Here is a 69,991-nt window from a genome sequence, read left to right on the forward strand (position 1 = left end):
AGGGAGAAAGCAGTGACCACATGCCGGAGCTCCGGCCATGGCCCGCGGGGCGTGTCCGGTGGAGCTGGGAGCCCCCCAGCCTCCTCCCTCCCCCTCCCTCTGCTGTGCACTTCTCCAGGTGCTGCTGTGGGGCAGGAGAAAGGAGGGCACGCGAGCCTGTGCTCGTCCACGTCCTTGTACACAAGGTCCTTCGTGCCTCCCTCCCTTGAATGGTGGGACACCTGTATGGACTTCGGAAACTGACTATCAGAGCCAGAGTTTTACTTTCCTTTTGGTTTTTTTTCTGTTTGGTTGGTTGGTTGGTTGGTTGGTTTTTTCTTTTTCTTTTTCTTTTCTTTTGGCCGTACCACACGGCATGTGGGATCTTCCCCGACCAGGGATCAAACCCATGCCCCCTGCAGTGGAAGCACGGAGTCTGAACCACTGGACCGCTAGGGAAGTCCTATTTCTTTTTGTTTTACGTTAAGGACCTGTGAAATTTTGGAGAGGTTAAATTGACCGTGTGCCCTGGGTGTACCTCACGACCCCGTCTGTGTCCAGGGCTGCACCCTGCCTTTCTCCTAAGTGAGAAACGGAGCTCGTGAAAGCTCACAGGTGGGGCGGGTGAAACTCCCAGACAGAGGGAGCCCACTGGCCTCAGTGACCCAGCCCAGGGGCCTGGACTCTGTCCCCAGGTGGAGGAGGTGGGGCTGACGGGGCCTCTGAGGATGCTCCTAAACGTCCAAGTACAGGTGATACGCTGGGTACCACCGGGTACCCGGCACTGGGCGGGGGGAGGGGAGGGGGATCCCCAACGGAAGGTTCAGCCCTTCCAGGTGGAGCCCACCCAGAGCCCCTCCCTGCCTCAGCCACCGCCAAGCTCAGGGTGACCAGGTGCTCGCCGAGTGGCCCATTGACAGCTGAGGACATGAGTACAGAGAAGCCAGTGGTCCACTAAGACCCACAGTCATTGTGGCCGAGCCAAGGGCTGGAAACCCAGGAGCCAACACATGGGAAATTCAGGGCCACAGCCATGAGGACAGCAGGCTGAGAGCACCTGGCCTCCGAGACAGCCCTGGGCTCATACTCTGCCTTGCCACCTGTGGGCTTGGGTCGCTGAATCCCTTGTGCCTCAGTTTCCCCACTTGTAAGACGGGGACAATGAACCCCACCTACAAAGAGCTCAGAAGTGCTATTTGCACGTGTCTGAAGTGCAAATACTGTACCTGAGCCAGCACAAGGGCTTCCTAGACGTCATTTCTGCAGCCGCCTACCCATCTCCTTTTCTAGTGAGGGAACCAGTGCCCAGGAAGGCCAGCCACGCATCCCGGCGTGCAGAAGGCAGGGTGCATACCCAGGCCTAGATTCCGGGTGCCCTGGGCTACTTTGGATAGTGGCTAAGACGGAAGAAAGTCACAAGGAGCCCAGCCTGCACCCTGAAGGTCACCTCATCATGCGTGCCACCTCCCACCTCCTGTGGTGACACACGGAGCCCACCAGGGCCTCAGGAACTCTGTCAGTCCTGCAAGTTACACCTGACGCTCCAGCACTTGCTCTGTGAATTCTCCCACTGATGCACAGGGGGATGGAAACAGAGACAAGCCTGGGCCAGGAGAGGAGGCAACGCCATCACCAGCTGTGTGGCCATGAGCAAGTTCCCCAACCTCTCTGTTGCCTCAGTTTCCCCAGCTGTCAGGGGTGCCACAGCTGGGGACTTCTCAGGATTAAACAAGCCAGTGTAAAGTGCTCAGAAAAGCATGCGCAGAGAGCAAGCACTCAAACCATGGTTTTTATTGTGACTAATTATCACTGTAACTATTATTCTCCTGAGGGTTGCCTTAAGGGAAATAAAATGCTGACACCTTCTGTGTGCGCTGCTTCGCAGACTTGAAAGGAGGTGTTTTCACATCCTTACCTCGTGGGGCCCCCATGGTGAGCCCTGAAACACGCGATGACAAAACCAAGGCTGGGGAGGCTGCAGTGGGTAGGGGCTCGTTTCCCTTTTCCCAGAGGCTGCCAGGAAGCTCCGAGCTGGCCTGCAGCAGCAGCAGGTCCTCAGGTGTGTTTGCAGCCCCTTCCCTTCCTCCTGGCCCCGCCTCTTCTGTTTTCACCCCCTTTCACTTCTCTCTCCCACTTCTCTTGTTGGCTGCCGGCTTGAGTGTGGCTGCCCAGGTTCCCTGCTGCTCCGTGTGTGTTCTGGTACAGTGGCCCCCAGGACGTATTTGTAGAGCAAATGCTAGTGTTTGACGCGGGACTCCTTGTGTCCTCTCCCGCATTAGATGGTGTGAATAGCTGCGGATTCTTTCACGCACAGATATTGGGTGTGCGCCAGCTACACGCTAAGCACCGCAGGCCCTGGGGACAGAGGAGGGAGTGGAAACACCCCACTGTGGGCAGGGGGAGTCCAGGGGGGGCAGCGTGAGAACACAGGACTGTGGACCTGGGAGCGGGTGGCCGGACCCCCATCTCTCCCCACTTCTAGCCCGGGGGCCCTTGGCGCTGTCCCAGCCCACTCCACCCAGCCCACCCGAGACTGGGCAGGGTCCTCAGCGTCCAGCCGGCTCTCCACGGCCAGTCACGCAGTGAGGGCACAGACCCTGAGCCAAGGATGGGCGGCACCGTCTGCCTGGACCCTGCTGACCAAGACGTGCGTCCTATTGAGCTGACATCTTTCCCTGAATCCTCTGCCCAGAGCGGACAGTTTGGGCAATTCTGACCACCCAGAAAGGGGTCCTTTCTGTAATAGCTCCCTCCCAAAACGTTGTTTTTTAAAAATTTACCACCAGCAGCTGTGTGTGCTCGTTACATACTTGCTAACAGAAAGCAAACAAGGGAAGGGGTGGGAGGTTCTCTACCTGTGGTCTCCGGACCGGCAGCTGCATCACCTGGGAACTATTAGGAATGCAGGTTCCCAGGCCCCCAGATGCCGTGTGCTTGGGGCCCAGGACTGGTGTTAACAAGCCCTCCTCCAGGGTATCCTGAGGCTCCCGCAGGTCAGAGCCAATGGCAGAGACTCCTGCCCGACGCTCAGCCCTCAGCGGGCACCAGGCTTCAGCAACGGGTGCGGCTGTAGAATGGCCTCGGCCGTGGATTCTGGTGTCGGCAGCTCCCGTATCCCCACACATCTTCCTGCCCGTTAACTGCGATGAAAAAGCAAAGGCCAGGCAGGTCTGGCTCACCTGGCGACAGGTGTTGCAGGGCCCAGGCACGGATTAGCCAACTGCTGTTGGACCCAGGGCAGCAGCCGGGCCGCCCGCGTCCCGCAGGTGTGGGCCAGCCGCCCTGGTGCGCTCCGATTGTGTTTCCCAGGAGAATAGCTCGGCCGAACGTGATCAGAGGGCCGGGGGGACGCAGCATCTGCTGGCCACTTTGATGTGAGGGCCGTTGTGAGCCCCACGCCCCCTTCTTTGGTTCTTAAGAGTGGCGCAGCGTGCCTGCCTTCCACTTGTTTGTTTTAAGCGAGGAATTGTTCCCATGTTTTAATAAGAACCACCAATTATCAGCAAGGCAGGAAACCAAATCCTGGCTGTTTTGGTGAAAGACAAGATTCGGAGGAGACCACATGAAAGACCCACACCCGCTTGCTGGGACTCCGCTCCGAGGTTCCACCGACAGATCGGGCCCTGGGCCTGGACCCCGCCTGGCTGCCAGGGCTGGGGGGTGGCGTGTGGGAGGGGGCCCGGGAAGGGACCTCGGTGGCCACTGTTGCTCCCACGAGGAACCTGGGCCTGCGGGGCTGGCAGAAACCCCACACACAGATGCTGCTGGCCGCCTCTAGGGCACACAGAGCCCCCCAGCCCGCCCCATGCCCCCGCTGCTGCCCACTGCCCTCGTCCAGGGGGCCACGCCTGTCCCCCACTCAAAGCCAAGGCTACAGCCACTCCCCTTCTCACCCCTGCGTCCCTGGATCTTCCCCAGAGTCCACACAATTTCTCCCACGTAAATAACCGACGTTGTCTTGACCCCCCTGCCTTCCAACCATCGCTCCCATGTCTCTGCTCCCCTTGGCAACAAAATTCCCAGGGGGAGCTGCCCATACCCTGTGTCTTCAACTCCCCTCCTTTTGTGCTCTTCCGTTATTATATTTTAATATATTACATTTTGGTATGTACAAAAGAATATACAGTAAGTCCCCTACATATGAACGAGTTCCATTACAAGAGCACGTCCGTAAGTCCAATTTGTTTAAGTCCAACGAAGTTAGCCTAGGTACCCAACTAACACAGTCGGCTATATACTGCTGCTTTTACACTTGCTTCTGGACATCCTGGGCTTGAAATAAAAATACTGTACTACTGTACTCTATAAAGTACACAAAAGCACAGCCACTTGTAGAGGATGCATGCACGTGACAATGTACGCCAGACACGTGAACTAACTTATGTGATTGGACATGCGAATGCACATTCGCATCTTTGAAAGTTCACAACTTGAAGGTTCGTTAGTAGGGGACTTAACTGTATGTAAATGTGAGTCCATTATAAAGTTTAATTACACACCCACATCACCCAGATGGTCCTTCTCACTCTGCCCCCATCTCCCCAGCGCTGACCCCTCTGCTGGATTACAGGCTGCCCCCGTGTTTCACTTTTAAGTAATCCTACTGCCAATGTGTACATGCCCACACTGTAGGGTTTAACTGTGGTTTTGAATTTTATAAATAATATGGTGCCACACGGAGTCTTCTGGAACTTGCTTTGTTCACTCGACATTGTGTTTCTAAGACTTGGTCACGTAGTTGTTTGTGGTTGGAGATCGTCCATGTTCACTGCTGCATAATATTCCACTGCATGAATAGACCTCAGCGTATGTGCATTCTGTTGGGGACATCTAGGTTGTGTCCATCTCTCTGCAGGGCTCACTTTGCTCTTTTGGACATTTTACCACCTGGCACACATGGGCAAGGGGTTCTCTTGAGTGTGTACCTTGCAGGAGAATAAGGTATGCCATATTCAACTACAATAAATAAAGCCAAATTGTTTTCCAGAGAGACTGAGTCCATTTAAATTTCCTCCAAGTATATATAAAAGTTCTAATCATTCAACTGGTTAGACTTCTTCAATTCTGACCTTGTAGTGACAGTGAAATTATTGCCATGTGGTTTTACTCTGCGTGTCACTAATTACTGGTGAGATCGAGCATCTTTTCACATACTTGCTGGACTTGGGAGTTTGCTTTTCCGTGAAAAGCCAGTTCAAGCCCTTTTTTTTTTTTTTTTTAATTTTTTTAATTTTTATTTTTTTAATGCTATTCTTGTCTGCTTACATTATTTTTATGTATGTATGTATGTATGTATGTATGGCTGTGTTGGGTCTTCGTTTCTGTGCGAGGGCTTTCTCTAGTTGTGGCAAGCGGGGGCCACTCTTCATCGCGGTGCGCGGGCCTCTCACTATCGCGGCTTCTCATTGCCGAGCACAGGCTCCAGACGCGCAGGCTCAGTAATTGTGGCTCACGGGCCGAGTTGCTCCGCGGCATGTGGGATCTTCCCAGACCAGGGCTCGAACCCGTGTGCCCTGCATTGACAGGCAGACTCTCAACCACTGCGCCACCAGGGAAGCCCAAGCCCATTTTTTTTCATTGGTTTGTTTGTCTTTTCCTTGCTAATTTGTAGGCGCTCTATATGTGGTCTAGATACAAGTCCTTCATCAGTTATATCTGTTACAAATATCTTCTCCCAGGTTGTGCCTTGCCTACCTTATGGCATCTTTTCTTTCTCTTTTATTTATTTGGCTGCGTCAGGTCTTAGTTGCGGCACGCAGTTTCTTTAGTTGCAGCATGCGGGATCTTAGCTGCTTCTCTCTGGTGTGGGCAGCCCCGGGCCCAAGGTCCAGGCCACGGGCACCCACAGCACCCTGCCCCACCGGTGCCCCTGTGCTGCCCCACAGCCCTGCCCTCCCGCTCCAGCCATGCTCCCAGGTGGGTGCCAACCCCTTCCCCCTCCCCCCGGGCCTGTCCCCCCCACCAGGCCGGCTGTCTCCAACCTACCTCCTGCCAACACCCAGCCCAGGGCTCCCCGGTCCCTGGAGACACAGGCCCCGCCTCACACCCTAACCCAGGCCCCAGGGCTCCTCCAGCCACGGCCACCTCCCCACCCGCTTCCTTCTGTCTTCATCAGGGCAGACAGAGCAGCTCCCGGTGTCCTCGACTCCTGCCACTGTGCTGGGCAATCCCAGGGTCCTACAGGGCTGAGCACCCTGCACCTGACACTCAGCCAGAGCGCTGGGGGATGACCAGGGCCGCTGCAGCACAGGAAACAACAGGAGACCTCACCAGGGCCGCAAGGGTGTAGTGAGAAATGCGAGCGCGTGTTCTTTGTCAAACGCATCTTTGGTGCGGCCGTGATATCCTCCTGAGCTCCACGGAGCGCCTGGCTGGGGACAGAGGACACCAGGAGCACTGCAAACCGGGTGACCCCCACCAGCCCTGCCCCCCTTAACGAGCAGCCAAGCCCCAGCGCAGCCTTGAATTCGGCCCTAGTTCTCGTTCAGACAAAGGCTCAGAGGCTGACGTCACTTGACACAGGGAACTGACGCAGGGACGGGTGCCCCCAGCTTGTGTTCAGGGTGGACAAGCTTGCAGTGAGGCCGGGCTCCCAACCTCGGATCACAGGCGGGTCACAGAGGAAGCAGGCCTCCAGGGGGCCTGGGAAAAGCAAGGAGCTATCCCCTGGGGATCACGGGGTCCAGCTTACACTGAGTCAGGTCAACTGAACCTGAATCCACCACTAGATGGCGCTCAGACCTGGATGGGGGGGTGGAAATACAGCCAGAAGACACAGCAGCTGACCAGACAGGCCTCACCCTTGTCCCCAAAAGAGCAGGGCCTCGCTGAGGCAAGCTGGGTATCGACTTCTAAACCATGCTCCATGAGGCCCTCCCCACCCAAAACCAGCCTTCCAGGAAGGCAGCCTGCACAGGGGGCAGGTCTGGGAGAGTCCTGTCTACCTCCAAAGGTCCCCGAAACCTGAGGAATATTGGGTGAATGCCCACAATTGCAGAAAAACTCCGGGATCAGAAACCACAATGTGCTTGGATACACAAAACATTACCAGCAGTTAGAAAACCTCAAGCAGCTGGATTTCGTGACATTTTAGAAGTGCCGTTTTTTAGTTACGCTTTCCTCTCATCCCATTTCCCAGACAAGCTGGGGAAGATTGAGATCACTTCCTGCAGCGGAGTCAGCATCTGTACCCTGATTTCCCCTTCAGTGCCCAGAGCAGACATCACTAATAGATCCCAGCACCCCTTCCCATGAAGATTCCAATCCTCAACAGAACCGCCAGGAGCTACCACCGACCCCTCGAACTGGCCCTTGAAATGAGAAACCCATTTATCAACCTGGATCGATGGCAGACCAAGCGGCAACGTGGCCTGCCACGCACTGCTCACTTTCCCCTCCTACCCACCCCAGCCCCCTCTGTCACACACCCTGAGGACACACAAAGTAGGGCCACCGCTGACTTATACATGTCTTTATGCAAATTAGAAAAAGGTGTCCCCCTCCTGGGGTAGACAGTCAATGCCAGGACACACCCTTGCAGCCAGGTACCCTTGCACAGTGCACAACCTACACAACCATACCCGGGGGAGTGTTAAGCCCCGACAGTTGTTTTCTTCTTTTCTGTAATGCAAGTACCTGTCTTAAGCTTTGATTGCAGAGGCGTCCACTTCAAACACGGCTATCTCAAATAAACACATTGGCAGCCGCTCGATGAGATAAAGAGCCAGGCCACCTTCCTCCACCGAGGCGCCTTTATTTTAGAAATCTTGGTTAATTTTGCTAACTGACCATTTGGACCACTTTTTTTTTTTCTTCCTTGGCTTTAAATTCCTGCTCTTATGTTTCGAATTCACCAATAAAGAGTGAGCCCCTGAAACCCTCGATCCCAACAAAAGCATAACCCCAGGCCCACACTCTCTCTGTCTACCCGAGACCTCACTGTGTGGCCCCAGGTGTACTATGTAATTTCCAGGTCTTGTAGGTAATAAACGTTTATTTTTTCAAAGTTTCCTGACGGTGGTTGCTGAAAGGCATCTTGCTAACACAGTACGAACCACAAGGGCTGGTCCAACCACAGCACTGGCTTCTGACAGGCTGAGACCTGGTGGCCCCGTTCCAGAGAAGCACAGTCGTGTCGGAATAAGGATGACAACCTCATTCTGTGCAAGACTTATTGATGGAGATGATTGGCATTCTCACCCATAAAGAAACGCACCCAATCCCACTCACACGAGCCATAAAATAATAAAAAGTCCAGATTCTTATCATGTAAAACCAGGATCCCAAGCTTAATGCCCTGGAAAGCTGCCGGTTGGCCTGTGCGGGCCTCACGCGGGCCTCTGGTCCCTGAAGGCCGCCGGCAGTGAAGGCACCACGGAAATCACAGGGCACAGGGGGAGGGCCGTCGCCTTTCCCTTTCACACTGTCTCAAAGGTCCCTGTGGAGTCGCCCTCTTTCCATATTTAGAAAAATAAGTCTCAGGGAAGCAGCTTATAAAAGAAAGTGGTGTGGCCAGCGCCCGAGGGGCTGCGGAGGCGGCCCAGCTCGGCTGCAAAGCAGGGCCTGCGTCTGTCGCAGCCTCGGCGCGCACGGTGGTTCTGCCCAAGGGAAAAGCCTCTCCACTGGGCCGCAGCCGCCTCCTCCCCCGACCGGCGCCCCTCCAGAGGCCCATCACCTGCCGCCGCCCCAGCCAGGAAGGCGCCCGGACGTCACCTGCACAGCTGCAGGTGCGGGTGGTGGCTCAGCTTCTCTATCAGTTCCTCCTCCGTGGGCTCCTCCAGGACGTCCCTGCGGAATCGGGGAGAGCATGGACGGCGAGCCCTGGGCACCTCCAGAGGAGCAGGTGAGCACAGCTGATGCAGAAGCCCCGTCGGCGCTCGGGACGAGGGGCCCCTCGGAACCACCCCCCAGGGACTCGGGCCCGTCTCTGGGATGCGTACGTGGCGTCCCTCAAAGCCCGAGAGGACGGCTCTCCGCGTGGCTGTAACAACACAGCAAACGCTCAGAGACGGCAGTCTGACCACCCGGGGCTGACTGTGGGACGACTGTCACTTCTCTGAACCAGCAGAGGGACACTCTCCAGGTTACCATGAAGAAGAGAAGGGCGAGGCTTCCTCGGGCCACCTGGCTACACCCACCAACAGGACCACCTGGAGACCACCGGAACCTGAGGACGCTTCCCTAAATATGCTCACCGGAGAGCAGGACAGAGTCCCGGCCCCGCAGCAGAAGCAGAGGCAGACCCCGGGCTCGTGGGAACCAACCGCCCGCCCACCGCCTCCCCCCTCCACGCACCTGAACAAGAGCTCCACGGTCACCTCAGAGGTGGCCTCTAGGTCCCCTGTGAGGGACTGCAGGTGACTGCGGCGGTCCCACTTGTGAAGGAAGTTCTGGCAAGAGGGAGGGAGGGACGGGTGGCCAGTAGGCGTGGGCCCTGCGTGGAACCAGCCTTGTCCCCCTACCCCAACCCCACAGTGTCGGCCTGGCTGAGAAGCCCACCCTGGACATCGGGACCCAAGGCCACCAGCTCCTACGGGAGCAGCTGCCTGAGAGACCTACTCCGGCCCCCCTCCCACAGGTCAAAGGTCAGGAGCATTCCAAGAGGCCCCCAGCAGCCAGGGCGAGCAGCCCTAAGGGAGGACGGAGCCCGAACCCACCAGGGCTGCCTGAACCCAGCATGGCCTCTTTGGACCAAGCTCCAGGTGGGCCCCCATCAGCAAGTTAGCAACTCCGACTGAGAAGAGCCCGGGCAGGGTCACCGATACCTCCAGAATCAGAGCCAGGAACAGGTTGACCCAGATGACGGACGACACCAGCCACCACAGCACAAAATAGATCTTGGACCACCTGCGGAGAACGAGGAGGCCGCCGGGGCCGCCTGTGAGCCGAGCGCGGCTGCTCCCGCGATGTCGCCGTTCCCGCCCTCGAGCTGGCCCAGCCTGGCCTTTAGGGGCGCTCGGCCGGCGAGAGCAGGGGCCGGTCTGAGCTCTGCCAGCTCCAGGCTGAGCCCCTTCACCCCACGAGCCCCGCCGTCACGGCCCCCAGCGGCCACCTGCTCCTCCATGCACCCCGCCATCCCCAGGAGGTGCAGACCCAGACGCGCACCCCACGCAGAGCCGCGGTCGGGGCCGCCAGGACGGGTCACTCACGGGCCCGCGTAGCGCCGGAAGGCGTCCAGGAACACCTGCCAGTTGTTCACGACCATCACGTCCCACAGAGTGACCAGGGCGGCCTGTGGGGCGGCAGACGCAGGGTCCAGGAGGCCGCGGGAGGCGGGGGCGGGGGTCCCGAGGGGCGGGGAGGCGCAGGACTCACGGCAAAGTCGTCGAAGTTGTTGGTCCAGTACTCCAGCTGCTCGAAGCTCCCGCAGGGCGCGGAGCCGTTGTCAGGGGCCAGGCTGGGCGGGGGCACAAGCCGGGTCGCTGTGAGGCGGGGGCAGGACACACACCCGGGCGCCCTGGCACCGCCGCGGCCCCTGCTCGGCGTGGACCCAGCTGGGCTCCTGAGAAAGCGGGGGAAAGAGGAGACGGCCCCCGACCTCGGAGGCGCTGAGGGCAGCGAGAAGCCGAGCGCTGTGGACACACACGGCCAGCGGCCGGCCCGGGGGGGCCCCTGGCCCTACAGTTCAGGCCTGGCCCTGGACGCCCCCTCTGCCGGCGCGCGGCCTGGCCTGCAGGTCCAGAAAGGGGCACGGCTGGGGGCTCTGAGCCGGCACGGGAAGCACCCTCAGGGCAGGTTCTAGGGAGGGCTTCGGTGAGGGGCGGGCGGTGGAGAGGCCAAGGAAGAAAGAGGAGCCAGGAGGCCCCTCCTGGGAGCTGAGCCTCACCCCTCCACCCCCGCCCCGCCCCGCCCCCCCGGCTCCGGCGCCCCCAGAGGCGAGGCGCGCGCTGCACCTAGGAGGCCCCTCACCTGCTGTTTCCAGGAGCCATGATGACGCCTCGGAACAGGGTGATGCCGACGACGGCAAAGACGTAGTAGACCACCTAGGGAGGCAGGCGGGGCCTGTCAGCACCCCCCAGAGGGACCCCCGCAAAGCCAGGCTGAGGCCTGCGAGGGCGGCGTGCCAGCAGGGACCCCCAGCTGCGGGCACTGCCGGCCCCCCCGGGAACACTGGGGCTCCCAGGCATCTGCGCCAGGGGGAAGCGGGCGGGGAGGGGCCACCGTGGGGAGCCCCGAGATAAACCGGGGGCCCAGGGCTAAGAACTGAGGCTGCCCACCCCTCGTCCAGGGCTGGCAGGGCAGGAAGAGGGTTCCACTGAGAACAGGGCGGCAAGGGCCAGGGGACGGCGGGCCGTGGAAGGGCGGGCGGGAGCTGGCCAGGTCCCTGCGGAGAAGTCCCACCGCTCTCCCCACGTCCACCAGGAGACGTCCGAGTGCACCACTGGGCAGCCTTGTGCCGCAGTCAGAGAAGTGGCTGCTGGCCGCCCCCGACCTGTCCCCAGCATGCCCGCTGGGGTGGGAGGGGTGCAGCGAAGAGGCGCACGCCCCAGGCTAACCCAGCCCCACTCTGGGCCTGTTTCCTCCACTGTGCAAATAGGGGTCTGGGGGGCAGTGCCCGAAGCAAGGCGCCACCTCTAGCATCCCATGACAGCCCAGAGTGCCACAGGAGCCCCCTTATTGTCCAAAACAAGAAGCAGCAGGGCTCTGTCACCTTCCCTCCTGCCCTCCAAGCCTCATGCCTGGAGCAGCACCCAGGGTCCCTGCTCACAGGGCCCTGCCCCGCCTGGGCCACAGGGTAGAGTCAACAGCGGGCGGGTGGGGGGGGGGGGGGGAGGGCTGACCCCAGGGTGGGGGACATCGCGGCTCTCTGAGCAAAAGTGACTGTGAGTTCTCGAAATCTCTCTGAGCAAGGATGGTTGACCAAACCCCACTGGGGGCTCTGGGGGCCCTGAGGGGTCCCTGGTGCCTCTTCCATCTTTCATCTTCTCAGTGTGGCCCCTGGCCCAGGACACAGAAGGGATTCAGAAGTGACCAAGAGGATCTCTGGCTCAGGAAGGGGTGTGGTCAGGTAACGCCTCCAGCCAGACCAGCCCCGAGCTCCTCTCTCTGGCTCCCTGCCCCGCCCTGTGCTTCCTGGGCCCTGGTCACCCGCTCCCCTAACACAGGGACCCTCCTTCCGAAGGCCACCAGCTTCCTGTTGAGCTCTGGCTCCCCATCCAACGGTCCAGCTCCACCCCCCCGAGGGGCCAGCGCAGGCAGCCAGACTCACCACCAGGATCCCGCCGAAAGCCCGCATGTTTTTGATCAGGTCCAGGATGGTACTAGCCACCACGGCCATCAGCTGAGACAGGGAGAAAGCACAGACCCGATTCCTCCTGGTCCCACTGAGGTGACACCAACCCGCCCACCACCCAACGCTGACCTGGAAAGGCAGGAGGAGACTGGTGACTTCCCAACCCACACACCTGTACACACACCCCTCAGGCATCCAAACACACCTCACCTGTACACACCCACAGGCCCCCATACACACCTGTACACACACACCCAAGGCCTCACACACACACCTGTACAAACACCCACAGCCACCCATACACGCCTCACCTGTACACATACCTGTACACACACCCACAGGCCCCCATACACACCTGTATACACATACCTGTACACACACCTACAGCCACCCATACACACCTGTATACCCATACCTGTACACACACACGCTCATACCTCCATGCCCACCCATACATACTCACATTTGCATACACCCACCCACGCAGATGCATATACCCCCTTCCCTGCAGATACCTCCACCCACCCAGCCTCAGATGGGTCTAAGTCCAAGCCCCTTGGTGAAGCCATGGTGTGCAGGGCCGAGGCCCACACTGCCCACCAACCCACTCAGGCCGGGTCAGCTCCTTCCTGGTCTGGAGGCTCCTAAGAAATGCCGACCTGGAGACGGCCGGTCAGCCCCGGGTGACAGGGTTTGAGATGGGGCCTCAGAGACCCCGTCAGGAACCCCAGCTACAGGCCACCCTGAGCCCCGGAGAAGGGCTTTCCGAGCAGCCTGGTTACCCCACCTGGTAAGTCAGGAGGACACAGCGCTGGATGGTAGCAGGCGGGGACCATGCTGTACGTGTGTGCACGTGTGATTATGTGCATGTATGTACATGCATGTGTGCATGTGTGTACAGGCGTGTACAGGTGGTCACGCATGTGTGTACGAATGCACACGTGTGATTGTGTATGTATATACAGTTGTGCTTGTATAAGCGTATATTGTGTGTGCTCTAGTGTATGATTATGTGTATGTGTGTGATTACATGCACGTGTGTATACAATTGTGTGGTTACACGTATACACGTGTTGGTGTATGCACGTGTATAATCACGTGTATGTGTGATATGACGCATGTGATTGTGTGGATGTGTGATTACGTGTGCGTGTGTATAACTGTATGTGTGCTTGTGGGTCTGCGTGTGATCACATGCCTGTGTACACTATGTGTATGCACGTGTATAATCGAACAGGGGTGTGTGTGTGTGTGTGTGTGTGTGTGTGTGTGTGTGTGTATGAAGGCCTAAGGGCAGCAGCCCCCCTCTGCACCCAGGACCCCCGAGCCCCCTTCAGATGGGAAATACCCTTGGGTGACAGGTCACTCCCCTGACAGGCCAGGAGCGCAGCTTGGTAGGAAGGACAGACACGCCCAGGGGAAGGACCTGGACACTTAGAAAGGGGTCAGATGTCCTCGGTTTCTTTTCTCCTGGAAAGTGCTTAGGAAAGCAGACGGGAGCCTCCGGGCCGGGCGGGAGCTGGGCCTGAGCACGCGACTCCCGCCTCCCCTCCCCTCAAGGTGGGTGTTACTCCGGGTGGGAACATTAAGAGAAACCGAGGCTCAGAGACGGTCACAGGCTGCCCCACTCCTGCTCTGGGGGTCCTGGAAATGAGCACCAGTAGCCACCAGCAGCCCGTGCCGAAGGCCTTCCAGAAACGCAGGATGGCTGGGAGCACAGCAGGTCCTCGCAAAGGTCAGGGACCCCGAGGAGCACGAGGCCACCCCTGCAACCGGCCGAGGGGTCTCACACGGGTCCGCCACACCCCTCGCTGTCCTCACCCACAAAGCAGGGCTGGGCACTCATACTTCCAACCGCCGCCAGCATGGCCCAGCCGCAGTGCAGGGCGGGGCCGCAGCCCGAAGGGCCCCAGGTGGCGGGGGCAGTGCTCGGCCCCGCTCCCTGCCCGCCAGGCGCACCCGCTCCCAGAGCAAGGCCACGGCGTGCGCAGGCGGGGGCGGTACCTCCATGCTGGGAATGACGCGCAGGAAGCGGAAGACTACAAGCATGTTCACCAGCCGGGTCACGTCCCACAGCGACAGCAGGCCCAGCACCTCCGGCTTCCTGCGGAGACACGTGCAGACGGGTTAGGGGAGGCCGGGAGGCCAGCGAGGAGCAGACGGAAGACACGGGGTCCAGCGACAGAGACGCAGAGGCTCAGAGAGAGCCCCAGAAGTGCCGGGAACGCGCCCCGTAGCCAACCCCAGCTGGACCAGCTCCATCGTGACAAGAGGGCAGAGCCTGAGCCGCCCACGCCTGCAGCCCCTGGCGGTCACGGCAACACCTTCCAGGGCACAGCCCCCCGCAGTGCCGCGGGGCTACCCAACCCCCGTCCTACACGGGAGAACACTGAGGTTCCGGATGCCCAGCTCGGGTCCCAGCAGAGCCGGGAGAGACGGGGCCCCGACCCATCCCCTATCCTCTGACCCCGCTCCCTAACCTCTGAGCCATCCCCTGAGCCCTGACCCTGTCCCCTTGGTGTCCCTCATGGCCTTACTGGCCTCTCATTTCTATTTAAATTTAAACCCATTCTCACCCAAGATGTCACCCCCCACCCCAGCCCACCCCGCCTCCCCAGTGCGGGTTTTAGCCCACCCCACCTCCCCAGTGCGGGTTTTAGCCCACCCCGCTTCCCCAGTGTGGGTTTTAGCACACTTGAAAAACAAGGTGAGCCGGCCCCAAGGTGCCGGGCGGTGCAGCAGCCCCACCGCTCCCAGGGCGCAGGTCCCCGCCGAGGACCGCACAGCCCCCGTCTTCCCGACACAGACCCTTCCCGGGACCCTAAGGAGCTGCAGCCTTCCAGCTCCATCCCCGCCTTGGGCAACTCCCAGCCGCTCCACTGAGACGGAAGCAGCCCAGCAGAGGGACCAAGACACCAGGGCTGCCCGAGGTTGGCACGCGTGCTTGCTGGCAGCTGTACTCTGGGCAGCGAGACCCCAAGCCTGCCACAAGCCACACTGCGAGGCGCCCTGGGACCCCTGGCCAGATGTCCATCGCTCTGCGTGGCTAGAACACGTGGCAGAGTGAGTTCAGCGAGCCCCGGGCCATCACTGCCATCTACGGGGAGATGAACTAACACCCAGGGTGGGAGGTGACGACCCCGGGTCCCAGGGCCTCCAACCAGAGGAGGGCCCCAGCCCGATTCCAGTGCCCCCAGGACCTCCCTGCTTCTGGCCCCCAGCACACCTGGGCCCCGCGTCCCATCCCGGGGTGGGGGTCAGGGGGCGCTGAGCCAGGGCACTGCAGGCGGCACCTCCACAGCTCCCCGTCCCGGCTCTGGGAACGCTACCCTTCTGAAGGCGGCTACGAAGCACAAGCACAGAGTCCCCAGGAGCGATGAGCTGGGGCCTGTCCCCATAGGCCTCAGCAGGGCAGGAGCTGCGGCCGCTCCCCCGACAGTCGGGCGTTTGGCTCTAGAGCTGCCCGGGCCAGCGGCCGGAAGCCAGGCGCACACCCTTCCCCGGGGCGCTAGCCAGGCCTCCCTGGGTCCTCCACGGTCACATACCAGCCCGGGTGTGGGAAGCGGTACACAGCCAGAGTTGAGATCTCCAAAACCTTTAATCACAAAAGAAAAGAAGCTCGCTACGGCAAGGCTCACTGGCAGCTCTCACACGCTGTCCCCAAAGGGGGTTCCAGGGAGCAATCAGGACCAGGGGGGTCCTATCCCCACGGTGGGTGCCACGTGGGGACATCCTGCAGCTGAGCAAGACACCTGGCCTCAGGAGTCGGTCTGCACCCACGAAGGGCAGGGCTCGGGAAGGGCCGGCCCGAGTCCCGGGCACGGGAGGAGCTACACGGTCAGCTGTCTCCCTCCTGCTCCCAGGGGCCCACGGCTCTAATCCATCAGATACGAATACGTGTCATGCCAATATCGCCGCTGTGACACACCCACCGGGCGTGGTCCCTCACTCCCCCAGGCCCTGGGGTTAGGGTGTCCCGAGACCCGCGGTGCCCGAGAACCCTTGCCCCTCCCTCGCCCACGTCGAGGCCCCACTGGCCAGTGGGGACTGCGGGTTCCCTCCGGGCCTCCCTCAGGGCTCAGGAGAGCCAGCCTGCCACCGCTGCACGCTCCCACCCACGATGCGCAGATGCAGCAGAAACCAGCCTCCTGAAGCCGCCCGCCAAGCAGCTCAGCCGGGGGAAGCCAGCCCCTGTGTCACCGGAGGCGGGAGCCCCAGAGCCCGCGGCCCCCGGGCCCAGCCAGACGCCGAGCGCTCCCCGCCCGCCCGGCCTGTCTCAGACTTTACCAGCAGCACGACGGTGAGGAGCCCGTCGAACACGTTGCTGGAGGAGACCAGGTACCCCTGCAGGCCCAGAGCGAACACCTTGAGCAGCATCTCCAGCAGGTAGTACAGGATGAAGACGCAGTTGAGAATCTGAAAAGGGAGAAGCGGGACCCGGCGTTGAGTCCCGGTGCCGCCCTGCTCCCCAGCCGCCCCTGCCCCCCGCCCCCCCCCCCCACCGCAATGGGGCCCAGGAGGGATCCACGCGGCTTGTACACCACAGGGCCCCTTGCATCCCGCCCTGCTGCACACGGCGAAACCCACGGGAGCTGCACACGGCGAAGTCCCGCCCCTGCCGGAGCCACGTGACCCTCTCCTCCCACGTCTCTGCTGCCTCTCGGCCCCTCTGGGCTGCTCTTCCCGAGCCCCCCGCACCCCCAGACACAGGCATCTTCAGCGCCCCCTTCTTGCCCCATACCCTCTCCTCGGGTGACCTGCACCCCGTGCACGGCTTCAACGACAATTCGCACGTCTGCATCCCCCGACCCAGACTCCCCCCACCATCCGACGGGCCCTCAACCCCCCAGGCCTGGTGTCTCCCAACCCCACATCATTTCTATGCTGGCAGGGCCTGGGTCACCCACACCTGCCCCATGGTTCCCTCCCCATGACCACAGCCGGAGCCCCACCCCCAGGCCTCTCTCCCCTGGCCTCCTCGGGGGTCTCCGCCTCCAACCTGGCCCCTCTGGTCCAATCTCCTGGGGACACCGGGCAGTGTCCTTCCCTCACGGAAACTCCTGGCTCTCAGCAGCCTCCTCCCGGTCGCGGGGGGGATGTGTTTAGGAAGCCTCGTCATCAAAGCTGGTCTCGGGCTATGGGGTCACTGTCTTTTTTGAAGCCACTAAGTAAAGTATCAAGTAGCTCTTCCCTTAGAGGGGGCTACGTCGGGGTGGGGTGAGGGGGGTCATGGGGTCAGCCGAGCACGGCAGTCACCTTGCCCGGCGTCCAGTCTAAATTCTATATTCTTAGCCAGTGCTGTCTCATTCACACCTACACAGAGATCACCGTTAAAGGCAGAAGAATAAACATTTCTGACCCTGCATTATGAGCAGTTATCAAGGGGCATAAAATGATGGAATTCTGCAAAGTCACCTCAAGAACCCTACGTGGCATGGATCTGCCCAGAAGTCTCTCATAAGCAATCAAGCTGACTCGAGTGCTTAAAAAAACTATTGTTAAAAAAGATAAAATACAGGTCAACTGTATCCAACTTGACATTTGTCAGGAATAAAAACCAGCCACCTCTGCAATATGTTATTCACACAGAGGAGACTGAACAATTCCTGTCGAATCCAGGAAAAAAAAAAAATTAGGAAAGTAGAAAACTTGATTTTCTTTAAGTGTAAAATAGAGGAATTTCAGATAGCAGGTCAAGAAGCCACTTCTTCAATTTTGATGCTGTAAGTTTAACTCTATGTTTAATATACATGACCTAATGTGTCATTTTTTAATTGGACAAATCAAGCTTTTCTTATATAATTAGAGAACATTCAATGGTTTTCATCAACTTAATATCATTCATAATATATTTCATTAAAATAGACTTTAAAATACATGCTTTGTGAAGGTCTGGCATTAAGTAATATGGGGGAAGGGGGCGTGTACAGCTTTTTGCTTAAAATCCAAAATGGAAAAATTGTTTTTAAGTTCCTAAGGAGTTTGACAAGACCTCAGAATGTTAGGAAAGGAATTCTCTCTACACAACTCTCCCTCCGCCGTCCGGCCCGCATGCCGGCTCACCCGGGGCTCTGCACGGGCTCCCGGCTGCCCTCCCATGGCCGGCACCCCAACCCCTGGGCCATCCCTGTGATGCCCTAGAACAGCCCAGCCTCCCAGGGACCTGGGGCCCCAGGTGGGGAGGCTGTGCCCTCTACCCCCCTAACTCCCCATCACCTCGCACGGCTGGAGAGCTCACCCCCAGCACGAAGTCATCACGGTCCTCGGGCAGCACATCTGCATCCAACACCAGGAACACCTGCAGAGCCATAGCGGACGGCAACTCAGCCCCGAAGCCGGGAGGAAGGGCAGGTGAGAGATCTAGGGGGTGGGAGACGCCAGGGCAAATCCTCACTCACACAGATGGTCACGAGGTTTCCAAGGGCCATGAGGTTGCCCAGGTAGTCAAAGTAGCGGTGGCTGAAGAGGAACTGGGCGCTCTGCAGAAACGGAGACCAGTACTCGGGCCGCGGCGGGTGCTGGGGGGACACACATGCTCAGAAACATTCCGGAAGTGGCCATGGCCACAGGGGCCCAACGATGCCTGTACCCCCTTATCCTAGGGTTTGACGTCTTCCTACCTTACTTCCTATCCCAGGCTCTCCAGCCTAAGGAAATCGTCTCAAACACAGTAACGGTGTTATGCGCAAAGATGTTCATCACGGTCTTTCTAACACCGAGAGAGGTGGAAATAACCCAGATGGCCACTGATGCTGTAACTAACCCGTGACGGACTATCACACAGTCGTCTTAAATGTATGCAAAGCGCCATGTGAAAATACATGTATAAATTACAAGCTAATAACTATGAAAACTCAGCACAGAATGAAGGAACCTCACACACTGTGACCACGCTGGAGTGGAACTCAAAGGAGGGCAATTAGGCAACAAATACTAACGTGAAGACACCCGTCAGACCCAGCACTCCCAAGCTCAGCACACCCCAGAGCCAGAACAGAGGCGCAGGGCAGTCACCGCAGCATGAGACGGACCATGCCTGCGCTGTCCCACGCAGGGGCCGCTCACTGCACGTGGCCACTTGATTTAAATTTAAATCCGATCAAATTAAACACTCGGCTTCTCTGTCACGATAGCCACATCTCAAGTGGGATGAGGACACCCATGGAGCTCTGACCCAGCCCCACACTCAGACACATGGTCCCTCGGTGACAGACAGCCACAGCCTGACCCAGTAAGAACGTTCCCAATCTTCCCACAGTCCTCCACGTGGGAACTGGTGCCCAGAGGCCACCTGCCCACACTAGTACGGTGCGGGTGCAGAGGGAATTAGGTACCAATTCCCTCTGCACCCGCACCCATCCCTGCTGCACCCCAGAGTGTGGCTTCCTGCTTGCCCAGTGACTGCAGACCAGCTCCAGGCCGGGCAAACTGGCAAACGTCTCTGTCACCCTGTGGGCTGGACCACAACTTCTCCAAGGGAGTGTGAACCCTGGCCTTGGGGAAGGCGCCCCCTCCCAGCTCTGCTCTTCCTCAGGCATCTCCCTCACCCCTCAGGTACCACAGAGATTCCTCGTATCTTACAGTTACTCTTTTATCACAGTTGACACTTCTTAATGTTAAACTTCCCCTGCTAAACCCACTGCCTGGTTTCTGTCTCCTGCTTGGACCCAGACTGATATATTGGCCAAGAGAGATTTCAGCATTATCCATGGTGTTTAAATGGTTACAAGAAGTATGGACTCATAGATTACCTTGTTATCAAGAAATAACAAACCTTGAAATGATTTCAGTAGTTGTCTCTGGGAAGGGGGACAGCTGGGTGGGTTTTTCTATTTTTCTCTACTACCTATAATGAATGACTGCTATGCTTTTAACCCAAAAAGCTTCGTATTAAAATAAAAACAGACTTTCAGAAGCTGGCACAGTACCTTCTCTACAACCAGTTAGCAAGAACTGACCAGCACCGGAGGCCAGGCTGATGCACAGGGGGTGACGACACACGGGAGGGCTCTCGTGGAAGGCTCATGTTTTCCTGGTATCAGCCTGCCTGGAGAACGCCTCTCTTCAGCAGCGATTCCAAATTCACAGGCTGCCAGGGCACCTGGGACAAGCCCCCACATGCTAACAATCCGTGAAGCACCTGCCTGCCCCCTTGCAATCAGCATTTCGGGGTAAGAGGCTGTCATAAAACCAAGGCAAGGACACCACAGCTCCCCAAACCTCTAGGACCCAAACTCCCATCTCAAATCACAATTCTGGACTTTAGACCCAGGGAGCTGTGGGAAGAGAGAACATCCCACGGACCACACTAGGAAAGGCGTGGCCAGAGCAGGGGTGTGGTTAGGGCAGGGGCGTGGCCTGCGCGTTAGACCATCCCTGAGTCTGTGCCCAGCATGTGCCCTGCTCCGCCAGTCACAACCACAGCACCTCCTTTTTGATATCATCCGATCCTGATGCCAGAAGAGGAAGGGAGAGTCGGTTTTGGAAGACCCGGACCCAGCAGCATCCTACAGCCCAGCAGGCTAGTGCCCAGGGAGAGCCTGGCTGGCCCAGTGGACCCCACCGAGCGAACCCTGAGAAAGGAGCCCGCCTTCCCAGACGTCTTCCTGCCCAGGTCAGCCTGCACCCAGAAAAGGGCTGGATCACATGACAGCTGCCAAGAGCTGCGTCCTGGGCCCAGCAAACCTCCTGCCCCAGGATGAGGACCATCATCTAGAAAGGTGCTTCCTGATTTTCTATCGTTTGAGGACCACTGTCACAGTTTCTGCAAAATCTGCATCTGATGGCACGTACTTGCTATTTCCTTCGAGTCACCTGGAAGCAGACACTGTTGCCTAGCCTCTTCCCAAGAGAGGTACGATGTGCACTAACATACAAAGTGTCCACCTGTGTGTCCCTACAACCATCTCCCGTGCCCCGGGGGGGCCGCAATGAGTCTGCTGCTGACAACAGACATGCCACGTACCCACCACCCGGAGCTCCAGGCCCAGCAGGGCCTGCCCCCAGGTGACCTGGAAAGACCTCAGGAAAACATGTTCTTAGGAAAACCACCTCTGACCGGGGCCTGCGGCCACGGAGGCTGACCACAAGACCTGGAGAAGCTGACATTTGTTGTGGGCTAAGATGTATCCCCCAAAATTGTATTTTGACATCCTGACCCACAGAACCTCGGATGTGACTATATTTGGAGTCAGAGTCTCCTAAGAGGAAATTAGGGGGAAATGAGGTCACTGGGGTGGGGCCCTAGTCCAACGTGACTGGGGTGCTTATAAGAGGAGGAGACTGGGACACAGACACACACAGAGGGACGACCCTGTGAGGACACAGGGAGAACACGGCCATTTACACGCCAGGGAGAGAGGCCTCAGGAGGACCCAGCCCTGCCCACACCGGGATCTCAGACTTCCAGCCTCCGGGACTGGGAGATAATAAGCCCTGTTACTTAAGCACCTCCAGGCTGTGGTATTTGTTACAGAAGCTGAGCTGACTGACTCAACGGTGACACAGAGCTGCTAGGAGTCCAATCAGCAGGAGATGTCCGATTCCACCTCTTCACTCCAATCCCCGTTCGAGTCCGGCTTGGCCCTCTGAAGGCCAAGTGGCTGCAGTGGCAGCCCCCACCGCTGCCCCCACAGTCTGCCTGTGAACAGCTCGGCTGTCTCTCAGCACCTCTACCACCCACCTCACCCACCCCACCCCACCCCCCCCCGCCTCCCACAAACCTGCTACGTAAAATGCAGGTGGTCCAGGGTCTTACGGACACAGCACTGAGCTGGATGCTGAGGCCCACTTGGTAACTTTAAAACTCAGTGTCAAGGACAACAAACAAAGGTTTTAGACAAACTCAGGAACCTCCCAGGTTAGGACACATGGAAAGAGGATAAAAGTCTATCATGGAGATGGAGAAAACTGTCTGGAAAGTTCCTCTGGGTCAAGACAACAGTGCCTGTGGTCTGTGAATTTCATGAGGTCAACAAAATCTCCCCAAGAGCCACACCATCTCTGTTCCCACGTACCATCCTAGGGACCAGAATCCCTGGGAAGGCAAGTCCTGGCATTGGTCACTAAGCGTGACCCAGATGATCAATGCCAACAGACACCAAGGACTTCCCCCTAACCCCGGGTGGCCCTGGCACTGGGCAGGTGACTCCAGTCTGGCCCATTACCTCTTTAATCACCCTTTTGTCAAACTCATCGAAGAGTTTCTGAAACTCGTCGGCTGACAGCAGGTCCCCACTGCGGGAATGCAGCTTCTGCAAAGCAGGAAAGCACTGGTCAACCGAGAAGCTGGGCTGAGGGCAGGAGGGGGGAGCTGCCCCTGGCCCCACCCGGACTGGGCCAGCCCGGCTGATCCGCAATGACACCCACTTGACGCCCGGAGCCCAGAGGCGCTGGCAGGGGAAGGCGGGGGCGGGGGGACCGGTACCTCCGTGATGGCCTGTTTGCGGTCACTACCCAGCTGGACTTTCTGAAGCACCTGCAGGAAGTCCTGAGGCTTCACCCCGACTCTGTGGGGAAAACGCCCCCCCGTGAGCCCAGCCAGCTCAGCACCCTCGGGCGCCCCAACCTCTGGCCTGAGCAGCCCCGGGCGATGACAGGGCCTCCAAGAAGGAGCGCCTCATGGTCCTCCTGTCTCCAAAACCCCGAGACCTCCTCTTCCGCCTTAGAGAGGAGCAGCTGAAGCTGGGAAGGGGGTGCAATCCGACAGGCCCCGCGGCTAACGAGCAGGGGGCACTGAAGCTTCCCCGCTGACACGGCCTCCAAGCCAGGCGGCAGAGTCGACGTGTGTCCCGGGCCCCTCTGGTCCCAACACACGAGTCACAGCACCAGGGCGTGGGAAGGGTGCCCCTGGAGGGGGACAGGTCAGAGCACACGGCCCCTCACCAGCCAGGGATCTCCAGCGGGTCACGAGGACACACGAGTTAACTCAGACGCAAGGACCATGGAAAGAAACCCTGGAGCCCAGGGACGTCTTCGTGATCACAAAGGAGGCTTGCAACCCGCTGCCAGCAGGGATCTCGGCACAGACTGGGCGCTCAGGAAACATCCCCCCCGTGAACACCCTCTCCCAGAGCAGCCCCAGGGGAAGAGGGCCGGAGCCCCACACTCACCCCTCGGGGTGGGCTTCTCCCTCTGCCGTCATGGACGAGAGGACCTTGTAGGCAGCCCGGATCCCCAGGCGCCTCCGCAACAGTGAGGTCTGCAGAGACTTCTGCAAAGAGTACGGCTCTGAGGGGCTCGGCTCAGCCCTCTCCCCAGCCGCCCAGCCCCTTGTCCTCGGGCAGCCCCCGCCCACCGGCAGCCTGGGGAGCAGCTCCTTGCCCCGTGGGCATCAGGGGACAACAAGGGCTGGTCCTGCCGATAGCCACTCGCTGTGTAATTCACTAAGGTATGTGTTTCTTCTCGGCAGATTTGGGGTCCCTGGCCCCCCTGCAAGGTGGGTTTGGGGTCACTGCAAGAAGGCTGCAGCTCCCTCTAGAGGAGGCAGGGCAGGGGAGGGACCCCAGGGTGGCGTTGGGGACAGCACTGCCTGGGGGGCAGGGAGGGAGGAAGGGCCCAGTCCCCCTCCCCCACAAGAGGGAGCCGGGGCAGTGCTGAGACCACTGCGGACCCTGTCCCCCCGCCCCCCGCTGGTCAGCTCCCCGCCAGGCCTCCAGGGACAGCTCCCCTCACAGCCGGGCAGGGTGGGCAGCTCAGCTCACCATCAGGTAGCCCCGGAACTGATTGTAGATGATGGCCGTCAGCAGGTTCATCAAAAACAAGCTCCCTTGGAGAGGAAAAGGCCATGGTCAGTGGGGACCCCTGTCAGTGGGGACCACACGGGCAGGGGCAGAGTCTGGAAGGAGCACCAGCGTTGGGGGCCCAGAGGGTCGACACGGGCATAGCAAGAAGGTGAGCAGCAAGAAGGGCCCAGATGGGCAGAGACAGGGCCTGGGGCCTGGGGGCCTCGTCTGCGGATAGGGGCGCCACCCGGCCTGCCCAGCAGGGGCACTGAGGACAAGTCATCGGTGGTCACAGAATGAAAACCACGGACGGGCCACAGAGAGATGAAGTCACGGGACTGGGGAGGTCACGCCGAGGTGCGGTCACAGGGTTAGGGGGTCCACTGAGGTGAAGTTGCGGGATCTGGGGAGCACACCCAGCCCCGAGTTTTCGGGATCTTGTCTGCCCCACGTGACCCTGCAGACCTGCCCAGACTCACCTATCAGGGTGAAGGCTATGAAGAAGATGGCGTAGAGCCGGTTCTTGGAATAGGCAGGAATCATCACTGAAAGAAATTAAACGAAATCAAACACACCCACAGAGCCAGCGTCCAGTGATTCCCTTCATTGTCTCACACCGCTGCCTTCTCAACAGAAAGGCAGGCCCCGTGTTAGGAGAGCTGGGAGGTGTTCTCGTCCAACTCTGCCCCTCACGCCTCTGCGTGCACACCCACGGGGACAGGGGACTCACTACCTCTCAAGGATGCTCATCCTCTAGGCTTCCCCATGACCACGCCTCCCAGACTGGAAGTTCAGCTCTCCCTTGGGTGACTCGAGGACTCACAGGACACGTGGGGACGGTGCTCAGGGTCCCGAGCGCAGCTCTCCCCAGGTATGAAAGCCAGTGGCTACCCTCCTGGGAGGGTCTCTATGGTCAGTGACCATCCGAGCCCAAGATGAAAGGCCTCAGCCAGGGCGGCCAGGCCACAGCTGAGCCCCAGAGGACCGTGACCACCCCATCCTGGCCACATCCCCGGCCCGAGCAAACAGAGGCCCCCTCAGCAACCCTGACACAGCGAGTGCCACAGCCACCGGAGACCCCAGGGCCTCTCCCACGCGGTGCGGCCAAGCCTCACCCCACGGCTGGGCCGCAAAGAGGAGACCACCAAGGGCCCCGCTGAGCACAGCTTGATCCGTCACCACACAAAGAACACCGTCCATCTCTAGCTTCTCAGGACGCAGAAAATGAGGGGAAGAGGAGAAAGGAACAGAGAAAGAAAATTGGGAAGGAAAGGGAAGAAAAAGGGAAAAAGTAGGAGAGAGAAGGGAAACTAGAAAAAGAGAAAAAGAAAATCAAGAAGGAAAGGAAGGTAGGAGGGAGGGCTCCAACATCACACTTTGATTCCCCAGCTCTGGACAAAAAGGCTTTAGGGGCTCCCACCCCCAGCTGGGCCTTCAGGCTCAGCACTGACTCCGCCCCCCGCCCCGCCCCCGCCCCGCCCCACCCAACAGGGCCCCCAGCCCAGCCCCACCCGCCTGCATCCCGCACCATCAGGGTTGTTGGCGGTGGTCAGCAGCACCAGGAGGGAGGTCAGAGCCTCGGGCAGGCTGCGGAAGTGGGCCAGTCGCTCCCTGTCCTGCGGAAGCAGACATGGCAGCACTGAGGCGCCGCCCGGGCCTTAGGCCACCAGAGCCCAGGCCCTGGACCCAGCAAGCCAGGACCACCCACCGAGGCTCAGCAGCCCCGGACCCGCACCTCCCCATCACCTCCCAGCGGGCTCCGAGCTGGAGGCCGGACAGGACCTAACTCAGGACCTCCGGGCCCAAGGGCCAGCATCCGGGGATGCCACACACCCACACGGACACCAGCCACCGGAACAGGAGAACAGCTCTCGGCCAGCCCGGCAGAGAGCATCACAGCCCAGACACAGAGAGGGCCCACGCGGGGGCCAGCCAGCCCGCTCTCAGCCAGACTCTCCACACGCTATGCCGTGTGCCTTACACCCAGTGTGGGTGGAAGGCGTGGCGCCCAGACACACAAAACCACCTGATCACTTAGGGAGCCTTGCAAAGCCGCCTTCCCAGCTGCCGCCCGAGGGCCAGCCCTCCAGCAGACACCCTGGAACCCTCAGCGTCCCCAGGTCAGAGGCCCACCCCAGCCCCCCTCGCCCAGTGCACCCACCACCCCTGTCCTGGGCTCCGCGAACAGCAGGGTCACTGGACAGACACGCGGGGCCTGAGAGTCTGTTAGCCAGTCCCACCTCACAGCCTAGGTGCCCCCGACACGCAGACACGCACACACACCCACACCCATGCATGCACACACACACAGAGCACCCACAGAGATATACAGAGACACACACACACGCACACACACACACACACACGCATGCGCGAAGCGGAACTCCTCCCGGGGGTCTGAGGGATGGTCTTCGTCTTCCCTCACGGGAAGCACAGCCACAACCCCCAAGTGTTGCCACGAACTCACTGCAGACCGGCCCTGGCCAAGCACCGGGCACGATCCCAGGACAGAGGCGCACGACAGCCCCGCCGGGACATGAGGAAAGAACACGGGACGGCAGATGCAAGGCAGGCCCCAGGGGTGACACCTCCGCACAGCAACAAGCTGCCGGGGGCCGGGCAGCAGGGCGGGGCTGGGAGGGAAGGGGGCCCACGCGGGGAGGGGAGGAAGTGGTGGCAGGTGCCCTCTGGAGAGGCGAGGGGCCATCCTGATGGCTAGTCTGAGGGGCCTCCGTCTCAGTGAGGTTCGGGGAAGGCGGGTCAGCAACCGGCCCAGCAGAGAGGGGACTTGGGAAGGGAACAGGCAGAGCCGCGTAGCCAGAGCCCAGGAGGCCCGGAGCGGACACCCTGGAGATGTGGCCCCTTGAAGAAAGATGCCTGGCGTCCAGGTGGGCCACTACTGACCTCCTGGCGATGAGGCGGGCGGGTAGCCTAACCCGGTCCCCACCTCTGCCGGCCCGAGGGCTACCGGGCGGATTAACCAGGGGCCGCGCTGTCGATCACCCTGCAGCGAGCCTGCCCGGCTGGGAACAGGGCAGAGCGCAGAGCGCACGGTACCTTCTCGCCGGGGAAGAGCAGCATCCCAAACACGGTGAAGAGACACAGGTGGATGGCCAGCAGCAGCCCAACGCTGGGGGCGAGAGCGGCACTCAGCGCCGGGCAGACGGGGCTCCAGGACAGCCGACCTGGCCGCGCAGCCAGGTCCCTCCTCCGCCCCAGACCTGCCGCCCTCCCGCCCAGGGGTCCCGCTCAGCGGAAAAGCGCAACCCCAGGGGAGTGTCCCAGGGGCCTGGGAGAGGCAGCGTCCCAGGAGCCCCGGACTCTCAGAGGGGAAAGGCCGCTTCCATTAACCTGGGCCAGACGGGGAAGGATCATCCACGTGAGTCATGGGGGTGGGGTGGGGGATGGCGGGGAGGGGAGGGGTCAGAGACAAGGTGGGAAGTGCCCGCAGGATGCAGCAGGGGGCGGGGCTCAAAGCAAGGTCATTTAGGGGGCCGCCCTGAGTGTGAGACAGAGACCCCCAAATGCCCACCCACCGGCCTCCCCAGATCAGGGGAGGGGAGCCCCCGCCCAGCTCTGCCAGCCCACCTGACACCACAGCCCACCTGGCCATCTCTGGCAGCGACCACCTGATGCACTTGAGCGTCTTCTTCATCATGGAGGAGTTCTGCATCAGGAAGAAGGGGCGCAGGAGCCGGCGCACCCGCACGGGCTGGAAGAGACCAGGACCCGGGACGCTGAGAACAGCCACTGCGGGCTGGCAGACGGCACGCAGGCCCAGAGGCCCGACGCTCTGCACGAGGACGGCCACGGCCCCCCGGTCTGCGGGCTCCCAGCGCGCCCGGCCTTGACCTCACAGGCTCAACATGCTCCCCGCTCCCTCCCGGGGCCCAGCTGGGAACCCCCGCCCCCAGACCTGCCAGCACCGGGAAAAGGGGGCGACCAGTGTGCCTCTCCAGCACCCCACTCCTGCTCTGGCCGCGGCCGGGCGCCCTGCACGTGTCTGTGAAGCCGGCTGTCCTGCCCTCTGGGGGCTCTTCAGGCCTCCTCTCCGCGGCCCCCAGCCCCTCTGCTCAGCTCCGGGCCTCGGCCTCCAGCACAGATGGACAGAAACGGAGCAGGACCCCCACACCTCCACTCACACACACACATGAACACACACACGTCAACACACAGACGTCAACACACACACGTCAACACATACACACACACACACTCCTTCCTCTCCTCCCTCCTGTCACAACCCAACAGCCCTCCTCCCCGTGCTCAGGACCCCGGCCCCTCAGAGGCTCCCTCAGGGGCCCTTCCTCCCTCCCCCACGTGGACACAAACACCACGTGTTTCCACAACCTGCCACTCACAACAAAAACGACACTCGCCCCTTTGTTCACCCGTTTCCCGCTCCCACCCCAGCCAATCTGTCCTCCTGTCCAAGGGCAGGGGACCCACCTGCGGTGACCGCCAGGCCTCTGAGCCCAAGGTCACCTCCCGTCCTCCTGCCTGGATTGGCGGCTGCCTCGCCCCCCGCCCGGTGCCCTGGCCACCGCCTCTGTGCCCGACCATGTGCTGGACGCCCTGAGCCCCCGCCTCCCCGCTCTCTGGCCTCACGCCTCAGGGGACATATGCGTCCTTGGGATTTTAAGGGTCGCAACACGTTCAGTCTCCAACCCAGGCTCTCAACTCCAGACACGTCCTAATGGACATCTTGTCTCAGAAACATGAGGCTGATGGAGTCACCTCCGGGCCCAGCCCTCCGGGACTGCCTGGAGGCCCAGGGCACCCACCCCTCCCCGTCCCACTGGCTGCCGCGCTCGGCACCCCCATTCCCCCCACCCCCTCTCAGCGGGCTGCTTGCACCCAGCCCTTCCATCCCGCCGTCAATGCCACCTCCGGCGCTGCGTGGGCGACCTGCCATCTCGCCACCTGCCTCGATTTTTTTTTCCCCGCACACATCTGGTGCTTCCTGGTACCGTCAGCCCCTCTCACAACAGAACGAGGCCCCGCCAGCAGCAGCGCACAGTAGGCCCTCAAAATGTCTGCAGTGTGAGCGTCCCAAGGACTCACTCGGCCTCCCCGGGCTGCACTCGCCCTCAGAAGGGGCCCCGGCTGCCGACAGGACTGAGAAGGGAGAAGGAAACAGTGGTGAACGGGCGAGGCTCAGGGGTCCGCCCCACTCCCAGGCTGAGGGACCAGTGCCCCAGCTCACCCACGACCCGCTCGCTGCCCCTGGGCGAAAGCTCCAGTCTCGGGGCCCATATCGGGAGTCTTTCAGCCCGTCCCCCAGGCCGAGCAGGAGCTAGAGGTCCAGCCGCACCCACTCCCTGGGTTCTGGGCCCTCGCCTGTAGTCAGACACAGACCAGAGCACGGCTTCCTCCAGACGCAGTAACCCCACCCAACCCAACCCACCGAGGGCCTTCCCGATGGCTGGGGCCACATTACCGCCACGGATGCAGGGAACGCATGTGAAGGGTGGGAAGACGTTCCCACGTGACCTGCCTGCAAGGAGAGCCAGCCCAGTGCCAGCTAAGCCCCTGGCGAGGCTTAAATCACACCGAGAATCACAGCCTAGGCCTCTGAGCCTTTAGAAAGAAGCTACCAACTGATCTGCAGAGAACTAGTCTCTTACGAGAAACAGCCACGGCAGTCACGACCACGGCCTATCAGCTGACCAGCAGACCATGTGTGACCTGACCCTCCAGCCACAGGCTGGGGAAGCAGGACTCCCTCAGGTGCCAAAGGACAGGAAAGACCAGACTGGAGCAGGTCAGAGGCCCCGGTCCTCCTGCAGGCCCCAAGGCCGGGGGAGCTCTTGAAGACCAGCCAGCTGGCCACGGAGAAGCACCTTGGGCTTGGTGTGCAGACCGTTCTGGGTGATGGGCCAGTCCCAGCCAGAAGTGGATGGCGTGTGGCGTTACAACCTCCACGGGAAAGTCCCCGAGAGACGGTCCCACAGGGGGAGCTTTACAGAGGGCAGGGTCCACCCTGTATGGACCAGAAAGGTAATGACTCCCAGGGGGTCAGGGCCATGGAAAGAACAGCCTGGGCGCCTGGGGACGAGACCATCCGAGAGGACACGTGTGGGTGGGCAGAGAGTGCCCCCACCACGAGGCAGCAGGAGGTAGCTCTCTGGACAGATGACACGTCTGTGGATGTCCTCAGCCTTTCCCCTGGCCACCCCGCACCGATCTCCACAGGCCACAGGCAAAGTGGCCACAGAGCAGGGACAGGGGTGACGCCCGGGGCCAGCCACATGGACCCCCCCCACCCAGGCCACTACTGGGGGCCCACCCTGCCAGAGGCAGAGCCCAGAGCCGGCCCCCAGGCGGCCCCCGCGGGGACCCACCAGCTCCTCCCCAAGCAAGGCCCTCAGCTGTCCTCAGCGCACATGCAGGCGGGCGGGTATGGGCTCTGCCTGCCCTGCCCTCCATGCCTCTCCCAGGACCACCATCTGAGCCTCAGGACCAATGCTGCATCCAGACGGGGCACGGCCCACAGCTCCCACCAGCCTTACCACGGCCCTACCCCGAAGCAGCTGGCCTGTGGGAGGGCCTGGTGGCCCTGGGGTGGGGCGGGGGGGAGAGGGGGACAGCCCTTGTGGGGTGGGAAAACCAGCAGGGGCTCTGAGCACTAGGACAGAATGGGAGCAGCTACACCTCCACCCCCCACCCCACAATCCCGGGCCCTGCTGCTCTGGAAGCATCCGCTGCCGAGATGCTTCTACCAGGGACGCACGCTGGGCCCACTGGGCTGGACCACAACTGTTCATCAGAAGAGGGTTGGGGGCCAGTGTGGGCAAAAAAGCTCCGATTACCAAGGACAGATTGGGGTGTTGCTGCCCAGAGGGGCAGGGAGGTCTGCGTCCAACATGAAAACTTATCACAAAACTCCAGTAATAAAAAGCCAGGACCACTGAGGACCCAGGCCCCTCGGGAAGGTCCCCGTACGAGGGGACCCAAGGCATGTGGGGCTGGGGCAGGGGGCAGCTGGGCTCCTGGGCCACGAACCAAACAAGGCCTGCGGGTCTTCATGGCCAGTTACACAGACACAGGTTTGTATACAGCAATGGCCCTCTTTCCCCTCCCCCTCCTCCTAATCGCACGCAAGGCTCCTTGGTGGTGGTGAGGGTCACAATCTAGCCTTAAAGTGACAAATGCTCAGGTGACGTGAGACGGTCACTCAGAAGTGGAGCCGGCGGTGGTTAGGCTGGCGTCTGTCCCCTTTCTGGGGGCGGGTGAGGGCCTCCTCCTTGGTACGAAGAAGGCAGCATCTTCTCAGGGAGAAGCATGTGCCGTCGCACTCCTACAGGGCCATGGCGGAGGCATGGGGGCTGCAGGGGGCACTGCGCCCTCCACCCGCCCTGCAGCCCTGCTGTGAGCTGGGCCAGGACCCGCCACTGACACCTCTCCTTCATCGGCCGCCCCGGCCCAGCGGGAAGGAGGCAGGAGGCACGGGCTGGGGACCCGCTGGCTCCCATCATCTTGCTGCTCCCGCCGGCAGCACCCAGGGCGTCCAGCCTCCCCCTCCTCCAGCACCCCCAGAACCAGCATCATGGTCGCGCCTCCTGGAGGAGCCAGCACCCCGTTCCCAGAGGGCAGGGTCCCAGCTCTCGGAGCCCCTCCCCTGAGCTTCCAGGTTCCATAACCCCAATCTCCTTCCTTTCCTCCCCTAGCCCCAGGTTAGGGGGGCAGGGGGGTTGCTGCCTGCAGTTCTGTGTTCACCGGGCCCCCTTCTCGATTTCTTGCTTACTCAACCCCTGTCTGAGGCCCTATGTTAAATTCTCTTGACTAAAGCACCTGATGGGCTTCTGTGTCCCCGACCAGCCCTGATGGCTAAGGATGTCCCCAAACCAACCGCTCCCAGCTCTGCTCTATCAAATCACAGGGCGATGCTTCTGGGTGTTCGGGGGGAACAAAGATGCTGTCATCAGCAAGGCTGGGGGCTGCCAGCTCGGCTGAGGCAGGGCAGGAACCCCGGAACTCGCCCCCAAGGCCCCGCGCCTCCCCTAGGCCTCAGTGTCTTCATCTGCAAGATGGGGACAAGGCTCCCTGGCCCGTGGGTGACTGACGTGCTTTGGAGGGCGGGCAGAGCCGGGCAGGTGGGCCAGACGGATGCAGGGCCTCGGGACTCCCGCCCACCATTCACCTGGGCAGCTGCATCCCCCCAACCCCCAGAGCTCCCCGCCTCCCCCCTCAGAGCCGCCTCGCCACCTACCTCCTGACAAACGAGGCTCAGCGACACGATCCAGTCCACGAGAGACACGAGCAGCACCACGAGGTAGGCCCGCAGCCAGGGGTTCTTCCGAAACTGGGCCCACCCAACCAGGTAGCTCTGCAAGAGGGGCGCGGCTGAGCCGGGGGCTGGCCACACAGACCCCGGCCGGGCAGCCGGTCTGAGGCCCGCGATGCACGCGGGCGAGGCTAGGCAGCCTCAGCGAGCAGCACGGTCCCCGCGTGACTCAGAGCAGGAAGCTGAGCAACGGTCAGAAGGCCCACGGTCCTCGCCCAGCCTGCTCGTGACCCCGGGCAGCCCGTGACCTCGGGCTCCACACTGACCTGCTCCAGCCCGTGTCCTCGTGGGTAACGGGATCCCTGCCTGTCCTGCCTACCCAACCACCACTGTAGCTTGTGCGTAGGAGTCGTTCCGGAAAAGACTAGGAATCTGAGCAGATGCTCGGGGATGTGCCTTGGGAAGGCGGGATTTTTGTCACCTGTTCGGCTGCACCTAACCGCCCTTGACCCCCATCACTGACCCCCGCCAGAGGTCACAGCTTGCAGATAAAAACATGTGCTCTCGCTCACCTTTCGAGACTTCCCAAATGGACCAACCATTCCAAACAGGCTAACGAGAACTTCTAACCAGTTTCAGTTCCAGCTTGAAAACCCCCAGACCTCCTAACCACCTTATAGGCTAAAAAAGAAGAAACGAGAAACTGCGGGGGCCCTCAGTCACACACACATGCACCAACGCTCACCCACGTCCCTCGGGGTCAGGCCACAGAGGCCAAACCACCCTGTAAGGGGGTGCCCTGCAGGCAGGGTGTGGCCGTGCACGTGGGCCCGGGGCCAGAGCGACGGAATCGCTGTGATTGGTTAGAAGTGACAGAAGGCGTGGCCAGTGGTACACCCTGCATCTCAATGGGAAGTCGCTACAGCTCTGAAGCCCTGACACAGCTCAGCTCGGCAAGCAAGGCAGGGCCCACCTCCAGCTTCTAGAAGGACCCAGAGCTGCACACGGCCGGGGGCGGGACAGCAGCCCCTCCGCCCCAGGCCAGCTCCTCCCCTCCGGGCTTCTCCTCTGGGGCGGGAGCGTGGGCCATGGGGAAACGCCCGATCCCCTCTTGTTTAGTGGGGGTCCCTCCCCACAGCGGCACTGCCGGACCCTCGGCCACTCTCTCCCGGGGTCCCGGGAGGCTGTGCGCCCCCGAGGGCTCGGCCGTCCCCCGTCGATGGTCTGGGAGGGGGAAGAGCCGTCCAAGAGGCAGCCTAGGCCTCTGCTCCGTGGGTCGAAGCGCACAGTGGGACAGGCAGCTTGCTCCAGGAGTGCGAAAAGTAAACCCAGGAAGCGGCAGCCGGGCCGGGAGGGCACGGGTCCCAACCTCAGCACCCAGGCAGCCCCCTCACCTTCACGGAGACGTCGGCCGCGAAGACCAGCAGGCAGAGTGCCTCGACGCCCTGGGTCAGGCCGCAGGGCGGCTCCCAGGGGGCCGGGCGGTAGCGCACATCAGAGGTGCTGGTGAGCGAGGAGGGGGTCTCAATAAAAGCCAAAGCCAGGATCAAGAAAATGGTGAGGCTCAGAATCCTGGAAAAGGGACCAAAACTGGTCAAAAGGCAAGAACCAGCCACACTCTGGGGCCAAAAAAGCAGATAAGCAGGCGGGACGCCAGGAAGGCAGCAGGGCAGGCGCCTCGGGTCCAAAGGCCGGAGCCCACACTGCCTGCTCCGTGGCCACTCGTGTGTGCGGTCAGATAACACGTATCGGCGCAAAACTCAATTGCCATGGCTGGCCGGAAGGTTCTGGAAAGGAACCCTCACCACAGAGGGGCCGGGCTCTGCTCCGATAAGGAGGGGAGACGGCGAGGAGGGGAGCCTGCCTGCCCCCCGAGACCAGCCCCCTCCCCAGGCCCGGCTGCGGGGGCCCCGCGGCGCGCGCGTGCATTCTCACCACTGGCTCATGCTGGAGTAGTACCGTCGGTACAGCCACAGGGACCTGGCGTCCACGCGGTGGTTGATGGAGCGATACTGGAAGTGAAGGTCACGCGGGGCGCGTGAGGGTCCCGTCCGTGCCACACGGCACAGCCAGCCCCGTGCAGGGCACCCCTCTCGCCCACGACAGGCCCGAGGCGGGGACACAGGCTGGGGATCGCAGGGTCCACCTCCACTCAGTACAGGGACCAGGGGCTCGTCGGGACCCTGCAGGGTCAGACCCTCCCAAGCTGCAAGGTTTCCCCAGGGCCGGCAGGTGGACGGACACGTGCTGGCTGGATGCACAGTTGTGCCCTGTCTGTGAGGCTCTCCCCTCCTCTGTGCAAGGCTGACCGCCCCCCCACCTCAGCTGTGTCACCACGCAGGACGCCCCCAGCCTCATCTCCCACGTGGGGCACTGGTGGCTTCTACAGTCTGTTTCCCTAATTAAGCCTGCGTGTCGTCTGCAGGCAGGGGAAGGTCTTGCCACCTTTGGGCATCTTTCACTGGACCGAGATCAGGGCAGCACACAACAGGCCCTCGGCAGGTGGTGAATCAGTGGAACGAGGGACGAGGGACCCAGAAGAGCACCCAGCACATGTCTCCTTAAGGCGGACTCGAGGGGACCATGCCCCAAAGCCCAGTCACCGCAGCTACAATGACCACACGGTCCAGCAACTGCAGCCCTGGCCCCAGGATGGCAGGAGTGAAGGGGCCAGTGGGGCAGCCATCGCGCAGTCCCCACGAGCCCCAGGGACAAGCCGCCGGGAGCAGGCACCGCCCACCTGGATGGCGTCTTCGATGAAGACCACAGCCTGGTCCAAGCACAGATCCCGCCTGGCCACGGCACCTGCGGGCGGAGGGGACACGCAGGGTGAGGAGGGGGCTCAGGAGGCGCTCACCCGCTACAGGGCCACTGAGAGCAAGGCAAGAACCCGGCTGCATTCTTCCCAAGGCTCTGGAACGAGACGCCTCTTGCCCGGCAGCGCGTGTGTGCACGCCCACAGGGCAGGACCCCCGAGGGCTGGGCCCCAGGTGGGGCAGGGTCTGAGCGTGGGCTCCGGGCCCAGAGGAGAAGCAGCTCCCACGGTCCCCACCCCCTGGGGTGGAGTGGCAGAGGGCACAAAGCAGCCAGTGAGACGGAACCAGGCACAGGGGGCTCAGACCCCGGCTCCCCACCTACTGGCTCAAAGGCTGAGGGCCGTGGGCTTAAGCTCACCGTGCCCATCTCCCCCTGTCAAATGGGGGTGTTAACAGCCACACAGCTTGGCCCCCAGTGCAAGTGCAGGACCCCCCAGGGCCGGCCCGGCACACAGAACGTGCTCAGGGCCACCCTTCTGCCCCGTCCCACCAGCGGCCTCCAGGTGACCTTTGTCAGGACGCTGCACCCCAGCTTACGCAACTGTAAGACGGGGCAGCGCTACCGGCCTACCCCCTCACCAAACAAGATCCCAGATTTAACACTCACACAGGAAGACGATATCGAGAAGCTTGAGGTGCTGCGTGACCCTCCATCAAACACTGAGCACTAAGAAGGACCTTCTGAGGCCATCGTGGCCCCCTGCTTGTGTCACGGGCCCACGGGGCCAGGCGACCGCAACCGAGCCACCCTGAGGGTGGGAGCCGAGGGAACCTTCACCAACCAGGGACTGGGGTCCTCGGGGCCAGGGAGGCTGCGGTGGTGCAGGCGCCTGACTACGAGGGGCCTTCAGGACAAGTCACGTGGCTCAAACCTCTGGTCTGTCACCTTGGCCTAGGGTTCTGCCCACCGCATGGTGGGCAGCTCTGCACAGAAGCCTGATGTAAAGGGCCAAGAAAGGCACGAGGAGCCGCAGCTCACAGGACAAAGGACCCCCCCAGAGAGGCCCCAGAGAGAGTGCAGCCCAGGCCCCTGGGGGAGCAGAGCCCGCACACAGCCCCCAGCAGCTCCCAGATCCGGGCTTGGAAACGAGGTGAACGGGCCTGTCACCATTTCTGTTGAAGATTCTACTTTCACATCTGCCCTTGAGCCCAGCAGCTGCCCAAACCGCCCTTAACCGGTACCGAGAGATGCAGAGAGGCCGAGGCCAGAGGCAGGGGAGGCCGGGCACCTGGGCAGAGCTCCGGGCCCCTGCCCACTCTGCCTGCCAACCCGAGGGACGCAGCTGCTGCCGCTGTCCTCAGGGCCCGGGGACCCACCGGGGACGTGGGGGACCCTGGACAGAGACGGGGGGCTGGACTCTGTCCTGTCTCTGCCATCACCTTGCTGGGTCACCAGAACCAGCACCCTCCTCCGTCTGGGCCTCAGATTCCTCCCATGGACGGCCTCCACGCTCACGTGAGGGGCCGAAAAGTTCTCCCACGGAGGCTCTGAGGGTGGCGACTGCCTGCTTCCCCTGGAAGCGTCCCGGGAACGCTGTGATGTGAAGGCACCCTGTTTTGTTCCCTGCTGTACCCACAGAGCCCAGGACAGCGTGGGGCTCGGCACACAGCAGCCCGCAAGTCCCACTGATCGACTGAGTGAACAGCTGAGGGGAGCCTGGGAGGGCAGGGTGGTCTGAGGGGCCGCGAGAGGCCCCATGTCACCAAATCCCCGGGTGAGAATGGGACTCAGCCTGGAGAGATCCAAGGAGACAAGCTTCCTGGATAAGCAGAGACAGGCAGCCAGGGCCCCCAGAGCTCGCTCCGGGACCAGGACTGGGTGCGGCGGAAGGGGCCCCCTCTGGCCACCCGGCCCTCAAGGCACCAAACCTCAGGACACCCCGCTCTGCGGCCCCGACACCGGCCTCCCTTTCCCATCCTGCGGTGGCCGGAGGGATCCTGTCACAAACCCTCAGATGGCAATCACAGCTTCCCGTGGGTCCCCACTGCTCCAGGAGAAAGTCCACACTCCGCCCCCAGCCCGGCAGCTCGGGCGCACACTCCGCCCACCTGCCCGCCTCCTCCCCTGCTGCTTCCTCCACCCTGTGCCCTCCGTGCCACTCACCCTGAACTTGGCTCCGCCAAGGCCAAGCTCTCCAAAGCCTCCCAGGCTGTCAGCCCTACCAGGAGCACTGTCCCCCAGCTTGGCGTCTAGGGACTCATTGCCTCAGGTGGCGATCAGCTGTCAGCACCCCCCCACCACTGTAGAATGTCGCAGCACAGAGGACATGGGGCCTCAAACACCTCAGCCCTGCGCTGGTCCCCCTGCCCCAAGCCTGCCCTCCCCAACATCCCAGAATAAACCCTCCTGCCCCTCTGGCTCCAGCCCCTGCCCACTCCCCACCACCTGGGTGGGGTCCTGACCAGCTGCCTCTGTGACCCTGGGCAAGCCCCTTAACCTCTCTGCGCCTCAGTTCCTGCGGGCCCTACACAACAGGACTGATGGGCAGGCTGAATGGGTTATTGTAGCTAAAGTGCATGCGCAGTAAGCTCTTCATAAACATGTGCTATTATCGTTATTCTCGAAGCCCCTTCTACGGCACAGCGACTCCTCGTCCTCTGACCTTTCCATAACCAGTAAGAGGGTAATTCCCTGACCAGGACCAGGAAGAGAAGACGACTACCCCCACCCTGTGGTCACGGCCCATGAGGTGCGGCTGGGTCTGGACCTGACCACCAGGCCCACCGGGGTCCACGGGGCACCCAGCAGCAGCCCTCCCCCACCCCTGTCGGTAGGAGAGTCCAGCTAGCTGCGGACAGGCGGACCCTGAGCTCAGGGCCCCATCCAGGAGCCCCGCACGGGAGCTGGGCAGAAACTGAATGAGGCTCTGCAGAGCCTGGCTGGACAGCCTGACCAGGGAAATCCAGAACACAGAGTGTCCTGTCCATGTTCTCAGAAGCCCCCACCAAGGCCACGGCGTCGGGACAAAAAGCCGTCCCCAGGGTCCCCCCTTCACCAGCCACGCTGCCTGCCCCGGCTCCTGTCTCTAGCGTGGGTCTCATCTGCCCTCCATGCACTCTCCCGGGGCTGGACCTGCAGTGATCACGGTTCTCCGCCCAGAATGGCCATCAGCACTGACGCGCACCAGCTCTGCCACCCGGCCGGGCACCTGGACTCTCTCTGAATCCTCACAACGCCCCGACCACCCCCCTTTTATTGAGACTCAGAAAGGTTAGGCAACCTGCCAAGGTCACACAGCCGGGAAGTGGTCACACAGCCGACGCAAAGGCTGCATCCCCTGAATGCCACCATGTCCAGGGCCCCCGGAGATCTGGCACGGACTGGACGGAGAACTTTCCCAGGACAGCCTCTGAGATGGGCAGGTGGGCATGTTTTCCGTCTCCTGCCAGGGACCCGCCCCAATAATCCCAGGACAGGCACACACTGCGGACCCCTCCCCAACAGAGGAGGAAAGTGAGCCCAGAGACAGAAGGTGGCCCGGAAGGAGCACCCAGTGTGGGTGGCTGAGACAGATCCCAGGGCTATGTTCTTGGACAGGTCCTGGACACTCTCTGGGCCTCAGTTTCCCCTCTGAAAACGAGGCTGAGGCCCTTCCATCCCTAACCCAGCACCTAGTGCCCTTGGGGTCTGCCAGGGACAGAAGGACTTCACCCTCCCCGCCCTCCTTGGGATTCAGCAATCTCTCTGCGGGTAAACAGGAAGAGCAGGATGGAGCTGCAGAGAAGGAAGGAAGGAAGCCGCCCCAGTCTGGGGAGGCCTGCCCCAAGCCGACGCTGAAGGAGGAGCCTCACAATTCACTCCCAGCTGGGTTCGAATCCCACCTCGGCCACTTCCTGGCTGTGTGACCTTGGGTAGGGGAACGCCCCTCTCTGTGCCTCACTTTCCCCCGTAAGAACTGGGGAAAACGGAAGTGCTTCCTCCTAGGAGTCACCAAGGCGATCCACGGAAAGCACGAGGGCCTGGGCGCACCGACGGGGCTGCAGGGGGCTGGCTGCCCCTGGGCTGAACGAGGCGTCTCAGCCCGACCGGTCGGGGCCAGGGCGCGACCCCGCAGAACCTGGCTGAAGCCCGCGCCCTGGCCGGGGCCGGGGTCCGCACGGCGCAGTCGTCCCGCCCTCGGGAAGGCGGCTCCCTGGCGCGCCGCGCCGCCCGGGCCCGCTCGGACCCCGGCCGGGGGAGCGGGGCGCGCCCGCAGGGACAGCAGTGACGCGGTGCGGGCCGGCGGGACCCCCACGCGCCACCCCTGAGCGGCCCGACCCCTCCCCAGGCCGCGGCTCACCAGGGCCGACTTGGACGCTGTGACAGGAGGGTACGCCCGCCGGGGAATCGCGGCCACTTCCGCCGCGGGTCCGGCTCAGAAGGGGTTCCGATTCCTCCCGGGGGTCCGCCATGGGGTCACAGCCGGCCACCCGGGCCTCACAGAAGCACAAGACGCGAGCTCCGAGCTCCACTGCGCAGGCGCAATGTCCCCGCCCCCGGGGTTCGGGAGGAGGCGGGGACAGCCCTGTGATGTACGGGACGCTCCTTCCTACCAGCCAATGAAGACGGAGGTCTTGCTCTTGGAGGGGGGGGCTTAGCCGACCACGCCTCCTGGTGGGTGGGGCTCAGCTTCCTTCCATCAGGGAGGGGCTCTAAGGACCCTCCTAGGACTGGAAGGAAGGCCTTCTCAAAGGGTGGTCCCGGGCTTCCCTGGTGGCGCAGTGGTTGAGAGTCTGCCTGCTGATGCGGGAGACACGGGTTCGAGCCCTGGTCTGGGAGGATCCCACATGCCGCGGAGCGGCTGGGCCCGTGAGCCACGGCTGCTGAGCCTGCGCTTCTGGAGCCTGTGCCCCGCGACGGGAGGGGCCGCGATGGTGAGAGGCCCGCGCACCGCGATGAAGAGCGGTCCCCGCACCGCGATGAAGAGTGGCCCCCACTTGCCGCAACTGGAGAAAGCCCTCGCACGAACCAAAGACCCAGCACAGCCAAAAATAAATTAATTAATTAATTAATTAATTAATTAAAAAAAAAAAAAAAAAAAAGGGTGGTCCCCGGCCAGCTCTGTCAGCATCACGTGGACACGGATTAGAAATGCACATTCTTGGGCCCCCTCAGACCCGCTGAATCGGAAACTCGGCGCAGGGCCCAGGAATCTGTGTTTTGCATGTGACTTTTGGGTACATGGGAGTGACGCCAAAGGTCATCCCCCAAAATGGAATTTGAGTTTACCCTCTGATAATGAAATTAGGGAGGTTAAGTATAATTGAGGGTAAAGTTTATAATGACAAATGACACATTTGAAAAAAATATTTACACTATATATAAAAAGTATTTCCAACATTAATATGTAAAGAGCTTTTTTTCTATTGCTGCAGTGACACATCACCACAAATTTAGCTTAAAACAACTCCCACTTATTATCTCTAAGTCCTGGAGGTCAGATGTCCAGTGGCTGGGCAGCGTTCTCATCTCAAGACCTCAGGAGGCCAAAGTCAAGGTTTCAGCCCACCTGGGCTAGGCTCATCCAGGTGGGTGGCAGATTCACTGCCATGCGGCTAGGACTGAGGTACCCATTTCTTCTCTTTTTTATAAATTTATTTATTTTATTTATTTATTTTTGGCTGCGTTGGGTCTTCGTTGCTGCGCACGGGCTTTCTCTAGTTGCGGCGAGTGGGGGCTACTCTTCGTTGTGGCGCACGGGCTTCTCCTTGCGGTGGCTTCTCTTGTTGTAGAGCACGGGCTCTAGGCGCGCGAACTTCAGTAGTTCTGGCGCGTGGGCTCAGTAGTTGTGGTGCACAGGCTTAGTTGCTCCATGGCATGTGGGATCTTCCTGGACCTGGGCTCAAACCCGTGTCCCCGGAAGTGACAGGCGGATTCTTAACCACTGCAGCACCAGGGAAGCCCTGAGGTACCCATTTCTTGCTGAATGTTGGCTGGGGGTCATTCTCGGCTCCTAGAGGCTACTGCATTCCTTTATTTATGGCCCCCTCCATCATCGGAGCCAGGAAGAGAGCACTGAATCCTCCCATGCTTTGAATGAGATGCTTCGAGATGCAGCAAGGTGCTTCCAATCCTTCTGACCTCCCCCTCTGCAGCATCTCTTTGCATTTAAGGGCTCATGTGATTACACTGGACATATGGGATAATCCAGGATAATCTCCTTAGTTTAAAATTAGCTGATTAGTACCCTTAATTACATCTGCAAAATCTCTTTTGCCATCTAACTGACCATAACCACAAGCATGATGGGGAGGGGGAGGTCATGGGGCCCATAATTCTGCCTCCCATAGAGCTCTTAAAAATCAGTAAGAGATTATAAAGCAGAAACTAACACACCATTGTAAAGCAATTATACTCCAATAAAGATGTTAAAAAAAAAGAGAAAAAAATCAGTAAGAGGGACCTCCCTGGTGGTTAATAATCCACCTGCCAATGCAGGGGACGCAGGTTCGAGCCCTGGTCCGGGAACTAAGATGCTGCGGGGCAACTAAGCCCGCCCGCCACAACTACGGAGCCCACGCGCTCTGGAGCCCGGGTACCACAACTAGAGAAGCCTGCATGCCACAACGAAGTTCCTGCGTGCCACAACTAAAAGACCTGAGACAGCCAAATAAATCAATTAATTTTTTAAAACATCAGTGAGAAAAAGACTAAATTCCCCCTAGGTGGGAAAGGGGCAAAGGGTAAGAACCAGAAGTACACAAAAGAAGAAATATGAATAATGAATGCTCGAAGCAAAGCTCCACCTCGTTAGAATACAGGCATGCAAATTAAAATAACAATGAAATCCTTGAGCCCATCACTTGGCAAGTATTTAAAAGATGATACAGCTCTGAAGGGCAAGAGTGTGGTTATCCCAGGAGGGTAGAGAGAAATCACAGGATGCGTTCATGGGTTTGGTTTGTTCTTTTCTTAAACAGTCTGCATGCATTTTAAAACCTAGAAAAGGCTCCCGCCCTGTCTCCATCTTGGAATTGGGAGGAAGAGGGAGAGGGACGCTGGAACGAGACCGGGGCTGTGGTGAGGAGAGAGGCCGAGACTGAGAAGAGGAGAGGGGCAGAGGGCATCGGGACCGCCCTCAGCTACAATCTTTCAGCTGTCCTCGGGAGAGAGAAAGGGAAAGGGAGAGGGCCGGGGCGGGAGTGGGAGCTCTCACCCTCGGACTCTGGCGTGAGAGGGGCTGTGCCGTCGGAAGTCCTCGGGGTAGGCCCCCTATCAGTGGCCAAAGACCTGGGGCTCAGTCCCCTCTGTCCCGAATTTCCGGGCTTGACCCCATGCCTCTCAAATATCCGGGTCTCAGCTCCTGAGATTCCAGATATCTGGGACTCCTCTGTAAACCTGGGGCTCTGTTTCACAGGATTTCAGATATCTGGGGTTCAGGACCCTGCGTGCACCAGTATCCGGGGTTCATTCCCCACGAGTTCAAATATCAGATTCGGCCTCCTCCCCGTTCAGATATCTGGGGTTCAGACCCCACAATCAGAAATCCGGGATTCAGCGACCGGCGCCCTCGAGGAGGAGGAGGAGGACAGGACCGCGAGGTCAGACCAGGCTGTCACCCCCTCCCCTCCAGGGAAAGCTTCCCGCCGGCCCCTCAGGAAGGGGAGGATGGGGGAAGAGGTGGCAAGGGGAAAGGTCTCCTTGCCCCTCTCCCTGCTTGGCAGAGCCGATGGCGGACCCCAGGAGGAGGCGGAGGCTCTGGGCACCAGAGTGACCCCTGCCAGGTCAAGCCCCACTCTCTGGGCCCCCAGGGGCCACCATGCCGGGCCGGGAGCCTGAAGGACCCCGACGTGGCTGAGCTCTACTTCAAGGACGACCCGGAAAAGCTCTTCTCTGACCTCCGGGAAATTGGCCATGGCAGCTTTGGAGCCGTGTACTTTGCCCGGGATGTCCAGAATAGTGAGGTGGTGGCCATCAGGAAGGTGTCCTACAGTGGGAAGCAGTCACATGAGAAACGGCAGGACGTCATCAAGGAGGTGCGGTTCCTGCAGAAGTTCCGGCATCCCGATGCCATTCAGTACCGGGGCTGTTACCTGAGGAAGCACATGGCTTGCGTGGTGGTGGAGTATCGCCTGGGCTCAGCTTCTGACCTAGAAGTGCACAAGACGCCCCTTCAGGAGGTGGGGATTGCAGCTGTGAACCACGGGGCCCTTCACGGCCTGGCTTATGTGCACCCCCACAGCGTGATCCGTAGGGACGTGAGGCTGGAAACATCCTGCTGTCAGAGCCAGGCTTGGTGAAACCGGGCACTTCGGCTCTGCATCCGTCATGGCACCTGCCACCTCCTTCGCGGGCGCCCCGTACCGGATGGCTCCAGAAGTGATCCTGGCAAGGGATGAGGGGGCAGTACGATGGCAAGCTGGACGTCTCGGTCCTTAGGCATAACCCGCACCGAGCTGGCGGGATGGAAACCACCGCTGTTTCACGTGAATGCGATGAGTGCCTTACACCACACCGCACACGGCGAGTCCCCCGCGCTCCAGTCAGGACACTGGTCTGAGTACTTCCGGAATTCTGTCGACTCCTGCCTTCAGAAAATCCCTCAAGACAGACCATCCTCAGAGGTTCTTCTGAAGCACCGCTTTGTGCTCTGGCAGCAGCCACCCGCAGTCATCATGGACTTAATCCAGAGGACCAAGAATGCTGTTCGGGAGCTAGGCAACCTGCAGAACCGCAAGATGAAGAAGATGGAGCTGCGAGAGGCGCCCAGTGGCCCTGGCGCTGAGGCCCCAGAGGAGGAGGAGGAGGAGGAGGAGACCGAGCCCTACACACAGCGGGCCGAGACATGGGCCGGTCTAGGAGCCCTCCAGCCAGGGCAGCTCAGTCAACAGCCTGGTAGACACCTCTGAAAAGGAGGCACAAGGCCCTGAAGCCCGGGAGACGGCCGCGATGCAGGAGGGCAAGCACCCCGTCATCTCCCACAGCTCCATCATCCACCGGCTGCCGGGCTCCGACAACCTCCGTGACGACCCCTGCCCGCCAGAGGTGACCCCGGGCCCTCTCCAGCCACCTGCAGCCCCGGGTCCCACACCCACCACCTCTTCTGCCCACCGACGGGGCTGCTGCCGCAGCCAGGACCACTCTGCCACCACCCGTACTGCCTGCCGGGTCAGCCGTCAGACCCAGGAGCGTGAGCAGGGCTGAGCCCTGCGGGAGCAGCTGTAGGCAGAGGCGACAACAGCACCAGAAACAGCTGCCGGCGTTGGAGCTGAGGTTGAGGGTTAAGCCTCAGGAGCGGGAGCTCGAGGGGCAGCGCGCTGGCGTTGGGGCTGAGGCCGAAAAGCTGTCCGGGCGGCAGCAGGCTACCGGTGAGAAGACGGCGCGAGCTGCCCAGGCTGAGGAGGGTAAGTTCCAGCCGCACGTCCTCGGGCAGCAGAAGAGGCAGCTGGCCGCCCTGCCGGAGGCGCAGAAGCGAACCTACAAGCTTCGGAAGGAGCCGCTGAAGGAGGTGGGATAGGGCTGCAGCAGTGGATGGAGTTGATGGAGGGTCAGGCGGCCCTGCCCTCCTGGCTGTCCCGCTGCCCTTTCCTAGGAGCTCCAGGAGAAGCCCAGCACACCCAGGCGGGAGAAGGCCGGGTGGTTTTGCGGCAGAAGGAGAAGCTACAGCAGCGCCAGGCAGAGGAGGAGGCTGGGCAGGGGCGGCGGCAGCGCCAGTACTTTGAGCTGCAGTGTGGCCAGTACAAGCGCGAGGTGCTGCCGGCTCGTCACAGCCTGGACGAGGACCTGCTTCGAGAGGTAGACCACCCCCTCCCTGTTCCCCTCCCAGATCCCAGACACCTACATCCTTTTGCATTTGCCTCACTTGTGGTTGCCTTTCCCCTCTGCCCTCACTCGTGTTACGGCTCGGCGTCTTTTCAACACCTCTTTCACTTCTCATGCCCACCAGACCCTGCTAGAGTTCCCAGGCCCGCCAGGAGCTTGGTTCCCTTTCACCTCTCACCTGCACCCCGCCTCTCCCCACCCTCAGCTCCCTCTGCCGAGGAGTCCTGGGGCTCTCACTTCCTGGACACCAACAAGGCTTTCGGACCAGTTTCTGGGCCCTGCCTCTCTTTTGCCTCAGGACTTGAACAAGAAACAGACACAGAAGGAATTGGAGCGTGCATTGCTGCTACGGCAGCATGAGGCCCCACGGGAGCCGGAGCTACGGCAGCTCCAGGCCGTACAGCGCACACGGGCTGCGCTCACCCGCCTGCAGCAGCAGACGGAGCTGGGCAACCAGCTGGAGTACAGTAAGCGGCGTGAGCAAGACCACGGCAGGGCACGCGGCCCAGGTTCGCCAGCAGCCCGAGAGCCTCAAAGTACGTGCAGGCCAGTGTTCCGCGGGCCTCCCACTCCCTGCTCCTGGGGCTCTGGGACCACCTAACACAGGCACCCTTAAAGAAGAGCAGCCCTGCTCATCTGGCCAGGAGGCAGGCCAAAGAATCCTGGGAGGGCTTCCCTGGTGGCGCAGTGGTTGAGAATCTGCCTGCCAATGCAGGGGACACGGCTTCGAGCCCTGGTCCGGGAAGATCCCACATGCCGCGGAGCAGCTAAGCCTGTGTGCCACAACTACTGAGCCCACGCACCTAGAGCCTGTGCTCCGCAACAAGAGAAGCCACCGCAATGAGAAGCCCACACACCGCAACGAAGAGTAGCCCCCGCTCGCCACGACTAGAGAAAGCCTGCGTGCAGCAACGAAGACCCAATGCAGCCAAAAATAAAATAAAATAAGTAAATTTTTAAAAAAAGGAGAAGAATCCTGGGAGAGGAGGAGGAAGCAGTTCCAGAGAGGAGGATTCTGGGGAAGGAAGGGGCTGCCTTGGAGCCAGGAGAGCAGAGGATGTTGGGGAAAGAGTCAGGAGCCCCTCGTCCCAGCCCACAGAAACAGAGGAGTTTGGCTGATGAGGGAGTTTGGGGGCCACCTGAGGAGGAGATGGAGGAGCTTAGAGTTCCGTCCTGGCACCCCAGGATGGACTGTCTGGTGAGGGACAGCCATCTCTAGGCTCCCTCGGGGTCCTAAACGGAGCCCCCTCCTCCTCTTCCTCCTCCTCCTCAGGGACTGGGGCCACTGTTGGACCCTGGACCCAGCCAAGCTCAAACTCCTCATCCAAGAGGCTACCATCCTCCTTCCCCCACAACCTCCATTTCCCCAGATGCCTCCTGGCCCACGGCGCTCTGTGGCTGGCTTTTTTTTTGCTTAACATTATGTCTGAGAGAGCCATCTCTTCTGCTGTGAGTATCAATAGTTCATTCTTTTTTTATTGCTCTATATAAATATGCCACAATTTGTCCATTTTAATGACAATGGTCATTTGAGTTCTTTCCAGTTTTGAACTTTTGTAAATAAAGCTACTGGAAGCTTAAAAAAAAAACAGACATCCCCCCGGACCCCCTCCCACACATCTGAGGCCCAGGCCTACTAGCCAGCTCCCTGGACTCCTGTCCCATGGCCTCTCGGCTGGACCCTCCTTTGCGGTGGGGTCCTCCTCCGGCCTCCTGCCCCTGCTACTTCTACTGACGCTCCCACTGCTGGCGGCCGGTTGGGGGGTGGCCTGCAGGCAGCCCTGCTGGCCCTCGAGGTGTGGGGCTCCTACCTATTTCTTTGTACAGCTCTGCCCCTGCCCACCTCCGTCTATTCCTACTCCTGGCTCAGGGCACCGCACCTGGGGGCTGTCCGCAGTCTGAGCTGGCGCCAAGGCCTCATGGGTGTCCCTCTGGGCCTTGGGGCTGCCTGGCTCTACCTCTGGCAGCTGTGGCAGCTGGGGGCAAATGGGTGCGGCGGCAGGGCCCCCGGATGCCCTGGGGCATCTCTCAACTCTGGTTGCGCGCTCTGCTGCGTCTGTTGCCCGCGACCTTCAGGGCCCTACGGAGCCGGGGGGTACCTGGGCCTATTCGCACTCTACCCCAAGACCAACAAGGACGGATGGCTTCTGCAGCCGTCTGCCTGTCCCTGGGCCCCGGCGGGGTAATCCTCTCACTGCCCATCACCCACTAGCCCTGTTGGCAAGGTTTTGGGCCCCGTGCAAGGGCTGGAACTGGCGCCTGGCACAGGCCAGCCAGGGTTTAGCCACCCGCCTGCCCCCCTGGGCCATCCACACACTGGCCAGTTGGCCGTGAGCGGCCCAGCCGTATCCCCCCGCTGCTACCACACAGCCAGCGCCGGCTAAGCGCCCCTGCTTCGCACCAGGCACCACCAGGGACTCTAGCTGCGCGGAGATCCCGAGCCCGACAGGGGCCCTGCCTCCCTGCAGGTGACCAACTCTAGCTCCTCCCCAGCCCAAATCTAGAGCACTGAAAATGCGCTTTATCTCCCACTACTCAGTGACGCTTCTCCAGTCCCAATGCTCTCCTCCCCTTCACCACTCCTTCCTCGGGATGCTTCCCCACCTCACCCACTAGCCCTTCGGGCCTCTAGACAGGCAGCGTCCTCTGCCGTGGAGTCCGGAGATTATATTTAGGGGTTCTCCTGACGCTCCTCCCCCACCCTAAGTTATTGCTGTTCTCCCCCCATGTGCGCCCATCCTCATCCTCGTCGACTCAGGCCCGGGGCCAGGGGTGGCAGTGGGTGGGAAGAGTCATGTGGGGTTTTTTTTTTCTCTTTGGTTTTGTTTTTCTGTCTCCCTTCCAACCTTTCCCCCACCAAAAAAAGAAAAAAGACAAACACAAATAAAATACCTGAGCAGAAATGTAAAAAAAAATAAATTAAATAAATAAATAAAACCTAGAAAAAAGTAAGACATTTTTGTTCTGAAAAAGGAAATAATAGATGCACACAGCCCTTTGCAAAAATGGTCCATCCCCCAAGGACTTGTCTTTACTGCAATTAAAGAATTCCTTTGATGTTCGTACAAACTCGTGAGGCCTGAGTGAAATGCAGTGCCGTGTAATCATTTACATGGACTTTATGGAGTCAGTCAAGGCTGGTTTGGATGCAGGTGGGGTTACCAGAAGGAGTGCTCATAAAAGGGGAGAGAGAAACAAGGTTTCTCGGATGCCAGTGTATGCCCCTGTACAACCAAACTGACCCTGGGGTGCAGACAGATGGCCTCTGCGCCACGTCTACTACTAGCTTTCAGTAAGTCAACCTTGCGCTTGGAGGTGCCCGTGGGGAGAGAAAGGGCTGGCGGGGCCCTCTGGGTAGCCGGGTCCTCACGACAGCCTGGTGGTCCCATGTGTGAGTCTCCTGGAGCCCAGGGCACCGACTGAGGGGGACAGGGCCAAGGGAGCAGAGCTGGCCTGGGAGTGAAACCAGAGGGGCACCCGCCTGGCCTCGATGTGACCTCAGGCAAGTCACAGCCCCTCTGCGTGCCTCAGTTTCCTCTTCTGTGAAGTGGGACCATAACAAACCCAAGACCACTGTGAGGCATGAAGGGGATGGCACTGGCCCTCAGGACTCTCTGGGCATACACAGCCCCCCCCCCCTAGCGGCAATGTCACCTCTGCTGAGGTCCAGCCCCCGGGTGAGCTGCCTGCTCAAGGTCCAGCCGCTCTGTGAGGTTGACCAGGAGCCATCACTCAGCCAGTCCTGCCCAGCAAGTGTCTACTGAGCACCTACTGCGTGCCAGATGCCAGTCTGGGTGCTGGGATACAGCAGTGAACAAAACAGGTGCTTTGGGATGCCGGCATCCTGACTCTGCTACTTCTTTTCCTAGGCTGGCCCAGCTCTGAGGCCGCAGGCATGTCATGCCCCTCTCTGAGCCTGTTTCCCCATCTGTAAAGTGGGGGGAGAATTACACCAGCCTCACACGGCTGTTGGGAGGATACAAGCAAGGTGACACATGTCAGGCGCTGGGCAGAGGGAGGCACTTGGTGACAGGGGGCAGGTGGCCCTCGGAGCTCCTCGTCTGTCTGGTCCGGTGGAGGACACAGACGGAACTGGGAAAGGGGATGCTGTGACAGTCTTGGAGGAAGGGACGCAGACTCAGTGGGCTCTGGCCACACCCCCCAAAAGGCCATGGGATGGGGAAACTGAGACCAGAGGTGACAAAGGCTCTGCCAACATCTCCCCTTGTCTGTGGCTGACGTTGGATGAGGTCACCAGGCCTCCTCCCAGCTCTGCCCATGGGTCTTTCTGGTGCCCCAGACCAGGAGGCAGGCCTGCAGGAAACCCGGGGTGTGACAGTGACTTCACCTGACACCCCTATCCCCATCTTCCTCTCTCCTTCCCCTTCCTCCCGTGGACCTACTGTCCCTCCTCCTCAGCCCACAGGGAGGTGATGGCCACGGCCAGAAGCTGCCCTAGGGACTTCCCTGGCGGTCCAGTGGTTAGGACTCTGCGCTCTCACGGCCGAGGGTGTGGGTTCAATCCTTGGTCGGGGAACTAAGATCCCACAAGCCGTGTGGTGTGGCCAAAAAAATTTTTTTAATAAAATAAAATTAAAAAAAAAAAAAGAAGCTGTCCTAGAACCAGGGTTCCCAGATCCTCAGTCCCCTCAACCCACTGGACACTGGGCAACAGCAAAGAGGCCACAGAGCCACTCCTCCCGCCTTGGGGATGCTGCACCCCGCGTAGGCTGTGGAAGGGGGCGGTAACCGGGGTGATCTGCGCAGCCTCAGCCCCTCAGCAGAGCAGAGCTCAGCCTGGGAGGAGGCAGCCCTTGCTGCACCCTGTAGACAGCTGCACCCAGACACAACCCAGAATCATTTCCGAACACACCTGCTGTGGCGTCAGTGACCCTCCCGTCAATATCTCAGTGCTCACGGGACTTCAGTCAGTCATCTTCTTCCTCCTCCCGATTTCTGCCGTCCCACACCCATCTGTACGTTTATTTATTTTATCTGTCTCTTCAAACTGATTTAAATGGATTGCTTTTCCCTGCTTAGTGTCATTGCAAGCAATAAATGTCCCAAACCCAATTTCACGTGCTACTTACGTTTTTCCTAAGACACATTCAATGAAATCTTTGTATTGGTTATCTATGGCTGCATAACAAGTAACCCCAAAACATTATGGTTTAAAATGACATTTGCTGTCTCCCAGTTTCTCCCAGACTGGAATCCGAATACAGCTTTGCCTGTGTCTCTCCAGGCTGCAGTCAAGGTGTGGCAGGGGCTGCAGGCACCTCCAGGGACCGGGCTCACTCAGCCCCAGCGGCTGTGGGCTGCGTGCAGCTCCTCACGGGCTGATAGACCAAGGGTCTCAGTTCCCTGCCCCATGGCCTCTCCATAAGGCAGCTCACAACAGGGCAGCCGGCTTCATCGGAACAAGAAAGTGAGAAAAGTCGGAGAGGACTAATGCGATGCAAATCACGGTCCTCTAGAACCTAATCTTGGAAGCAACATCCATCACTCCTGCAACGGGGCAGTCGCAGAGCCGCTGGTTTACAAAGCAGATGAGAAAGGGCATCCTTGGCACAAACTCTGTTCCCTGCCCTGCGCCCAGGCAAGGAAACAGACCTGAGATTCATAAGGGGCCAGCGTCCTCCTGTCTCCTGCCACCCCCTACCCCACACACACCGTGAATGAACGAGGAATCCACCCACCACCCCCCCGCAGCTGCCTTTCCAGCGTGGCTCTTGTGGTCCTTGTCCCCCGGAACCTGCAGTGGAGGAAGATGTCCTCTTGGTGGGGACACTGGCTTTGAGTCAGCCTGGGCATCCTTCATGCCATACCAGGGCCACTGTTGGCGGCTCGCAGCATCAACAGAGAGCTTTCTCTCCTAAGATACCCGCCCGCAGGACGCACCAAACGTGGTTCAAACGACAGAGATGCCCCCACGGCTCCCGAATGCTGGCCCCCAGCAGTGTTATTTTGGGCAACGTGCCAACCGTGTTGGCACATTTCTGCATCATTTCATAGGGTTATAGGGTTAGAGGCTGCCAGGGCATGGAGGAGGCCCCAGAGGGGCCCAAATGTCTTCCCAGCCTGGGCCCATGACCGTCAGAGGTTGGGCACCCTGGGCCTGCTTCTGACGTTTTTTGATCTCATCCATTTCCTTCCTGGTCAGTTCAGGCCAACGCCCGCCATGGGGCTGGGTCTCCCCTGTCACCTGCAGGAGCAGAAAACATGTGCCCATGGTTTATGTGCCCATAAAGCCAACGTAGCTTTATGGTTTAATTCATTCACTCACTCATTCATCCATGTAGCTATTGAGGGCCTCCTGCATGCCAGGGACTGGCCTAGGTACTACTGAATAAGACAAAAGATGCTCCTCGTAACAGTTTCAAATGATTTCTAAAAGCACATGGAAAAAAAAATTTAAATCACACCGTCCTCATGGTTACAAGGGAAAAATCATGGGCCTGGAATCATGCAGATCTGAATTCATATCCCTGCCCACGACCACCTTCCTGAGCTCGGGCAGCCCCACCCCCTTGCTGAGCCACGGTCTCTGCCTGCATAAAATGCGGATAATGATGGCGGCAACTCCCATCTGCAGCGACAAGGGACACGCAACAGGGCCTCAGACCCTGTTCCTGCTCTCCCGCCCCCTCCCTTCTATACCATCTCTGGGAGAAACATGACGCAGTGTTTTAAGATCACCAAGAACTCTCAAGTCCCTTGTCACACTTCAGCCTTGAAATGACCACCACGATTAGTGCAGCGACGATCCTCCTGTTGCACTTGGGGAAACTGAGGCTGAGAGAGGCCACGTGCTTTGTCCACAGTCACACAGCGAGTGAGGGACACAGTGGACATCAAGCCTGCCCAAGCGTGGGAAGAGAGCACGTCGGCTGAGCACGGGGCCAAAAGCAGGGGCGTTGGTGAGCAAGACCTCGTCTGTGCCCTGGGGACCAACCCCTGGGAAAACCAGATCCTTCCCAGGCAGGGCACAGGTCGCACTGGCTATTTTGAGTTCTCCCACACATGACACAAGCAACAGGAATCTGGGGAGACCCGGATCACTGGTCGCATCGGGAACCGAGCTGCTCGGGTGGCGGCCAAGGGAAGGGCTGAGGGTGACAAGGGTCTGCGGGGCGGGGGCTGGAGAGCAGAGCCCAGATGCCATCAGGGTTGGGGTACCTGCTGGAGAGAAGGCCCGTGGGGAGCTGGAGTGAGAGCCTGGGAGAGGCGGGGGCCGTGTCAGGCTGGGGAGGATTCTGGGGCCTTTCCAGGTCAGGCAGGCACACCCGTGTCCTCCTGGGCTGGGATCCTGAGACAAGGTTTGAGCAGTGTGTGTGTGTGGGTGGCAGTCCCAGAAGCAGGTCAGGGAAGGGAAGGAAGCCATAGAAGTTGCCCCATCAACCCGTAGCAGCCAGGCTCAGTCCCCGGGGGGGGACCTCAGAGAAAAAACCTCAGGGTGTCCCCGCCGCCTCAGGGCGAGGAAGCCTAGGTGCTCCCCCAACTCCCCTGCGACAAGGCCATTGGCTGGAGCCATTCCTAGGATGTGAGTTTCCCAGCGCAGAAAGGCACAGGTGCTGGCGGGAGGGTATCGTTGGCCTGGCCTGGATCCGTGGGTCCACAGCGCTACCCAGCCGGCACCAAAAGCATCCACTGAGACAAGGCTGGGCGGAGCTCAGACCATCCCACTCGGGGCGCCCTATTCACCGAGCACCCCGGTGCACCCAGCCCTGGCCACGCACCGAGGCACAGGCAGGAGCACAGAGTCAGGGCCTCCCTCTCGGAGCCCGTGTCTCATCAAAGAGACCAAAAGTGAGAAGAGCACCGCAGGGAAATGAAAAGGATTCACTGGATTCGTGCACAAAGGGAGTGAGGGACGGATAAACAAAACGTGGCAGATCCATACAAGGGCATATTATTCAGCCATAAAAAGGAATGAGGGGGCTTCCCTGGTGGCGTAGTGGTTGAGAATCCGCCTGCTAATGCAGGGGACACGGGTTCGAGCCCTGGTCTGGGAGGATCCCACATGCCGCGGAGCAACTAGGCCCGTGAGCCACAGCTACTGAGCCTGCGCGTCTGGAGCCTGTGCTCCGCAACAAGAGAGGCCGCGACAGTGAGAAGCCTGCGCACCGCGATGAAGAGTGGCCCCCGCTCGCCGCAACTAGAGAAAGCCCTCGCATAGAAACGAAGACCCAATATAGCCAAAAATAACATAAATAAAAATAAATTAAAAACTAATTCCTTAAAAAAAAAAAAAAGGAATGAGGTGCTGAATCTTGACGGTAATTATGCTAAGTGGAAGAATCAGATACAAAAGGCCACGTAATGTAGGATTCCATTAATACAAAGTGTCCAGAAGAGGTAGATCCATGGAGACAGAAGGCAGGTTGGTGGTGGCCAGGGCCTGGGGGAGGGGAGGGTCAGAGAGACTGCTAAGGGGTACGAGGTTTCTTCTCTGGGTGATTAGAGTGTTCTGAAGTTAGAGAGTGGTGATGGTTGCACAATCTGGTGAATATACTGAAAATCATTGAATTTTATACGTTAAAGGGGTGAAGTTTATAGTAAGAGAATTCATTAAATCTCGATCCTAAAAAGCACACCCAGGGACTTCCCTGGCAGCTCAGTGGTTAAGACTCCACGCTTCCACTGCAGGGGGCCCGAGTTCGATCCCTGGTTGGGGAACTAAGATCCCACATGCCGTATGGCATGGCCAAAAAAAAAAAAAAAGGAATAAATAAAATTTTTTTAAATGAAAAACACACACAGAGGGGTCCTCTTTACGTGAGATGGTCAGGGAGGGCCTCTGGGAGGAGGTGACATTTTAGCTGAGGTCTGAAGGGTGAGGAGGAGCTGGCCATGGGGCAGGGCAGGAGGGGGCATGGCGTGTAGGGGGAGTGAAGGGGGCTGAGGGCAGTGAGCTTGAAGGGAGGGGGCCGAGGTGCGGGGAGGGGGCGGCAGCAGACCCCATAGGGTTTGGCATCTGTGCTGAGGGGTAGCTCATTCTGACAGCAGATGGAGGCAGCTGGAGGGTCTCAAGCTTGGGAGAGAAACATGATGGGATTTATGCTTTTAAAGTGTGGTGGCTGGACTAGAGGGGACAGGAGAACCCCCGCAGGAGACCACATGCCTCCGGGGAATCCCTTGGGACTGGGGCTTACCCAGTACAAACCAGTTCTCACCCCCATGCCCTAAGAGGGACTGTGGGTGGGGACACTTTGCTCCATTGTGGCCATTTGTATCCTGCAGTATCTTTTTTTTTTTTTTTAACATCTTTATTTGAGTATAATTGCTTTACAATGGTGTGTTAGTTTCTGCTTTATAACAAAGTGAATCAGTTATATATATACATATGTTCCCATATCTCTTCCCTCTTGCATCTCCCTCCCTCCCACCCTCCCTATCCCACCCCTCTGGTGGTCACAAAGCACAGAGCTGATCTCCCTGTGCTATGCGGTTGCTTCCCACTAGCTATCTATTTTACGTTTGGTAGTGTATATATGTCCATGCCACTCTCTCACTTCGTCCCAGCTTACCCTTCCCCCTCCCCATATCCTCAAGTCCATTCTCTAGTAGGTCTGTGTCTTTATTCCCGTCTTGCCACTAGGTTCTTCATGACCTTTTTTTTTTTTTTTTCTTTAGATTCCATATATATGTGTTAGCATATGGTATTTGTTTTTCTCTTTCTGACTTACTTCACTCTGTGTGACAGACTCTAACTCCATCCACCTCACTACAAATAACTCAATTTCATTTCTTTTTATGGCTGAGTAATATTCCATCGTATATACTGCCACATCTTCTTTATCCATTCATCCGATGATGGACACTTAGGTTGCTTCCATGTCCTGGCTATTGTAAATAGAGCTGCCATGAACATTTTGGTACATGACTCTTTTTGAATTATGGTTTTCTCAGGGTATATGCCCAGTAGTGGGATTGCTGGGTCATATGGTAGTTCTATTTTTAGTTTTTTAAGGAACCTCCATACTGTTCTCCATAGTGGCTGTATTAATTTACATTCCCACCAACAGTGCAAGAGGGTTCCCTGTTCTCCACACCCTCTCCAGCATTTATTGTTTACAGATTTTCTGATGATGGCCATTCTGACCGGTGTGAGGTGATACCTCAATGTACTTTTGATTTGCATTTCTCTAATGATTAGTGATGTTGAGCATTCTTTCATGTGTTTGTTGGCAATCTGTATATCTTCTTTGGAGAAATGTCTATTTAGGTCTGCTGCCCATTTTTGGATTGGGTTGTTTGTTTTTTTTAATGTTAAGCTGCATCAGCTGTTTATATATTTTGGAGATTAATCCTTTGTCAGTTGCTTCATTTGCAAATATTTTCTCCCATTCTGAGGGTTGTCTTTTGGTCTTGTTTGTGGTTTCCTTTGCTGTGCAAAAGCTTTGAAGTTTCATTAGGTCCCATTTGTTTATTTTTGTTTTTATTTCCATTTCTCTAGGAGCTGGGTCCAAAAGGATCTTGCTGTGAAAAGGCACCCTTGCCCTGAGATGATAAACCCCAGGGTGTGGGAGAAAAGGCCACAGCACAGAAAAGGGGCTGAGCGGGCGACCGCCTCGGGCCGCAGGGAAGGTGAGAGCGCGGCAGCAGGGCAGGGACGAAAGCAGACCCCAGGGCCGCCTGGAAAGCAACGGCAGACTTTGAGCTTGCTGCCTGGCCGGCTGCTCAGGCTCCTCGGGGCGGGGAAGGGGGTTTGGGGGGAGCACGGGCCCAAGGGCCAGAGTCCACCAGCACCAGGAAACCTGACGGGGAGGGACTGGTGGTCTTCCGGGCCGGGGACGGCGGTCCTGCCAAGGATCGAAGCCAAGCCAGCGGATCTGGCAGGTCACAGTCAAGGTTTGTTCTGAGGGCGGAGGGGAAGTCCCCACACGACTCAGGAACACGTGGGCTCCTCAGAGAGCCAGCGACGTCCCCGCAGCTGGAACAGGGAAGCATCTTGGAGAAGGATGTCAAGGGGACTTCGCTGCCCTTCAGAGCTGGCTGAGGGAGCCGCACTGGACCCATTCATCCCTCATCAAGTGTCTTCTGTGTGCCAAGTCCTGGCAGGGCTTCATGGGAAGGCTTCCTGGAGGAGGTGACATTTGAACCGGGCCCTGAAGGATAGTGGGAGTTTTCCAAGGAACAGCAGGTAGAGAGAACACACGAGCACAGACCTAGAGGTTGGAAAGGGCCTGCACCAACCAGGGAACCGAGCAGCCCTTGGCTGGGCAGGGGTTGGAAAGTTGGGGGGACTCCTCCAGGAGGGGGGTAACCCTGGGGTCTCTCTGCCAGGAGCCCCCTCGAGCTGGGCCGAGCTAGGATGGGCCAGCGACTCCCTACCTGGTTGATTCCTTTGACTCTCCCGGCTTTGCTTGCCCACCTGCCCCCCATCCCTCAGACCCTTCCCCAGGTGAGGATGCAGGTGGCACGGTGACCACAGAGGTGAGGGAACCCCACACTTCTGCTGGGAGGGATTTGGTACAGTTCAGAGCCAAGAGGGCGCGCATTCACCTCGGCAACGGCTCCCACCATCTGAGGGAGAGGCCACTTTGCTGACCCACTTGTAGGGAATCCCACCACAGAAAGAGGCCTTAAAGACAGGCAGTCACGCCCTCCCTATGGTCAGGGAAACCACCAGCACATAGGGTGCATTCTCAGGGTGGAGGCTGCAGCCCCAGGACGGGACCCAGGGCTCGTGCATGAGCTGGAATTCAGTCCCACTTGCCCTCTCAGCCAAGTGCACCAAGGACATGTGACCCAAGGACAGTGCACGGTGGCCCCGCTTGCAGCTCTCTCTGCCAGGCCTCAAGATCTGGTGACAGGGGCCTGGAAAGGCCCAGATCCCCATAGGTGTCATGCTCTGCTCCTTGGTGCTGCTTGTTTCTATTGACAAACAGCCCACCTCGAGCTGCCATCAAGCCTGGGACTTTCAGAACAGACACTTCTGCTGCTATTTCATGCTATTTCAAGAGAGCTTGAAGGCAGTTTGGGGAAGTTGGAAGAGTGATGCATCTTTTTTGATCTCTCCGAATTCCCCTATAAAAATGGACAGAGCACCTAGGATAGCAAAACCCAAAACTCATGGGTTGCAGCCAGGATGGAACTAGACGGCCAGGTGGCCACGGCAGGCAAGCAGGTGGAAATGAATCTCCAACAGGTGCAAGAGCCACGTGGTGTCAGCCTCTGCAAGAGAAGACGGGGAGGCAAGTCAACGGGGCTCTGACGGTCCTGAGAACTGAGGACCCCCCACCCCAGTTGCCAACAGTTCTCATTGCAAAGCATGGTGGTCCCATCCGAGAGCAGACGTCAGTACCTCACGTGCAGGCTTCTTTCTGTGGTGACCGCAGGAGGACAGCAATGAGGTCACATGGTGCTGGGGCAGTCTGGACCCTGAACCCACGATCAAGTTATTAAAGTACCAGAAAACTTCCATGACTGCCCTTCAAAAGCCCACATCTCTTGTAATCACAGGGTCAAGGTTTTAGAAAACCAGACCCAAACTCTGACCCCGTGGGATCAGCACGGCCGTTTGAAATCGTGGCCACACGGGTTCCCTGGGGTGAAGTTAGGGTATCGATGGGAAAGAGGGGAACCCCAAACATTGGAACGGATCCCATTTGGAAAGAATGCGGTACTGCTGGACCTCCAAATCCCTCAGACACTCTGTTGCCTGCAGAAGCCGTCCCAAGTCCCCCCCCTCCATCACTCCAAAGGGAGATGCTTCCTCTAGGGCCTGCCACCACCTCTTGCTTCTGGATCTGAACTCGAATCGCAGGAGCAGGGGTATAAAATCTGACCCAGGGGGACTTCCTTGGTGGTCCAGTGGTTAGGACTCCTCGCTTTCACTGCCGAGGGCACGGGTTCAATCCCTGGTCGGGAACTAAGATCCCGCAAGCTGCACGGCACAGCCAAAAAAAAAAAATCTGACCCAGGAAGATGTACTGCATACAACAAAAGAAATGACAGGCATTACCAGTTTCCATTGGCAGAAACCTCGGGAATAAGCACGGCAATGGCCCTGCGGGTGTCAGACCAGCATGGAAGAAACGTAATGTTTTCTGATACGGATGCAATCGCCCATCCCAGACTCAGAGTGTTAACCCAGAGCTGGACGTGGCTCTAACAGAATGCCCATGTCATTGACTGAAGTCTGGACCCAGCGGTGGCTCCTCTTTTTTTTTTTCCAAAATCAAAATTTAACTTTTTTTTTTTAATTGAAAGAAAGATTCTTTAAATTCTACGGTGCTTTACAATTTTCAAAAATTTCACACACATACTCAGCCATAAAAAAGAACGAAGTAATGCCATTTGCAGCAACATGGATGCAACTAGAGATTACCATACTAAGTGAAGTCAGTCAGAAAGACAAAGACAAATACCATGTGATATCACTTATATGTGGAATCTAAAACATGGCACAAATGAACCTATCTACAAAACAGAAACAGACTCACAGACATAGAGAACAGACTTGTGGCTGCCAAGGGGGAAAGGGGGAGGGAGAGGGAGGGACTGGGAGTTTGGGGTTAGCAGATGCAAACTATTACATTTAGAACGGATAAACAACAAGGTCCTAATGTATAGCACAGGGAACTATATCCAATCTCCTGGGATAAACCATAATGGAAAAGAATATTTAAAAAGAATGTATATATGTGTATAACTGAGTCACTTTGCTGTACAGCAGAGATTGGAACAACATTGTAAATCAACTCTACTTCAATTCAAAAAATTGAAAAAAAAATTTCACTCACATGGTTTCATATAATCTCATAATAACCCTTTCCCTCCCCATCCCCTATGTTGCCCCTCCCCCCAACCCTCTCCCCACTGGTAATCACTAGTTTGTTCTCTATCTCTGTGAGTCTGCTTCTTTTTTGTTTCATTCACTAGTTTGTTGTATTTTTTTAGATTCCACATATAAGTGATATCGTACAGTATTTGTCTTTGTCTGGCTTATTTCTCTTAGTATAATGCCTTCCAAGTCCAACCATGTTTCTGCAAATGGCAAAATTCCGGTGGGTTTTTTTTTTTTTTTTTTTATGGCTGAGTAGTATACATTGTATGTATATACCACACCTTCTTTATCCATTCATCTGTTGATGGATGCTTAGGTTGCTTCCGTACCTTGGCTATTGTAAATAACGCTGCTGCGAACATTGGGGTGCGTGTATCTTTTTGAATTAATGTTTTTCTTTTTTTCAGATATATTCCCAGGAGTGGACTTGCTGGGTCATATGGTAGTTCTATTTTTGGTTTTCCACAGTGGCTTCACCAATTTACATTCAGTGGTGGCCCATTTGAGATGGAGATGAGATTATGGGATTCCCTTGGTAAACTGTAAAGGACAGTTTTTTAACTTTGGCACTTTTGATATTTGGGACGAGATAATTCTTTTTTGGGGAGGAGGCTCTTAGGGGGGGTGTTTAGTGGCATCCCTGGTCCACTAGATGCTAGCAACACACCCTTCCCAGTTGTAACAACCAAAAATGTCTCTAGACATTGCTAAATGTCCCCAGGTTGGCAGGCGGTGTGTGATAGCAAAATCCTCCCTAATTGAGAACACCTGCTGTAGAGAAAGTTCTCCAAAGACTTGGGGAAATAGGAATATTGGAGTGGATTCATTATATACAACCCACTTGCCCATGCCCTAACCATGCCCCAAGAGGGCCCTTCACCAAAGCTTTGAGAAATACAGTGGGGAGGGGAACACAGCACGTGGAAAGTCTTCGTGGCTGTTCTCTGCGGGCTAGGAATGACCTTGGGAGACGCTGCCATTGAAACAGGCTTCCTGAATTCCATGAGGATGAAGGAATCCCAACACAGCAGGGGCCAAGGAGACAAGAAGGGTGTAGTTACCATCATGGAAACATGAATAACCAGAGTAGCTCTTTGGTAGTGGCTAATTGCTCAGGAAGTACCTGGGACTGAAATGTTTGGTTTAACCCCATAAAATTGGTGATAGGCAACCATTTTTGACCTGAACTACCATTTAACATGGTTCAGACTCATAAAGGAGCAGCTCACTGAGATTTACTTGATTGGAATAAGCAAAGAAAACCCTCTAGATCTGATTCACAGGACAACAAACTGACCCACCATATCGATGACATCGGGCACATTGGACCCAATGAGCCAGAAACATAAACCCTCCAGAAATCTTGGTCAGACACATGCATGTCAGGGGGTGGGAAGTGACCCCCACAAAATGCAGTGAAATTTCTAGAAGGACAATGGTCTGGGATGTGTTGAGATAACCTCACCGAAAGAAAATACAAGTTGCTCGACCAGCCAGCTCCTACTGCTAGGAAAGTCCCACAATGCCTGGTGAGCCTCTTTAGATTTTGGACACAACATACATCCTATGAAGTGTGCTCATCCAACTGGTCTACCTGTAAGGCTGCCTGTGACCTGTAAGGCAGGTGTGAGTAGATGCCAGGACAAGAGAAGGCTCTGGGATGCGTCCAGGATGCAGTGAAAGCTACTCTGCTGCTCAGGCCAAATGACCCAGCAGAGCTGATGGAACATGAGGTGTCAGGAGATGGGGGGATTCTGTGGGAAGTCTTTAGCAGGCTCCTACTGGGGTATTGCAGAACAGACCGTTCAAATTTTGGAGCAAAGCACATCCTCTTCTGAAAAGAACTCTTCTCCTTTTGAGAAGACAGTTCCTGGCTTGCCTCTGGGCCCTCATAGAGACTAAATGTGTAAACAGAGGTTGCAAAGTTACCATCGATCTGAGCTGCCCATCCTGAACTAGGTGTTGCCCAACCCAGCAAGATGGACACTGAGATGCCCACCATGGCACTCCACGGTCAAGGGGAAGTGAGACACAGCGGATCAGACCTGAAGGCACAAGTCATTGCAGAAACAGATGCTAGACTCCCATGGTACCTCCTTTGCTGTTTCAGCCCCTCTCCCTCCATCCACGCAAATGATCTCCCGGGAGTTCCTTAGGACCAGTTGACAGGAAGAAAGACTTCAGGCCTGCACGATAAGCTGGCATCGTCTGAGGGTGGAGAGCTGAAGCTCTGCAGCTCCAGGGAGGTGGTCCTGAAGGGTCTGGGGCCAAATTTTCAGACATGTGCCTGGTTGTCCCTTTTACCTGGAAGGAGAGAGGGTCAGAGGTATGGGTCTACGCTGACACATCGGCAGGGCCTAATGGATGGTCAGGGACCCAAAAGGCACAGGCTTGGGGGACCTCCCTGGTGGTCCAGTGGTTAGGACTCTGCGCTTCCACTGCAGGGGCATATGGGTTCGATCCCTGGTCAGGGAGCTAAGATCCCACGTGCCGCACGGCGCGACCAAAAAATAAAAAGAAAGAAAAGAAAGGAACAGGATTGGATAATTGGTCACAGGAGGTCAGGAGAAGAGGCCTGAGGGAGAACCTCTCGGAGTAGGTGCAAGGTAGCCAGATAGAGATTTGCATCCCATGTAAATACCCACCAGAGGCCAACTTCACAGAGGAGGCTCAGTGTCATCAGATGGACAAGATGACCTGTCTGATGGCATCAGCCAGCCTGTGTCCCCAGCCACCCTGCTTTGCATGGGCTCAGCAACCCAAGCTTCCCTACTCCAAAGCTGACCCAGCTCAGTCACTGCTGCGAGCCTGGGTACCCCCGGGGGACACCATTCCCCGGGGGACACCAGCCAGCCACCTGGTTGTGGGTTGATTTCACTGGACCACTTCCATCATGAAAGGGGCAGTGGTTTGATTTTCCTGGAATTATGACTTTGCTCTGAACATGAATTTGCCTTCGCTGCCTGGGAGTCTTCCGCCAAAGCCACCACCCATGGACATACGGAATCTCCTCGGTCATTATTACGCCCCACAGCGCTGCTTCTCACCAAGGAGCTCATTTCTCTACAAATGAAGGCACATCACCAGGCTCGAGCCCACTGGCTCCTCGGTCTCACCATGGTCCCCATCGTCCTAAGCATCTTTGAATGAAGGGATGGCCCTTTAATGGCTGGGTGATGATCCTTTGCTGTTTCTAGGATACGGCCTAGGCTCTGAACCAAGAGACGAAGAAGGGGGTTATTGTAGCCGCTGGCATGACTGGTCCTGGTTCAGAGGGGGACTGCAGTGGAGAGACTATGCCCGGAGTCCAGAAGATTCTCTGGGGCTCTAGGCACGCGGGCTTCAGTAGTTGTGGCGCACGGGCTTAGTTGCTCCCTAGCGCGTGGGATCTTCCCGGGCCAGGGCTCGAACCCATGTTCCCAGCATTATCAGGCAGATTCCTTAATCCCTGCACCACCAGGGAAGTCCCATGCATCTCCGTTTTTGGAGAGAGGATTAGTGTGTCTTTGGTTGAACAGGGGACAATGGGGTTCTGTTAGGTATAGAAAGATATTATTGTTTTCTTTTTTTCATTGGAGTATGATTGCTTTACAACATTGTGTTAGTTTCTGCTGTACGACAAAGTGAATCAGCTGTATGTATACATATATCCCCTCCCTCTTGAGTCTCCTTCCCACCCCCTCCCCATCCCACCCCTCTAAGTCATCACAGAGCACTGAGCTGAGCTCCCTGTGCTCTACAGCAGCTTCCCACTAGCTACCTATTTTACACACGGTAGTGTATACATGTCAACGCTACTCTCTCAGTTCATCCCACCCTCCCCTCCCCCCCACTGTGTCCACAAGTCCATTCTCTACATCTGCGTCTCTACTCCTGCGCTGGAAATAGGTTCATCAGTACCATTTTTCTAGATTCCACACACATGTGATAATATATGATATTTGTTTTTCTCTTTTTGACTTACTTCACTCTGCATGACAGACTCTAGGTTCATCCACATCACTACAAATGACCCAGTTTCATTCCTAAAAAGACATTATTGTTTTCTTTATTTAAAAGTGAAGTGAAGGGACCCCCTCACACCCATTAGGATGGCTACTGTGAAAAAAGTATAGAAAATAACCGGTGTTGGTGAGGGTGTGGAGAAATTGGAACCTTTGTGCACTGTTGATGGGAATGTAAAATGGGGAATGAAAACAGTATGATGGTTCCTCAAAAAAATTAGAAAGAGAACAACCATACGATCCAGCAATTCTGATTCTGGGTACAACCCCAGAAGAACTGAAAGCAAGGTCTCAAAGAGGGATTTGCAACCGAAACACAGAAGCAACCCAAGTGTCCATCAACAGATGAATGGATAAACAAAATGTGGTCCATCCGCACAATGGAATATCATTCAGCCTTAAAAAGGAAGGAAATTCTGACACATGCTACCATATGGATGAAGCTTGAGGGCATTATGCTCAGTGAAATAAGCCGGTCGCAAAAGGACAAATACTGTGTGATTCCACTCAAAGGAGGTCCCTAGAGTCATCACATTGATAGAGACAGAAAGTAGGATGGTGGTTGCCAGGGGCTGGGGGAGGGGAAGAGGAGTGTTTAACGGGGACAGAGCTTCAGTGTCACTAGATAAAAAGAGTTTTGGAGATGGATGGTGGTGACGGTTGCACAACAATGTGAATGTAATTATTGCCACAGAAATTAGAAATGGTTAAAATGGCAAGTTTTCTGTTAGGTGTATTTCACCACTATTTATTTGAAAAGATTCTGGATTTTAAAAAAAAAAAAATTTTTTTTTAAATGAGTTGAAAGACACACACACATACCAATCAGTATAATCTGTTCAGCTGGCCCAGGCCTCAGGGGAAAATTCCAGCTCCAACAGCTGAGGGGCTAAACAATTCTGAGTTTTATCTGGAAAACAGTTACTTCTGCCAGAAAGTTTAGGAAACACGGCCTCCCACAAACAGGAGACAACAGAGCACTCAGACTGGAGAACAACTCTGCAATTTTGCACTAGTTTCATGGAAAACTGTGACTAATTCATGTGGGGAACAAGGCATATTTTTTTGTTGTTGTTGTTTTGGGTTTTTTGGTTTGTTTGTTTTTGAATTTTATTTTATTCTTTTATACAGCAGGTTCTTATTAGTTGTCCATTTAATACATATTAGTGTATATATGTCAATCCCAATCTCCCAATTCATCACACCATCACCACACCCGCCCCCCCCCCCCCGCCACTTTCCCCCTGTGGTGTCCACACATTTGTTCTCTACATCTGTGTCTCTATTTCTGCCCTGCAAACTGGTTCATCTGTACCATTTTTCTAGGTTCCACATATATGCATTAATATACGATATTTGTTTTTCTCTTTCTGACTTACTTCACTCTGTGTGACAGTCTCTAGATCCATCCATGTCTCTACAAATGACCCAATTTCATTCCTATTTATGGCTGAGTAATATCCCATTGTATATATGTACCACATCTTCTTTATGCGTTCATCTGTCGATGGGCATTTAGGTTAATTCCATGACCTGGTTATTGTAAATAATGCTACAGTGAGCATTGGGGTGCATGTGTCTTTTTGAATCATGGTTTTCTCTGGGTATATGCCCAGTAGTGGGATTGCTGGGTCATATGGTAATTCTATTTTTAGTTTTTTTAGGAACCTCCATACTGTTCTCCATAGTGGCTGCATCAATTTACATTCCCACCAACAGTGTAAGAGGGTTCCCTTTTCTCCACACCCTCTCCAGCATTTGTTGTTTGTAGATTTTCTGATGATGCCCATTCTAACTGGTGTGAGGTGATACCTCACTGTAGTTTTGATTTGCATTTCTCTAATAATCAGTGATGTTGAGCAGTTTTCATGTGCTTCTTGGCCATCTGCATGTCTTCTTCGGAGAAGTGTCTATTTAGGTCTTCTGCCCATTTTTGGATTGGGTTTTTTTTTTTAACGTTAAGCTGCATGAGCTGTTTATATATTTTGGAGATTAATCCTTTGTTGATTCATTTGCAAATATTTTCTCCCATTCTGAGGGTTGTCTTTTCATCTTGTTTATGGTTTCCTTTGCTGTGCAAAAGCTTTTAAGTTTCATTAGGTCCCATTTGTTTATTTTTGTTTTTATTTCCATTACTCTAGGAGGTGGATCAAAAAAGACCTTGCTGTGATTTATGTCAAAGAGTGTTCTTCCTATGTTTTCCTCTAAGAGTTTTATAGTGTCCAGTCTTACATTTAGGTCTCTAATCCATTTTGATTTTCTTTCTGTGTATGGTGTTAGGGAGTGTTCTAATTTTATTCTTTTACATGTAGCTGTCCAGTTCTCCCAGCACCACTTATTGAAGAGACTGTCTTTTCTCCATTGTATATCCTTGCCTCCTTTGTCATAGATTAGTTGACCATAGGTACGTGGATTTATCTCTGGGCTTTCTATCCTGTTCCATTGATCTATATTTCTGTTTTTGTGCCAGTACCATACTATCTTGATTATTGTAGCTTTGTAGTATAGTCTGAAGTGCAGTGGCCTGATTCCTCCAGCTCTGTTTTTTCCCATCAAGACTGCTTTGGCTATTCGGGGTCTTTTGTGTCTCCATACAAATTTTAAGATTTTCTGTTCTAGTTCTGTAAAAAATGCCATTGGTGATTTGATAGGGATTGCATTGAATCTGTAGATTGCTTTGGGTAGTATAGTCCTTTTCACAATATTGATTCTTCCAATCCAAGAACATGGTATATCTCTCCACCTGTTTGTATCATCTTTAATTTCTTTCATCAGTGTCTTATAGTTTTCTGCATACAGGTCTTCTGTCTCACTAGGTAGGTTTATTCCTAGGTATTTTATTCCTTTTGTTGCAATGGTAAATGGGAGTGTTTCCTTAATTTCTCTTTCAGATTTTTCATCATTAGTGTATGGGAATGCAAGAGATTTCTGTGTATTAATTTTGTATCCTGCAACTTTGGCAAATTCATTGATTAGCTCTAGTAGTTTTCTGGTGGCATATTCAGGATTCTCTACGTATAGTATCATGTCATCTGCAAACAGTGACAGTTTTACTTCTTCTTTTCCAATTTGTATTCCTTTTATTTCTTTTTCTTCTCTGATTGCCATGGCTAGGACTTCCAAAACTATGTTGAATAATAGTGGCGAGAGTGGACATCCTTGTCTTGTTCCTGATCTTAGAGGAAATGCTTTCAGTTTTTCACCATTGAGAATGATGTTTGCTGTGGGTTTGTCATATATGGCCTTTATCATGTTGAGGTAGGATCCCTCTATGCCCACTTTCTGGAGAGTTTTTATCATAAATCGGTGTTGACTTTTGTCAAAAGCTTTTTCTGCATCTATTGAGATGATCATATGGTTTTTATTCTTCAGTTTGTTAATATGGTGTATCACATTGATTGATTTGCGTATATTGAAGAATCCTTGCATCCCTGGGATAAATCTCACTTGATTATGGTGTATGATCCTTTTAATGTGTTGTTGGATTCTGTTTGCTAGTATTTTGTTGAGGATTTTTGCATCTATATTCATCAGTGATATTGGTCTGTAATTTTCTTTTCTTGTAGTATCTTTGTCTGGTTTTGGTATCAGGGTGATTGTGGCCTCATAGAATGAGTTTGGGAGTGTTCTTTCCTCTGCAATTTTTTGGAAGAGCTTGAGAAGGATGGGTGTTAACTCTTCTCTAAATATTTGATAGAATTCACCTGTGAAGCCATTTGGTCCTGGACTTTTGTTTGTTGGAAGATTTTGAATCACAGTTTCAATTTCATTACTTGTGATTGGTCTGTTCATATTTTCTATTTCTTCCTGGTTCAGTCTTGGAAGGTTATACCTTTCTAAGAATTTGTCTATTTCTTCCAGGTTGTCCATTTTATTGTCATAGAGTTGCTTGTAGTAGTCTCCTAGGATGCTTTGTATTTTTGTGCTGTCTGTTGTAACTTCTCCTTTTTCATTTGTAATTTTATTGATTTGAGTCCTCTCCCTCTTTTTCTTGATGAGTCTGGCTAATGGTTTATCAATTTTGTTTATCTTCTCAAAGAACCAGCTTTTAGTTTTATTGATCTTTGCTATCGCTTTCTTTGTTTCTATTTCACTTATTTCTGCTCTGATCTTTATGATTTCTTTCCTTCTGCTAACTTTGGGTTTTGTTTGTTCTTCTTTCTCTAGTTCCTTTAGGTGTAAGGTTAGATTGTTTATTTGAAACTTTTCTTGTTTCTTGAGGTAGGCTTGTATTGCTATAAACTTCCCTCTTAGAACTGCTTTTGCTGCATCCCATAGGTTTTGGATCATTGTGTTTTCATTGTCATTTGTTTCTAGGTATTTTTTTATTTCCCCTTTGATTTCTTCAGTGATCTCTTGGTTATTTAGTAATGTATTGTTTAGCCTCCATTAGTTTGTATTTTTTACAGATTTTTTCCTGTGATTGATATCTAGTCTCATAGCGTTGTGGTTGGAAAAGATACTTGATACGATTTCAATTTTCTTAAATTTACCAAGGCTTGATTTGTGACCCAAGGTATGATCTATCCTGGAAAATGTTGCATGAGCACTTGAGAAGAATGTGTAATCTGCTGTTTCTGGATGGAATGTCCTACAAATATCAATTAAATCTATCTGGTCTATTGTGTCATTTAAAGTTTGTGTTTCCTTATTAATTTTCTATTTGGATGATCTGTCCATTGGTGTAAGTGAGGTGTTAAAGTCCCCCACTATTATTGTGTTACTGTCGATTTCCTCTTTTAGAGCTGTTTGCAGTTGCTTTATGTATTGAGGTGCTCCTATATTGGGTGCATATATATTTATGTTTATTTTTATTTTTTTAAATTTATTTATTTTTGGCTGTGTTGGGTCTTCGTTTCTGTACGAGGGCTTTCTGTAGTTGCAGCAAGCGGAGGCCACTCTTCAACGCGATGCGCGGGCCTCTCACTATTGCGGCCTCTCTTGTTGTGGAGCACAGGCTCCAGATGCGCAGGCTCAGTAGTTGTGGCTCATGGGCCTAGTTGCTCCACGGCATGTGGGATCTTCCCAGGCCAGGGCTCGAACCCGTGTCCCCTGCATTGGCAGGCAGATTCTCAACCACTGCACCACCAGGGAAGCCCTATATTTATAATTGTTATATCTTTTTCTTGGATTGATCCCTTGATCGTTACGTAGTGTCCTTCCTTGTGTCTTGTAACATTCTTTATTTTAAAGTCTATTTTATCTGATATGAGTATTGCTACTCCAGCTTTCTTTTGATTTCCATTTGCATGGAATATCTTTTTCCATCCCCTCACTTTCAGTCTGTATGTGTCTCTAGGTCTGAAGTGGGTCTCTCTGGGTTTTATCTTGTTCCTTCATCTGGTACATAGCCCTCTGCCTTCTCATCTTGTCTATCTTTCTGTGAATGTGGTTTTTGTTCCACAGGCTGCAGGATTGTAGTTCTTCTTGCTTCTGCTGTCTGCCCTCTGGTGGATGAGGCTATCTAAGAGGCTTGTGCAAGTTTCCTGATGGGGGGGACTGGTGGTGGGTAGAGCTGGGTGTTGCTCTGTGGGCAGAGCTCAGTAAAACTTTAATCCGCTTGTCTGATGATGGGTGGGGCTGGGTTCCCTCCCTGTTGGTTGTGTGGCCTGAGGCGACCCAACACTGGAGCCTCCCCAGCTCTTTGGTGGGGCTAATGGCGGGCTCTGGGAGGGCTCACCCCAAGGAGTACTTCCCAGAACTTCTGTTGCCAGTTTCCTTGTCCTCACGGTGAGACACAGCCACGCCCTGCCTCTGCAGGAGACCCTCCAACACCAGCAGGTAGGTCTGGTTCAGTCTCCTATGGGGTCACTGCTCCTTCCCCTGGGTCCCAATGCGCACACTATTTTGTGTGTGCCCTCCAAGAGTGGAGTCTCTGTTTCCCCCAGTCCTTTTGAAGTCCTGCAATCACATCCCACTAGCCTTCAAAGTCTGATTCTCTAGGAATTCCTCCTCCCATTGCTGGACCCCCAGGTTGGGAAGCCTGACATGGAGCTCAGAACCTTCACTCCAGTGGGTGGACTTCTGTGGTATAAGTGTTCTCCAGTTTGTGAGTCACCCACCCAGCAGTTATGGGATTTGATTTTATTGTGATTGCACCCCTCCTACCGTCTCATTGTGGCTTCTCCTTTGTCTTTGGATGTGGGGTATCTTTTTTGGTGAGTTCCAGTGTCTTCCCATCGACGACTGTTCAGCAGTTAGGTGATTACGGTGCTCTCGCGAGAGGGAGTGAGCGCACGCCCTTCTTCTCTGCCATCTTGAACCAATCCTCCAAGGCATATTTTTATCTTATGTGTCCACATGCACCCATGGCAGGCCCAGCGGAAACACAGAGCCTAGTGCAACATCACCCCTTGCCTACCTCCCTCCTGTCCCCCCAAATCAGGAGTGGGTTTACACCAGTCTCCCCCCAACTACTGGACTCAGCCTGTCTCTTCCCGCTCAAGCCACCCTCCCTGGGGGACCTGCCTATGTCTTGCAATTGTCACAATGGCACACTGATGGAGGCTGGGGCGCTGGTAAGCTGAGGACCAGACCTCTCAAAGCCAGACAGGAGCGAATTCTCAGGATTTTTTTCCTTCCCTGCCTCACTTCTCCATCTTTGTGTAGTGCTTCCTGGGATCATCTCCCAAATAAATGACTTGCAGCCCCCCAAGAAGTTAAGAATAGTTAAAGGGGGTGGGGAGTGGGCTGGGCTGGACTCTCTGCCCACCCCCCCACCATGTCTTCTCTGAGTGATACTGAGTCAGTGCTTCCCCAGCTTCTGCCCCGGCACTGGTGGGTGAGTGGCCAGTATCCTGGAGGCTAGTGACTGCTTCTCCCATCCTCTGGTTCCAGGCTTCCAGACTTCCGTGGCCCAGCCCCACCCACATTCCTGTATGAAACCCCTTATTTCCCTGATAGTGTGGTGTGTCTGTTTCCTGATCCAGCTCAGAGAGAGAGAGAGAGAGAGAGACAAAGACAGAGAGAGATGTTGCAGGGGAACCTATAGTTTAAAATAGGGGAAAAGAAGCACATCAACCAGTGCATCTAGTTGGATCCTGATTCACACACACAATCCTGTAAATAAACCAATAAATAAATGAACGTGGACACTGCATATTTGTTGATTTTAAGGAATTATTGTTCATGACTTTTAGAAATGATCATGGTGGACTTCTAAAATGAAAATGTAGCCTTTGAAAAGGTTCCTTATTTTTCAATCCCATGATGGAACAGTCACGGGTCAAATGATGTGATAACTGGGATTTGGTCCCAGGATGCAGACGTGGAGGGAAGGGAGCAGGGACGGACCACAGCTGGTGTCAAGGCTGATCGAGGAGTTTAAGGTGGGCAGGGCAGCGGGGCAACGATGCTGGGGGTCCCTACGGGCTGAGTGACCCACATTAAGGAGTCTGATGAGTGAGCAGAACGCACAGTGGGACAGTGCAGTGGTCGTGGTGCAGCAAGGAGTCCAGGTGGGAGGTACAACAG

At 56.9% G+C, this 69,991-nt stretch overlaps 1 protein-coding gene and 1 pseudogene across 4 annotated transcripts; one reads left to right on the plus strand and one right to left on the minus strand.

Moving 5' to 3' along the window:
• Positions 1 to 7,954: 7,954 nt before the first annotated feature.
• TPCN2 (two pore segment channel 2) lies at positions 7,955 to 39,426 on the minus strand. 4 transcript variants are annotated; one of them, XM_007171121.2, is made up of 25 exons: positions 39,258 to 39,426; positions 34,902 to 34,966; positions 34,097 to 34,173; positions 33,556 to 33,733; positions 32,147 to 32,263; positions 27,540 to 27,646; positions 26,992 to 27,064; positions 25,463 to 25,550; positions 24,414 to 24,479; positions 23,914 to 23,978; positions 23,323 to 23,423; positions 22,638 to 22,719; positions 22,378 to 22,464; positions 18,610 to 18,729; positions 18,450 to 18,509; positions 16,499 to 16,627; positions 15,757 to 15,806; positions 14,216 to 14,315; positions 12,188 to 12,259; positions 10,888 to 10,961; positions 10,294 to 10,375; positions 10,128 to 10,210; positions 9,744 to 9,825; positions 9,274 to 9,368; positions 7,955 to 8,766 (listed from the first exon to the last, which is right to left on the minus strand). In XM_007171121.2, exons 1-25 carry the CDS (start codon positions 39,367 to 39,369, stop codon positions 8,688 to 8,690), a joined length of 2,244 nt encoding a protein of 747 aa, XP_007171183.2. In that variant the 5' UTR covers positions 39,370 to 39,426; the 3' UTR covers positions 7,955 to 8,687. The 4 variants fall into 4 exon arrangements, 3 of the variants coding, with proteins under 3 accessions (XP_007171183.2, XP_007171184.2, XP_057409419.1); XM_007171122.2 differs by lacking the exon at positions 39,258 to 39,426 and adding an exon at positions 35,585 to 36,511; XR_009009307.1 differs by lacking the exon at positions 7,955 to 8,766 and having other exon boundaries at positions 9,332 to 9,368; positions 10,084 to 10,210.
• Positions 39,368 to 47,103, plus strand: LOC103011792 (serine/threonine-protein kinase TAO2-like; annotated as a pseudogene).
• The last annotated feature ends 22,888 nt before the right edge of the window (positions 47,104 to 69,991 follow it).

The sequence above is a fragment of the Balaenoptera acutorostrata genome, chromosome 9 (assembly GCF_949987535.1).
Source record: "Balaenoptera acutorostrata chromosome 9, mBalAcu1.1, whole genome shotgun sequence".
Classification (NCBI taxonomy): domain Eukaryota; kingdom Metazoa; phylum Chordata; class Mammalia; order Artiodactyla; family Balaenopteridae; genus Balaenoptera; species Balaenoptera acutorostrata.

Coding starts and splice junctions, on each gene's coding strand:
- TPCN2 (XM_007171121.2), bottom strand. CDS start 39,369: ATGGCGGACCCCCGGGAGGAATCGGAACCCCTTCTGAGCCGGACCCGC. Junction 22,720..23,322: donor GGAGAAGCCCACCCCGAGGG/GTGAGTGTGGGG, acceptor TTTTCCCCACAG/AGTCGGGGTGAAGCCTCAGG. Junction 16,628..18,449: donor GTGATGACTTCGTGCTGGGG/GTGAGCTCTCCA, acceptor CTCCCTTTTCAG/ATTCTCAACTGCGTCTTCAT.